Genomic DNA, 72,089 nt, shown 5'->3' with positions numbered 1-72,089 from the left:
CATTTGACTGTCTACCTAGTTAGAGATATTAGTATCCGTTCGAAAGACTGATGAAATTTTATAAGGATTACACATCTAATAAATATTGACTATAGGGGTTTATTGCTAAACGAGTTATTATCGACGAAGATGTTTCATATTGTTACCTGTACCTCTCCTTCAATGAGTTAATTGGAGCTCTTAAGAACCGTCATAGTGACTGGATAAAAGGAAAAGGTGTCAGGAGTCGTGTTCGTAAAGATACGTCACTTGACATACGGCAAAGAACTCATACATACGTTCTTTATAACAATGATGATGCCTAAACTTATATTATTAAACACCATCGTTACCTTAGCGAAAGACACCCTAAGAGCAAAATGTGGAATAGAAATGAAAATAAGAAGAGTTTTATAGCGTGGTTTTAGGATAATTTTTACAATGATGCGAACCCGTGATCAAGATGAGTTGAGCACACTACAAAGCAGTGATGTTTGCTTATAATCTGAGGTACTTTACTTTGCTAGTTCAAATGATAAAAATCCTATTTTGGATAGAATGCCATATTATGTAGTAATTCATGAAATAATGGTTTTAGATTAAATGGATTTTGAGATACCTATATTTCGATGCAAGTGGGTTGACAAGAATAATGATGTTAGAAAGGATGATTTAGGATTCACATTAGTAAATTTTGATAAGGTTGACAACAAGGAGGATCCTTTCATATTAGCGTCACAAGCAAACAAGTGTTTTATGTCACCGATTCTATGGATAAGAAGTGGTCAGTTATTTTATATTGTCGTCGCCGACTTCTAAATGATGACGATGTCATATTTGAAGGATTTGATCATCGTGTTATATCGCAACTTGATAATGATGTTGAAAATGTTAACATTCCAAACGTGTATAAAAGAGATGATCACGATGAAGGTATTTGGACTAATGAAGAGACAGACATATCCAAAAAACATTCTCGTGTAGATACCCGATATCTGCTGAATCGCGCAAAGCGGCCGATATTATTGGACTATAACATGTCTTTTAATTTGTTGTGTAGAATCGATAACTAATGAAACGACTCTTAGCGAAAATCTAAAAATGATTTAAATACCTAGAATGTTTTCTACACGATCCCAACGTCTAAATGACACTAATTAGAGTCAAATCCAAGTCCAAAATATGAAACGCGAGCCGAGAATGAAAAACACCAAAAAATATCATCCAATGTTGATATCCAACCTAAAAATATCACGAAAAAAAACAAACAAAATTAAAACCAAACACCTTAATCCCGGCGCAAAAAAACTCATCCAAGCAAACACCTCATCTTTATGCAAAAACACCTGCGCTTCAATCAAGCCTTGCAAAAACACTCTCAACTCTTTCTAGCATGGCTACAGGCCTCGTTCCTTTTTTAGCTCTCTATACAGTGCAACAAATCGCAAATACTTGCACCCCACTCATCTCTTTCCCTATAAATAGGCGCCTTTGCACCTCATTTTATGGTATGCAAGAGTTTATCCTATATTTTCTTTCTTTGCATTCTAGACCGACTTGTTAGTCAAAACTTGACGCGTGAATTAGACCTACTGATCTAATTTCACAAGCCTTAATCTTGTTTGGTACAGTCACCGTGCATTAAATCATTCGTCATCATTTATTCCACTAAAGGCAACTTTTGTCGATATTATTACATAATAATAAAAGGTATTATCACTAAAATCACTAATAAATCCGAACAAATCAATGTAAAATCAATAATAATATTATCAATTATTTTTGTGAATACCCTTTGATGTTTTCCCATGGTTTCAACATTGGTATTTTTTGGGATGTTTTGTGAGTTTTATTTTTGTCAACCCTGAGCAAAAACAGGATTTGGTCGTTGTCAATGAGAATTTTTTGGGATGTTGCTTGGTATTTTGAAGAGGATTTTGGTGAGGCAATTTCATGTTCTTTGTTGGTGCGTTCATGGGTATGCGAACCATTAGACAATTCCTCATTTTCAGCACTCATTGGTTGGTGAATCAAGGGCTGGTCTTCTCCTCGGCGGTTAGGTTCATTTTTGGTACTAACAAACCTTTTCTCCAAGTTAGTTACCCAGGTATTCAAATCATTGATAGCCACTTGCAGCTTTTAGAATATGTTGTTGATAGAAACGGAGAGCACCATTATAGCGCTTTGTATGCCATCTTCGTCAATTGCATGAATTTTCTCATCATCCGGAGAGATGAGGTGAGAGCAGTCTAGGAAAGATTCCTGGCTGTGTCCAATAGGGTTTTCAAGAGGGTTGTTCTTGTGGTTTGTTGAGGGAGGTAGTGGTAATTCACACTTTTTAATCATGCCAAGGATTACGCCTTTTAGGAGGAGACACATTTCAGTGTCATGTCCGCGACCTTGGTGATATTGACAAAATAGTTTTCTGCCTCATCTACGTCCTCGCTTGTTTGATAGAGGGTCTGGAGTTGGACCAATCGGCTTAAGCTTTCTTTTGGAGATTACCCTTTCCAAGGATGTGGCATAAGGCATACCCAAATCAGGGAAGGACCTATGAGGTCGTCTGGTCTTGGTTGGTAGAGCACCTAAGAAATTGGCTTAAGTGGTTTTGGTAGCCTTCCAACTAGGGTTGGTTTTGTCGTTGGCAAGTAGTCGGCTTTCAAGGAGCTTAACCATTTGCTCAATATCAGAAGAGGGAAAATTCCCGGTTATCATCTTGTACTCAACTTGGGAAAGACGAGTGCTCAAGTTTTCCACGGTAGCTAGGAGTCGAAGGACCACGTTGCTGATTTCGGCAGAAGTCATGCCGGGTGCATATTGATCAGCTTCTTGAGTTTCTGGTTGGCGATTGATGGCACCCAAGGGATTCCTGATTGACATAACGATAGACGTTATAACTTGTTTTGATAAGGGATCGCATAAACAAAGGCAAGTACGACACATATGTACAAAAGGCAGTTTTGTTGTGGAGACGCGACGGTGCGACTAGATCTTGAGTTGATTAAAGATCGTGAATGATCTCTTATATTTGAACTCTTGGTGCATGACTTTGAACTTAGAGTCGACTGTCGACTTTGGCATAGTGATGCCTAGACAGAGGACTTCTAACAAGATTTGGAGGTTTGTCGATGGGGTGACGCCGTTGGACGAGACGCGTATATAGGCTTGATCTTTGACCAGTAATGTAGAGGAAGCGTGTTTACAACCCGGAAGGTTTTGACTCTACTAACTTGGTTGGATATCTCTTTGATAATTGGGCGACACGACCTAGGCCAGAAGGTAGGACTAACTTTGGCGGAGACTCGACCTTATCCAGACGACTTGACTTGAAATTGACCGGACTCTATTTGACTCGAGGCTGAATCGGAATGTTGGACTGATATGTACGTGTTACTATTATTTATGAAGGATTTTCGAAAATAGAAATTTTCAAAAAGGCGGAGTTTGTTTAGGGCTTTTTTCAAAAACAGTTGATGTCATTTTCGGAAGACGGGTTTGAAATAATCAGGGGTGGTAACGGCTTAGAAAACAGTACGTGGTTTTCAAAGACGGGTTTCGAAATTCAGAACCACGGATTTGAAAATCGAGAATTGAAGAATTTTAAATTGTCATCACAATGGCCATGAAAACGGTTAAATTTGTTTTCAAAGAATTTTAAATTGGGTTGAAAATTTGAAAACGGTTAAATTTGTTTTCAGATGATTTGAAATTGAAGAATTTGAAAACGGTTAAATTTGTTTTCAAAAGATTTGAAAATGGATTAAAAATTTGAAAACGGTTAAATTTGTTTTGAAAGACTTGAAAATGGATTGAAAACGGTTAAATTTGTTTTCAAAAGATTTTGAAACTTGGAATATTGCAATGGTTTAAATCGTCATTACGACGGCTTGAGAAACGGTCAAATTTGTTTTCAAAAGATTGAGTTTTGATTGAAAATTTGAAAACAGTTTAATTTGTTTTCAAAGATTTGATTTTTGATTTAAGATTTGAAAATGGCTAAATTCATTTTCAAGATTTGAAATTGGAAATTATGAGGATTGGATTCGTCATTACGACGGGTTAGAAAACCGTTTTAACCTTTGAAAGACGGTATGCAAATCAAAAATTGTGAGAATTGAAATCGTCATTACGGCGGCTTAGAAAAGCCAAATTTGATTTTGGAAATATGGTTGGAAATTTTAGAATAGAAATCGTCATTATTGTTGGAGTTAGTGTCCTCCACAATAGTGCGTTAACATAATAAATCTCATTAATAGAATATCATCAGATATTTAATTATTTGATCCTCGTCAGTTGATTAACGTAAATCGATAACGGTTGGCTGACTAGAGTTTGACGTTATTGTCGTGAGACGGCGGTGATCAACTGACCCCTTTCGGTCACACCTAAAGGAAAGAACCCCAATTGATAACTAATTAATTGTATGAGATACAATTTGTTTAGTCCCTTGATTTATAGACTAAGAGGTTAGTCGATTATTATTAGAGAGATTTCGAGTTGCGAACTCGAGGAGCGACAGTTATTATTTAATTATGTGATAATTGAATAGTAAGTTTTGGGAGACGGGTTTTAGTTAATTAACTGTTAATTTACTAAAATTGTACTAATTGATTAATGTGATTAATATTAGTACGTAAATAATATGTGTAGTGGTACACGTATATTTACGGAGTGAATTGGACGATTTAATTATGGAAGTATTTAAACATGATACGATGTTTAAAATAAAAATTACACGGATTTGTGCGACAAATATAAGAACCAACATGGACCCGTATATGGTCAAGTTGACCGTGTAAAATAAGTGTAGTGGATGATTACTCACATAATCATTTTACCTTATTTTGTATACTACCATAATATGTATCTTATACTAGATTTTGCATGTGATGTAAGATAAAATTATAAGACAAAAATTGTCCACTTGAGCACTCCACCCACCCGCCATCTATTCCCCCATATACTCCATCATTTGTTCACAGTTTTAGACAACCTAACTACTTTACTCTACCATTTTTGCATGTGAACAAAAACTCATCTACCTTCTCTCTAAAATAATAATCCTCTCTACTAAGTTGTTAGTATACATAAATAATATTACTAAGATTAGTTAGTAATATTTCTAATAATAATCAAGGGTACAATATTAATAAGTTCTAGTTCATACTTGTTAATATTTTTGGGTTAGTTCTTGGGTGCAACTTGAAGGAGACTTTCTAGTTGAAGGTTTTTCAAGGAGGATCATCCACATCTTTTTAGCTCAAGAACAAACTAGTAAGAAGAACTAGTTTGTGCCCATTTTACCATATATTCAATGTAAGGAAATTGTTTTTCCTTATACTTTCTTTTTATGCTTTCATATTAGCATGCATGTTACATAGATCACATAAACAACAATTTATGAGATAAATTAATTTTATTAGAGAGTCTAATATGGATCTATGATCTTTCAATTATGACGGTTTAAAAAAAGCCCAAAGTTGGTTTCGAAAACGAGATTTGAAATTTGGACAATTGCACGGGTTGAAATCGTCATTACAACGGTTTGAAAAACGGTATTTTTTTGTTTGAAAATTGATTACGAATTTTGAAAATTCGAGGGTAGAACTCGTCATTACGACGACATAAAAGGGCGCTTTGGGAATGCAACGGTCGGTGAGAGACCGGGGTTTAAACGGCCATTATGACGGCGTAAAAGGGTATTTTGAAATGGTTTGTGAAGACCAAGGTTTGAAATCGTCATTACAACAATATGGAAAGGTGCATTTGAAATGGTTATAGAAACCGGGTTTTGAAATGGCCATTTCAACGTCATAAAAAGGTGCTTTGAAACGGTTGTAAAAACCGGGTTTGAAAATCGCCATTACGACGGCATAAAAAGGTTTGCATTGGTCGGCGAAAGATCGAGGTTTGAATTGGCCATTATAACGGCGCAAAAAGGTGTTTTGAATGTTTGGAAATGACACGGAAGGACTTATGATCACATAGCACATAAGCACTCACAGTTCGTTATATTATGCATAATGCTGACACGGGTTTTGGCTTAATAAGGGTGGTTACACACCAACCAATCAATCCCCGATTTTCGAGAGGGATACCAATCCAAACAAAATGTGTAAGGAGGGTGCCCTAACCTCGTGCACGAAGGAAATGAATGCTCTTTGACGAAACCGAAATGTGTAACGTCAATGGTATGCTTGACGCAATCGGGATTTGAAACACGGCGATGAGAAATTTCACGCCGACGAGACGAGCCAATTGGTCGATAAAGGTTAGGTTGTGGGCCCGGACAAGGAACCCGACTTATGACCATAATATCAATTAATGCACTTAAATCACGACCTCGTTCGAGTTTCACCTCTCAGGATCACAACGACACAGGTGTCCTAGTTCTCCCCAGCGGAGTCGCCAATCTGTGGACATGGGCCACTTGCACGCCAGACCAATCTGTGGACATGCAGCGGTCAGAAAGCCACGTTTGGAGGCGTAGAAATGCTTTTGACCGGATCGCTTTAGATCGGTCGGTTTCATCTCGGTAATGGTCTCGAAACGATGCAGAGATGTTTGGAGTCGCCACCAAGTAATTATGGGATGCCTGGAAATGGTTCAAAATCCACTTTATACCTCGGTCAATCAAGGAAAAAGGGTGCTTGACATAGGTACTAAAGATAAGGACTCGTCCCCCTTTAGCATCCTATCACTAGAATGACTCTCGTACGCCTGGATAAGGCCATCCACTATCCAAAGGTTCTGAGTAAGGGGTGAGGGTACGTATTGGAAAGCCCTTTAATCGGACACCTAATCCAGCCCGCGGTAGCGGCCTCTACTGATCGATCGTGGTTGTTTAAGTGCAAAAGTTGATAAAACGGTAAATGCATGAATGCGCATCCAAAAGTTTAACCTAACATGTGAAAGTTTGCTAAGTCGTTTTGTTTATCTAAATATCAAGTTATTGATGTCGAGTTGGATTTAGATTGATTTTCATGCCAAAACGGAAATTAAACATTCATTTACCAAGTTCGGATTATGATGCTTAACACGATCCAATTGTTTGAAAAAGGGTGTCAAATGACAAAGTGTAAAAAACGTAAACTTGTCAATCTGATCCGTTATGTATTCGGTTAACTGTAGTCGGGATCGTCCTAGACAAGTGCCAAAACGAGACAAAACAGTCCCAGGCAGCCCCATTGGGGCGCGAGCCATTAAGCGAGAGAACAGAGTCTGTTCAGGTTTTGAAATTTGAAAACATACGGCCTCTTGGGGTGCGAGTAAGACGACGACCCATGGGGCGTCTCCTGGTTGTTAAAAAGGTTGTTTAAAACCGTATTTGTGATTAAATGATTTGTATGACTCGGAATAATTACTATTATCTTAGTAATATTCGTTGTCGGATTTGCAGGTTTGAAAAGCATAGTTTACAAATAAAAAATGTAAAATGTGTGTGCTTAACCGTTTTATCACTGTACTCAAATTAAATCGACATGGCATATATATTAGCCAAGGATGACATACGATATGGTCAAGACAAAGATGAAAATAAAATGAAATAAAAGTGAAAGGAAAATGTTTGATTTGAACTAAATCTTTTAAGTTCATTTATTATAATTAGTCAAGTTTGTCATCGTATTCGGATTAAACTGACATGGTATAAGGAACCAAGGATGATTATGAATTATAACTAATATGTTGGCAAGTGTAGATAAATGAGAAAAAAGGTAAATAAGAGAAAAGAGTGTTAGAATAACCTTTAAAATGTAATTAACCAAATAATATCACCGAGCCACGGATTAAATTATCATGGTATAAGGAACCAAGGGTGATTACGATTTATGGTTAAAATGTTTGTCATAAAAATGAATTAAAATATTTGAAATGGTAAAAACCGATTGTAAATAAGAAATGAAACAAAGAGGAAAGACGAGAATAAACACGTTTGGATTCTGGCCAGAGCCCCATAAGAGGCGCGAGGTTGGTAGTTTTGACTACCAGCCTCTGTCTCCAGTCAAAATCCGGTTTTGGGCTCATCTAACCTATATTTGAACCGTGTTATGCATTGTTCATGCTTATAAACTCATAAAAATAGTCAAGACATGAAATAAGTGAGTTGTTTACACTGTCAAACTTACATGTTATGATGTTTGCGAGGTAGATGACTTTAAAGACGGTTTTCTCATTTTCCGACTACTCGTGATCAAAGAAGTTTAAAAGAGTGCCTTAAAAAAGGATTTTGTTTTGAAAAGATGTTGAAAACATATGGTTGAAAAACATGTTGATTAATGTTGAGTTGGTCGAATGGGTCGGTCGAATGCACGACGACGGTATCAAACAAAATGTGTAAGGCTTGTGTTTTCGATCGGTAGGTCGAAAACACGTGTCGATTTATGACTTAGGAAGTCGAGTCTCGAAGTTTAAGGGAGATATGAGGGGGCGGACGCTCGCGTAAAGATTATGGTGTGTGAAGGTGGGTATTTATAGTGAATTGTGGGATGGTAGGTCGGTTGAGTTTGCTTGCAGGCTAAGGAGGACGCCTGAAGAGGCGCGAGCTACCTAGTGATACAAAGGGGTGTCATGTCCTTTCAATTTGGACGTGACCTTTGTGCTAACCAATATTTTGTTGGTAGTGATTTGTGGTTTTATCTGATTGCTTAGCCGTGTGAGCTTGCTCTCTTGGGTATTATTTGGGGTAGGTATTTTGTGTGCTTGACTCGGGTTTAACCCGTGTTGAGTCGGTATTTGAATCTTGAGTCGGTTTTCGGCCCGGTGTCGGTTTTGACTCTAATTAGTGACATTTTTAATACGTCATGATAAAACCATTTATGGCATTATTTTTGACATTCGAGACTTGGGTTGACTCAGATTGACTCGAGTTGCGGGCTTCTGTGTTGCTTTTGGGTCCGAAGACGGTTTGAACTCTAAATAGGGTTGTTTTAATGCAAATGAAGTTAGAAAATAATTTTTGAAATAATTTTTCATATCCGAGTAATGCATTAAACCGTCTCATGCATAGCCAATCTACACACGCATATCAAAAACAAGTTGTAGTCGGATCATCATCGGTTGGTTTTTTGAAGGTGCAGATACTGGTGTTAGAAATCTAGATCTCTTTACTAACATATTCATATATGTTTTTTGTTAATTTAGTCATAAAATTAAATGGTGATCTTATGCATGCAAACAATAAACAATTTAAAGAAGAAATCTTCATCTTACATTGGTATTTCGGTTTATATGGGCACAAGAGAGTTCTCCTTCTCTCTTGTTCTTGTGCTCTCCTTAATGGATGAACTAGGATCCAAGTGTAGAATCCCTCCCAAAGTAAAATACCCAAGGCAAACTCTTAATCAAATTAATATTATGTATACTATAATAATATTAATTTAGTGTAAAAATTGACCCAAAAATATTTGATTTTGGTCTCCTAAAACCGGTTAAGAGAGAAGGAAAAGGAAGGTTTTTATCTTTCTAAAAGTTCTTATTTTTAGATGGATGAATGAATTAATTTGTCACTAGTTAACATTATAGTGAATATAAGGTAAAAATAGAGCAAAACTCTTGGCTTTGCTCCATCAAAAACCGGGTAAATGGGGGAAGAGAAGGGACCAATGCATGCACTAGTTGTTCTTCACAATAATCACTAGGTTTTGCATGGCTAGTATATTGGGAAATGATTATGTTTACCACTAACATAATCAACACAATATTTGCCTAATCCTCCTCTTAATTTCGGCACACATATAAAATGGAATCCATTTTATTTTTGTCAATTTGTCAATATGTCACATGTCACATGTCATATGTCACATGAAATTGTTATGTATTTTTAACATATTAAAAATCAACGTATTAATAAAAATACGTCATATACAAAAATTGACTCAGTAATTCACAATTACTTGTACCAAAATATTTTACCAATTATAAATCACAATAACTTGTATTCATAATAATTTATTCATTCAAATGCAATTGTTTCCTTAAACAATAATTTCATCTAAGTAATGAAACAATTCGATTACTTAGACCGTATCTTATTTAATCAAAATTCAATAAGACACGTAAATATTACTTCCAAAATCGTCCGTCAATTTTAAAGAAATTTAATTAACCCGTATCTGCATACGATTAATTAAATGATCAATTAAGAGTGTTACCCTTTAGGTATGACCTAAGGGGATCAACTGGTCACCACCGTCTCACGACAGTAATGTCAAACTCTAGTCAGCCAATCATTACCGATATGTGTGGACCAGTTGACAGTAAAATATTACTTCCCAATTGTATTCTTTATAAAGAGACTTAAACATGTGATCATCATGATCAATAGTTGTGATCGCATTATTGTCGGAGGACACATATTCCAACAATCTCCCACTTGTCCTCGACAAGTGTGCGTCACCAATTCTCTTGTCCTATTACTATCTCCCACTCAATGCAAGTTGTCTTTCAGGTCGTACTTGCAAGTGATCATATCGAGAGTGGTTTCCTCAATCTGGAGAATAACCGATTGACCGGATTTATCCACCATGGATACATCCGAGCGTGGCCACGGATTCCAGTTCATTACTCCTCGAGTGGCCCTAAGATATTGTTATAACCCTGACTAGGGGTGGACAATTCCTATCGCACTCATTCCCTTCGACTAACCACAGCCATCATAACCCAAAATGTGCCCATTTGACCCCATTTACGAAGGTCGTTGTAACACAAATCAAAGTTAATCTGAAACTGTGCCATCTTAGGCGAATAGTCTTTAGTCAAAAGAATCGACTCATTTGAATAATATAGTAGCTCTCGCCACGACCAGGCTATATAAATTTGCCAGAACTCTATAAGCGGTCGTAAGGCCCGACAAAATGTTCCTAACAGTCTGCCTATTTGATTGACTAGTCATTCTCATATGACTCCATGGCACTTGAACTTGCCATCAATCGCATCGCATTCTAGTCACTTCGAGACGTCACCTCATGTAAGTGACTATAGGCAAATACAATGTTAATCCATGTTCACTTTAACGGGGTTCAATTGTCTCTACAACCCGTTTGGATATAGCAAAGTATAAGGTGAGTTAATAACAACTCAAACGACAAATGTCGACATCACACTCGGGTAGTCAATACCATATTACAACCTTGTGATGCATATCGTAAGTGTGTAAACACTTGTTGATTGCAATAGAAGTTTAACATATCATGTGTCCAAGTGTTCAAACTTCTTATAATCACATTTTCCTTTACGTTCATTTTATCTTCTCATAGCATGAACCTTACCAAGTACACATCTAGGTTCCCAATCTTGGTTTCGGTTCTTTATCCTGAAAGAACTTCCTTGTCAATTATCACATAACAAACGAATTTGTGGTGAATGATATAACTTGTACTGTTCAAGTACTTCACCCGCACACAATGCACTAGGTATATGTTTTGTAGAATCTTGCAACAATTTGTCAAGATGATTAGCCTAGCACTTCTCATAAGTCCTAGCATTATAGGAAAAACTAGTTTTGAGTAACTTCTTATTCAACTAAGTATCTTTCCAAACTTCCTATTTCTCCTTTTAGCTTAAGAGCTTAGGATTTTCATAAATCCTTACATGTGTTCGAACTGCAATATGTGCAACCTCTTGACACACAACAGAGTCTTCTTGTCAAACACTGAAATCGCTCATCAAATTCTCCTCGAGAATTCATGACGTTTCTTGTATGGCTTGCCAACGATTTATCATGCTTTTATGCATATGAATCATTATTGGACATGTGCATGATTATTCTAATGGCGGAAACATGAGTAACTAATAATCATGAGATCAACCATTCTTAGGTTCAAGGAACGACCATGACTGCTAATGGCAATTCCATTTTCATTTACATGAATAACCTACGTTTCTAGTTGATTCGATGTGTATATCTCAATACTTATCCAACATCTCAAGATGTGGTTGGATTCATCATAGTCCATTTTCATCCAGAATTGAAAACTCAAATACTCCTTTGTGAAGGAAGGTATTAGCTCGTCATTCTTCAATGAGTGATGAGTTATAAACTTTTACAAGATGATTGCTCCCACTAAATTCCATGTCTTCACATGATAATTTCCAACTCCCACTTAATTCCACATGATTCGCAATTGACTACTCAATTGCGACAATTCAAGAAGTGAAATATATATATATATATTGCTTTGTATTAAGTTATAGAGATAAAACCATATATGTTCCCATCATATCCTTTCAAAATACCTATTTTGAAGTGGTCTCATCTTAACCTTATGGAAAGAGATTTTAATCTCTAACTCATTCATATCATAATGATGCGTAGCAATGTCATTATTTAAATATAAATAATATCTAATACACGTCCTTCAAAATACCCTTTTCGGAAGGAGGTTTTACCATTTCATTTCCATAATGAGGTTAAGTAATGACATTTTGCTTGGTTAATACTTAACTTAGCTATTGAGGATATCGGTATATCAATCCTTGTAACCTCTAGTCATAAATCTCGTTTATTTTCTAGGATGTTACTTTGATTCATTTTAGACTCTTAAGTAAATATCAAGGTTGAAACTATTGGTCAAAATTTATCATAAACTAGTCAAAACACTTGTTAAGACTTTACATTAGTCATTTTTCTTCCAAAACTTTCTTTTGGTCTCCTCGTGTAGTTATCTTGAGAAAATATTCCTTTGATTACTTCACTTGGTCTCTTTTGTCATGTAGCTTTATTCGAGACCATAGATCTCATCTATTGGGTATACTATATAAATAGATATACCTCTATTCAAATCATTCTTCCTTGCGTAGATCTCGTATATACAAGTACACACACAAGTACACATTCTTCCTTGGTGTTGTGTCCTCATTTTCTCCCACTCTATCTTTAGAATAAATACACTAGAGATTCAAAGATAGCTTATGGGACACAAATAATGATTTGAAGTATAGGGAGGACTATCTCATAGGTTTGACTAATAGTTTTAGATTTTGAAGTGTACTTGGTTGATTGACATTCCTTTAAGAGAGTTCATAAACTCAATGACACTTTGTAAATGATCATACACAAGCTTTAAGCATGTGGACATATAATGAATCCCATCATTATAATTGTCTATTGGATCATTTTAAGTGAATAATCATATGTTTCTAAGAGCAAGCATTTAAATACGAATTTTAGAACAAGGATAAAATGATAAAACGGGTGACTTGGGTTGCAAACCAAGCCACCATTATCCAAAATACAACCAATTATCCAAAATACATTTCCATGTCGAACACGGAAATTAAAAGGTTCTAAAATTCAAAACATAATTAAAATAAGACAATAAAAAGCGAAGCTCCATTAAAGCTATTCCTAGCTTCTTGATGGTATCTCAAGCTTGCTTTTCTTTTCCCTTGTCTTTGCTTGGTGGAGGCCCTATTTAAAATAAAAGGGAGATACATTATCACAACTTTGTATCACAATACCATAGTTGAATTAGAAACATAAAAGAAAGGATAGTCATTTACCTACTGGAGTGATCTTTCCAGCCTTAATATCACCAAGGTATTTGGAACAATTTCTTTTCCAATGTCCAACACCATTACAATAATGACATTTATCAAGAGGACCCTTCTTGATTTTGGAAGTGCTAGCTTCATAAGTCTTAGCTTTGGTGAAAGTGGGAGCTTGCTTCTTACCCTTCCTCCCATTCTCCTTGAACTTCCCCTTGCTTTTGGTGCTAATGTTAAGCACATCCTTGGATGGGTTCACATTTAACCCCATGTCCCTTTCGGCTTGCACAAGTAACTTGTGCAATTCTTCAAGAGACACATCCTTGTCTTGCATGTTAAAATTCACCCGGAATTGAACATATGCCTTGACTTTGGATAAGGAGTGTAGAATCCTATCTACAATGAGTTCTTTGGGGATTTCAACCTTTTGAATTTTCAAGGTCTCGACTAGCTCCATTAATTTGAGCACATGAGGGCTAACCTTTTGGCCCTCTTTGAAGTCGAGATCAAAGAATGCCGCGGCCGCCTCATATTGGACGATCCGTGGTGTTTGTGAAAACATTGTCACAAGCTTGGAGTAAATCTCATTAGCGGTGCCCATCTTAAAGGCTCTCCTTTGGAGATCCGCCTCCATCGCAAAGATCAACACGTTTTTCATTGCGGCGGACTCCTTATGGTAAGCCTCATATGCTTCCCTAGTAGCGGCGGTCGACCTAGTATTAGGTTCGGGTGGAGAGGCCTCGGTTAGGTAACGAAGCTTGTCGTCACCTTGGGCGGCTAATTTGAGTTGGGCATCCCAATCGGAGAAATTTGACCCATTCTTTTCAAGTTTACATCGATCCATGAAGGATCGGAGCCATGATGAATTAGCGATAGGCGTGGCGTTTGGGTTTGGTGTAGCCATTTGTTATGAGAAAAAGAAGTGGTCTACAAAACAAAATAGAAGGAGTAAAACAAATGTCGTTTTAATAATAATAATACTCGTAAAAAAAATTTTAATTTAAACAAGTTTTATGCATTTTTCTAGTGACCTCTACCCAACTAGATAAATGATTCCAAGACCCAAATTCATATTAACTTGGGCACGGTGTGGCCGATGAAACCCTTATCAATATAACTCGGTGGATTAACGCTTTAATCGATTCTACGTTTAGAACTCTTGGTCGATAATATTACATTAACATTTATCTTTAGCCCAAAACACATTCAACAAGGGCACGGTGTGGCCGATAAAACCCTTATCGAAAAACTTTTGTTGAGTTCAATCCAAATTTCGAATAAATGTGTCCATGATCCAAACCCATATTAATTTGGGCACGGTGTGGCCGATGAAACCTTCATCAACATGAATTCGGTGGATAGACATTTATCACCCACTTCGCCTACGTAACAAGGTTTGTACCCCGGTGTGGCCGAGTGCACTCCCTCACGAAATAGGTTTTCATGGTTTCTACTCTTTGGTAAAGCTATGTCTCAATTGTTTATTTTAGCGAGAGGTCATGTCAATTTATTATCTATCACGTTTTAAGTGAACTAAAGCGGTGAACTACGATAATTCTAATTGACACGGTCGATGCACTTGATTAAGTGATGATGCATGTTTTAGTTATGGCGATTTAGCGATGCATGCGACATATAAATAAAATGCAAAGCATAAAAAATAAATCCTAGTATGGCCTTCCTAAAATAGAAAAACTATTTAACTATTACATATTCGGAAACCAACTCCATTGGTCCCTTGAACATCGGTTATTGGTACGCATCTCGAGGTAACACCGTCTTTATGTATCGCCTTCTTGAAGAAATCCGTCTTTGGGAACTCCGGAATCAATAAATTACATAATAAATTATATAATTTCCAATTATATATTTGTAATTAAAATAAAATAAATCTATTAAATTACAAAACGGTGATACGAGATCACAATAAATTACAACCGAATCGATATTCCCATACATTTCGGGTAATACCAATTAAAAAACTAAGGCCATACTAAGTAAAAATTACATAATTCAAAAATTACATAAAATAAAATTATGACAATCATAAATAAAATGCAGCATTATAATATGTATAAACATGCCCAATTTTATGCTAAATCGCCTTTAAGTAGCCAATATCGTATATTACATGGTTTTTACGGATTTGCGTGATTCAACGTTTTAAAATCACAATAAAATACATAAATTCATATTTATGCATAAGTTAATTACCCTAACCTCTTAGGACTCAAAATTAGTCTTCACTAACTATTTGACCATAATTAACTCATATTTCTAAAAATTGTTCATTAATGGACCTAATATTACAATAAAAACTATAAACTTCAAATAAATCACAAAATTTCAAATAAATTCCAAAATTTGAAATTTAAACTGATGAACATTCTGGAAAAATACCATGACACTCATAATGTTCAAGAACTTAGGTTAAATAAATTCGAAATTAATCCGGAAAAACAATGTTGCGGTTTATCGGTTTTAAAAAATATAATCATAAAAACATGAGAAAAATTATATTTATCAACTTTTCAATTTTAGATCTGAAATGGATAATAAAATGCAATATATGACGTTTTTCCTTAGTCATGGAGTATGTTTTATTAATATTTCACTAATTAAGTCACTATTTATGCTATTTTTCTTCAAAAAATCATAAATCATGCATAAAGACTTCAATATAGCCTATTATTTTACACACATCTTGTAAAATTGCATGTGACAACATACTAAATTTCTATGACCAGATTCGAAATTTATCTCATATTAACCTATTTTTCATCTAAATCCGATTTTAAACATGAAAAATCCATTTTTCGAGCATAAGAAGTCCAAAAATTATGAAAATTTACAGGTCATCTCAAAATAATATATGTGATAACATATCCAACAATCACTGGAAAATTCGAAGTTTAGCTAATTTTAGTCCGAAAATGACATTTTATTCATAAAATCATATTTTTAATGCCATTATTATAAAAGATAAACAATAAAAATCCATAAAATAACCAAAATATCCTAAAAACATTTTAGGACCAGAAACTTTAACATGCATAATGATTTTTGTGATATATCATAATAACACAAATTAAACAAGTTTTATATGTTAATCGTATAACTCGGAAAAACTTTTAACCGATTTGCATGCAAACAACCAAGGCTCTTGATACCGCTTGTTAGAAATCTAGATCTCTTTACTAACATATTCATATATGTTTTTTGTTAATTTAGTCATAAAATTAAATGGTAATCTTATGCATGCAAACAATAAACAATTTAAAGAAGAAATCTTCATCTTACATTGGTATTTCGGTTTATATGGGCACAAGAGAGTTCTCCTTCTCTCTTGTTCTTGTGCTCTCCTTAATGGATGAACTAGGATCCAAGTGTAGAATCCCTCCCAAAGTAAAATACCCAAGGCAAACTCTTAATCAAATTAATATTATGTATACTAGAATAATATTAATTTAGTGTAAAAATTGACCCAAAAATATTTGATTTTGGTCTCCTAAAACCGGTTAAGAGAGAAGGAAAAGGAAGGTTTTTATCTTTCTAAAAGTTCTTATTTTTAGATGGATGAATGAATTAATTTGTCACTAGTTAACATTATAGTGAATATAAGGTAAAAATAGAGCAAAACTCTTGGCTTTGCTCCATCAAAAACCGGGTAAAGGGGGGAAGAGAAGGGACCAATGCATGCACTAGTTGTTCTTCACAATAATCACTAGGTTTTGCATGGCTAGTATATTAGGGAATGATTATGTTTACCACTAACATAATCAACACAATATTTGCCTAATCCTCCTCTTAATTTCGGCACACATATAAAATGGAATCCATTTTATTTTTGTCAATTTGTCAATATGTCACATGTCACATGTCACATGAAATTGTCATGTATTTTTAACATATTAAAAATCAACGTATTATTAAAAATACGTCATATACAAAAATCGACTCAGTAATTCACAATTACTTGTACCAAAATATTTTACCAATTATAAATCACAATAACTTGTATTCATAATAATTTATTCATTCAAATGCAATTGTTTCCTTAAACAATAATTTCATCTAAGTAATGAAACAATTCGATTACTTAGACCGTATCTTATTTAATCAAAATTCAATAAGACACGTAAATATTACTTCCAAAATCGTCCGTCAATTTTAAAGAAATTTAATTAACCTGTATCTGCATACGATTAATTAAATGATCAATTAAGAGTGTTACCCTTTAGGTATGACCTAAGGGGATTAACTGGTCACCACCGTCTCACGACAGTAATGGTCAAACTCTAGTCACCAATCATTACCGATATGTGTGGACCAGTTGACAGTAAAATATTACTTCCCAATTGTATTCTTTATAATAAGACTTAAACATGTGATCATCATGATCAACAGTTGTGATCGCATTATTGTCGGAGGACACATATTCCAACAACTGGGTATCTACACTTTATGGGAGTTTGCTAAAAGGTAAGATTTTCCTTGCTCGATTTGAATAATATGAATGATTACATATGTTAAAATTTTAAGAATTGCATTATAACAAGATAATGCGTGATTGTTGTTAGTCTTGCATTATTGTTGGAATTGCATTTTTACATGACAATGGGTAATTGTTGTTAGTCTTACATTGTTGTTGAAACTGCATTATAACATGGTAATGGGAGATTGTTTTTTGTCTTGCATTATTATTGGAATTGCATTATAACATGACAATGGGTAATTATTGTTAATCTTACATTATTGTTGGAATTGCATTATAACATGAATATGGGTAATTGTTTTTTTTTGGTAAACGGTAAATATATTAATATAAAAAAGGCCAAGTACAACTCAACATTTACAATGAATAGTCAGCCTTTTACAACAAAGAATGGTAAAGCCTATACAAAAAAAAAATATAATCATAGGGCAATATAAGCTAACCATTCTAAGTCACCTCTACTCAATCTGCCTGAATTACGAGCCCAGAATCTACCAAGCCCATCTTTGACAACTCGCTTTACCAGCACGCCTGGAAGCAGAACATGATGATCCAACCTAGCTTTGTTCCTTGTTCTCCAAATAGCATACACTAACCCAACATGAAGAGCACAAATGAGCTTCCTTTGCATCTTATTTCTGACATGCCTCATCTTAAGCCAATCACTCAATTCTCTAGCAGAAAAGGAAACTCTCAATTTGTGCTGCAGAAGATAGACACATTGCCTACTGAAACAACAGTAAAAAAATAGATGATCATGAGATTCATCCACCATGCCACATAAAAAACAGCTAGCATCCAAGACCATTCCCATCCTAGTCAATATATCCTTTGTCAGCAATCTTTTATGCATAACAACCCAGTATATAAACGAAGTCTCTGGGACGTTAAGGTAATTCCAGCAAGCATATCTCCAAGGCACAGGAGAAAGGCCAGGTCTGAGCCATGAATAACCATCCTTCACCTTATACCCTTTGTCCTCACCTAACCATTTATTAGAAGTATATCCAGGAGCAAAAATTTTCATAGTGGGTGCAATTTTCTTCCAGGACCAGCTACAATCAGAAGGAGGATCATAAAAAGTCCAATCTTTACCTTTCATATGAACATGGTTCACCCATTTCACCCATAAATGATCTTTTTTTGAGGTTAACCACCAAACATATTTCCCCAGGAGAGTCTTGTTCCAAATCTTAGAAGCTTTAATACTCAGGCCCCCTTCCTGTTTAGGTGAACAACAGGTATCCTATTTCACATTTGGAGCTTTCATATAAGTATCCTTTCCTCCCCAAACATAGTTGCGACAAAGAGCGTCAACTTTGTTAAGAATACCATTAGGGATAAGAAATATAGAGGCCCAATAAGAATGCATACTCACTAGTAGAAAAAGTCATATTGACATCGCAACAAAGACATCGGTTTTAGTTGAAAGGATGTAAATGTTCATAAATAACATCGGTTCATACAAAAACTGATGTAAAATGTGTACAGTTTTTTCTCCTTACATCAGTTATTTTAAAAAATGATGTACAAAAATATCTGTGACATCGGTTTTAACATAAACGATGTAAATACCGTATCATTAACATCAGTCTTAAATAACCGATGTAAAAGCTTTCTCCTTAACTGAATAAGATTAATAGAAAAATTGCCCTAGCCTCTCCTCTTCACATGACCCTTCACTTTCTCATATCAATTGTTGCTCTTATCGTCGCCTCTTCATTCGACCTCTCACCATCATTCTTACCCTCTACCTGTTAGGTTCATATATCTCTTATTAGACTCTTCTAATAATGAACTAATTAACTTCTTAATATGTGTTCTTTAGATCTAGTGCATGCATAACAAAATAAGAGATTAATAAAGAAAGACATTGTCCCTTACATTGTAATATGGCTCGAAATAGAGCACAAATAAGGTCACCTTCCGTATTTGTTCTTGAGCTAAAATATGATGGATGATCCTCCAAAATCCCAATGTAGAGATCCTCCTCTTGATTGCACCCAAGACAAGTCCCTTAAACTAATATATTAATTAAATAGATTAATACACTAGTATCCTTAAAATGATTCTAATAATATTCTTATTACTACACTAGTAATCTAATATTGTATTTAGAATTTGTGATGAACAATTTATTAGGATTCTAAACCTTTTTAGAGAGTTGTGAGAGAAAGGAGAGGAATTGCATGTAGATGAATGTGGTTATGTATAAATGGAATAAGAGAACAAATTCGCTTAAAGAGGAGGAGGGAAAACCGGTTGGGGTCAAGGGTGAAATGCCAAAATGTGGCATCTCACTTTTTCTTTTCCTCTTCTCAACATAATAGGTATGTAAGCTAGTATGCACTAGCTATGATGATACTTACTTTATCTAATAAAATAATATCATCCTCACACCCTACACCATCCATAATTTCGGTCCATTTTACATAAAATGGACTACCATTTTATTTTTTCAATTTGTCATTTGTCACACAATATGTCACATGTAGTATGTTACATGTAATTAATTAATTTAATGCATATTTATCAAATAAATATCATTTTACAAATTAATTAAATTACATACAACAAATTGACCAGTGATACTTGATCACATAAATAAAATGGATCATATAATTATAATTCACAACATATTGTAATTATAATTAACCATTCATTCTTATTTCAATTGTTTCACAAACAATAATCAATTTTAGTAATAAAGTATTTCAATTACTAAAATAAATCTTATTTAATCCCATTACAATAAGATATAAATAATCTCTCTCACAATTGAATTGTTCAATTTTAAGGAATTGATTAACTTTTATCATCATACAATTAATCAATTTGTCTATTAAGGGAATTGTCCTTTAGGTGTGACCTTAAGGGATCAACTGATCACCACCGTCAAACGACAGTAATGTCTAACTCTAGTTAGCTGATCATTCTTGATTAATGTTGACTTGATTGACTATATAAATGAATCATCCCTTACGTATTCTTAATATGAGATTTAAACATGTGATCGCACTATTGTTGAGGACACATACTCCAACAATCTCCCACTTGTCCGAGACAAGTGTGGGTCACCAATTCTCTTATCCTATTATAATCTCCCACTCAATTCAAGGTGTCTCGCAGGTCGTACTTGCATTTGATCATATCTTGAGTGGTTTCTTCGATCTGGAGTGTAACTGTCTGACCGGAATTATCTATCATTGATGCTTTCCGAGCGTGGCCACGCATTTTCAGTTCACTACTCCTCGAGTGGCCTTGAGGTTTTAAACAACCCTGATAAGGGGGTGGACAATTCCTATCGCACTATTCCCTTTGTTTAGCCACAGTTCATCATAACCTAAAATATACCCATTTGACCTCAGTTACGACGATTGTAGAGCATAAATCAAAGCTAATCAGAAATTGGTGCCAACTTGGGCGAATAGTCTCTAGTCAAAAGAATTGACTCATAAGAATACTATAGCAGCTCTTGCCACGACCAGGCTTTATGAATTACCAGAACTCTATAAGCGATCACAGCCCGACAGTGTGTCCCATACAGTCTGCCTATGTGATCGACTAGTCATCCCATATGACTCTATGGCACTTGAACTTGCCATCAATCGCATCACACTCTAGTTACTTCGAGACGTCACCTCCTTCAAGTATCTAAGGGCGAATACTATGTCAATCCAGTTCACTTTAATGGGGTTCAATATTGTCTCAACAACCCATTTGGATACAACAAAGTAATTAATAAATGAGTTTGTACAAATAAACTCAAACGACAAATGCGATTATCACATATGAACCAAAAACAAAGGTTTTTTTTTTTATTTCATATCTTATAATCTAATACAAACTTGGCATGCGCCTCAGACCCATGGAAACAACATGTTGGTCATGCTTAGCCTGCGATAAAGGTTTGGTTAAAGGATCAGCTATGTTGTCATCCGTCCCAACCTTACAAATCGCTATTTCCTTTCTTTCAATGAAATCCCTAATTACATGAAATTTTCTAAGTACGTGTCTAGACTTGTTGCTAGACTTGGGCTCTTTAGCTTGAAAGATTGCCCTACTATTATCACAAAAGATCGTGATAGGATCTTTGGCGGTGGGAACTACCCTTAGCCCCTCCAAAAATTGCCTAATCCACACGGCTTCCTTGGCAGCTTCTGACGCTGCAACGTACTAAGCCTCCGTAGTAGAATCCGCAATTACAGCTTCCTTTAAGCTTCTCCAGCTTATGGCACCACCATTGAGGATGTATATAAATCCAGCCTGGGATTTCATATCATCTCTATCTGTTTGAAAACTCGAGTCTGTGTAACCCTTAACACATAGCTCGGAGTCACCTCCAAACACTAAGATAGAATCCTTAGTCCTTCGCAAGTACTTGAGGATATTCTTAACTGCTATCCAGTGACTCTCACCTGGATTATCTTGATATCTACTAGTCATGCTTAAAGCATATGAGACATCTGGTCGAGTACATATCATGGCATACATGATTGATCCAATAGCGGAAGCGTAGGGAATCAACTTCATGCGTTCAATATCTTCGGGTTCGGAGGGAGATTGAGACTTGCTCAAAATTATCCCGCTACCCATAGGAATCAAGCCACTCTTAGACTGATCCATTTTGAAGCGTCGAAGAACCTTGTCAATATAAGATTCTTGACTCAATGCCAATATCCTTCTGGGTCTATCTCTATAGATCCGGATACCTAATATGCGTTGTGCTTCTCCTAAATCCTTCATTTGGAAATGATTTCCCAAACACTCCTTGATGGAGGATAACATTGGAATGTCATTTCCAATAAGTAGTATGTCATCCACATACAATATTAGGAACACAACATTCCTCCCACTGAACTTCATGTATAAACATGGTTCCTCAACACTTCGAGTAAAACCATTTCCTTTTATAACATGATTAAATCGATGGTTCCAACTTTTTGATTCTTGCTTAAGACCATAAATGGATCTCTTAAGCTTGCACACTTTGTTAGGATTTTTAGGATCTATAAAACCTTCAGGTTGTATCATGTACACCTCCTCTTCTAAATGCCCATTTAGAAAAGCGGTCTTTACATCCATTTGCCATATTTTATAGTCATGAAATACAGCAATCGGTAACAGTATCCGAATGGATCTTAGCATGGCTACGGGGGCAAAGGTTTCGTCATATTGAAGACCATGAACTTGGGTAAAACCTTTTGCCACTAGCCTAGCCTTGTAGACATCATCATGTCCTTCTATGCCATTCTTTACCTTGAAGATTCATTTGCATTGAAGAGGTCTCACTCCTTCAGGCAAATCCACCAAGTTCCAAACTTTATTTTCATGCATAGAACTCATTTCGGATTCCATGGCTTCAAGCCATAAAGCTGAATTAGGACTAGAGATTGCAGATTTGTAGGTGGCGGGTTCGTCACTTTCTAGAAGCAACACATCAAGATTTCCATCCTCTTGGATAAGTCCAACGTATCTATCAGGATGGTGAGTTACTCGACCCGACCTCCTCGGTTGAGGAATAATAACCGAATTAGATGACGAAGGAACATCTTCATGTGCCTCCACTTCGGTTTGTGGCTCTTGAACTTCATCAAGTTCAAAATTTCTCCCACTCTGTCTCTTAGAAATAAACTCATTTTCTAAGAAGACAGCCTCACTAGACACAAACACTTTGTTTTCATGAGGTTTGTAGAAGTAATAACCTCGGGAAGTATTGGGGTAACCTACAAAGATGCATTTTTCGGATCGCGGGGCTAGCTTGTTGTCGGTCTTTGCTCTGGCGTAAGCATCACATCCCGAAATCTTCATATAGGATATATTAGGAACCCTTCCTTTCCAAATCTCATATGGAGTCTTTTCGGTTGCTTTTAATGGACAATTGTTCAATGATTTGATTGCGGTTTGGATTGCAAATCCCCAAAACGAGTCGGATAACTCGGTTTGACTCATCATAGATCGAACCATATCTAGTAGGGTTCGATTTCTCCTCTCGACAACACCATTAAGTTATGGTGTACCGGGTGGAGTGAGTTGTGACACAATGCCACAATCTTTCAAGTGTGAATCAAATTCATTACTAAGATACTCTCCACCACGATCCGATCGTAGTGCTTTTATATTCTTGTTCAATTGGTTTTCTACTTCATTTTGAAATTCTTTAAATTTCTCAAAAGCTTCACTCTTGTACTTCATTAAGTAGATATACCCATATCTACTTAAATCATCGGTGAAGGTAATGAAGTAGTCATAATTTCCCCTAGCGGTGACAGTCATTGGTCCACATACATCGGTATGTATAAGGCCCAATAGTTCACTAGCTCGAGTCCCTTTACCACTAAAAGGATTACGAGTCATTTTGCCTAGGAGGCAAGATTCGCATATACCATAGGATTGAAAATCAAATGGTTTAATAACATTAGTTGAAACTAATCTTTTAATGCGATTCTCGTTAATATGACCTAATCGACAATGCCAAATGAACGATTCATTTGGATCACTTGATTTGAGTATCTTGGTTTATATGTTATAGATGTCATTCTTTGGATTTGAAGTCTCTAGAACATAAATGCCATTTATAGAAGAGCCTCGGCCTATGACCAAGTCATTTCTAGAAATAATACAACAATTGTTTTTAATGGCAAAATTAAAGCCCTTTATGTCTAACATAGCAACTGAAATAATGTTCTTAGAAAGAGAAGGTACATAAAAACAATTATGCAAATACAAATCAAATCCATTTGCTAAAACAAGTACATAAGTACCCTTGGATGTGGCCGCTACCCTAGCTCCATTCTCAAGTCGGAGATCAACATCGCCCTTGTTCAGCTTTTCCACGTTTCTTAGCCCCTGTAAATGATTACAAAGGTGAGTACCGCAACCGGTATCTAATACCCATGTTGTGGTGGAAGTGAAATTTACATCAATAACATAAATTTCAGAAGGAATTTTACCAAGTGGAATAACAAGTCCATCCCTAATATTTCCCAAATATATGGGGCAATTCCTCATCCAATGTCCCATGCCATGATAATAATGGAATTCATCATCTACTTTGGCTCCTTTGGTAGTCCCACTAGCCATCTTGTTTCCATTATTGAATTTTCTACCTTTGTTTCCCTTCCTTTTAACCATTTCCCTTTAGTTGCAAGAACTTGCTTGCTAGGACTCCCACTAGTTTCGGCATCCCTTTCTTCCAAAGATAAGGATCCCATAGATTTACTGATATGGTTGATGCGACCATAATTGGCGCATATTTAGCCCCCGAATTACCATTGTTTCCATGCTTTTTAGTGCCTACTTGGGTCATTTCTTATCTTTAGTTCTTTGTTTTGCATATTCTTTGAGATTTTGATCCCTTGGTAGGAAAGGAGTAAGAATCTTGCATTTTCATGGCAAAACAAGGCTAAATTGATCATATTCAATGACCAAGCATCAAGGAGAGACAAGACTAGAAGGCCTTTGTACATAGCATAGTAGAAGAGCATTGTTGAGAAAAGGATCCTTGAGTCCCCAAGGAAATCCCCAAGGAATTCATGAAGAAAAGGGAAGAAAAAGAAGAAGGAAAGCTGCTGAACTACAATCCGAACGGATTGTAGAGAATCCGTCCGTCCTCGCCAGTCCAAGCGTCCTCACCAGGAATCCGCTCGGATTCCCCATGCCCAGTCCGAGCGTCTTGTCCCTTGATCCGCTCGGATCGTCCATCCCAGATCCGGCCGTCCCGACTCCCAGCCGCACGGATCACAGCACAACACAGTTTCGTTCTTCAAGCTACGAAATGAAGAAGCCCTTCTCTCGGATAATCCCGGAGGCTCCTTGCTCAACTTAAAAAGTGTAATTACTAGTTTAGCCCTTAGTTAACCCTAATGCATCCTCCCTAATTTTCACTATAAATACCCCATTAGTCTAATTAGAGGAGCATGTTCTTCTTATCAATAATTAGTGTAGTTAATATCAATCAAATCTCTCTTCAATATTGTAATCAAATATTAATTAAGTTTTAATCCAAGTTTTAGTTCTTTAATCTCTCTCTTGTTCTTACTTTATTTTGGGTAATTGAAGATTATTTGGGTTATTATTGGGAGATTGACAACCTCTCAATCTAGGATTCAAGTACTTCTATTATTCTTGCTTTATTATTGGAATCATTAGTAGGTATAATCTCTTAATCCCTTTTTAATTATTGCTAATTACTTTCATTTATTCATCATGTTTCATTATGTTAGTATGATTGACAACCTTTCTAGCATGATCAATATGATAATGAGTGAGTAGTCTCTTAGCTAGGGTTTAATGGGTGATTAGGGGAAACCAACATGGGGAATGATTCATGCTTAAATTAATATGCTTTCATATCTTATTTGCTTGCTTGTTTTGATCTTAATACATGCACATGTTATATTTGATGAAATGCTAAGCCTATGAATCCTTGCATTTACTATCATCTTCTATCCTTTCAACTTGACTTGTAAGACATAACCCAACTCGAGTCTTGTTAGACCATGCATGTGTTAAGTAGGGAAGATTAAGTCGACTTGTAGGTGTTGTACAATCCAAGAGATTCGGCTCCGGGACCCAAACTTTCCTAGGATTATAAGATATAACCCAACTCAATCCATCACAACAATAATTGCTTGCTTATAATTTGAGAACATGTTTGTATGATCATATCCCATGATTCCCCTATGAACCCATGACACCCTAGTGCTTTTAATCAATTGTTTACACCCTTATTTCATTTATCTTGCTAGTTTATTTTCATTGCTATTTTAGTTTAGTAACCTTCTACATCAACCCAATTTGTGACACCCCTAGACACCACTAGTTACAATAGAATCTTCATTTCAATACCCGTCCCTTGGGATCCGACCTTTACTTGCCTCTTTACTAATTGTAGAGTTGTTTGTGAAGTATAAATTGTGTTTTGTATCGACCATTGACCAACGACCACATATGCTTAATTGTGAACACCAAATGGCTCCGATCAAAAATGGCGCCGTTGCCGGGGACGGTGTTTAATTGACTTAAGATTTCTTTTATTGTTTTTAGTTGTGTCTTTTTCACCTTGAGGAAGTAAAACTCCTCAAGGATTGTTCTAATTGTTTTTGAGTTGTTTGATATTTTGCATGTCTAGAAGGTTACAAAGAGATTTGTTACCTTTTGACCGTGAAATCGAAAGAACCTTGACGAATAATAGGAGACTTGTTAGGAGGAATTTGGGAGGTGTTGGTGAAGTTGTTCAACCCACTAGTGAGTTTGTCAATCCTTTCGCAATAGAAGGAGAAGAAAACCCATTAAACAATACCACACAAAATCCACCTACAATGCCTAAATTCTCGTCACACTCTATACCCACCGAGGAGGATCTACCAAATGGTACTCCTACCCCACAACATCTTACCGGAAACTTTATTGCCAAGTCTGCCTTCATTCAACTAGTTGAGAGGAGCCAATTCGGGGGAATGCCTAGTGAGGACCCTCATTCTCATATGGAAACCTTTTGTGATTATTGTGAAGCTATCTCTCAAACGGGCGTGACTCAAGACCAAATAAGATGGGTCTTATTTCCTTTTTCGTTAATCGGCACCGCAAAGCAATGGTTGAAGGGCCTTGATAAGGCCACCCTTGTAATAGATTCTTGGAAGAAGCTAGCTCTAGCTTTCTACAAAAAATTCTACCCACCGGAGAAGACCAATATGCTAAGAGCTCAAATTACGGGTTTTAAGCAAAGGGATGAAGAATCTTTGTATGAAGCTTGGGAGCGGTTCAAAGGTATTTGTCGCTCATGTCCTCACCATGGACTTAGCGAATGGTTTTTAGTGCAACAATTTTGGAATGGTTTATATGAAGATTCAAGGAACATTCTCAATATGGGATCAAATGGAACGTTCACCGAAGTTGATGACAATCAAACATGGAACAAGATTGAGGAAATGGCGGTCCATAATTCGCAATATAGTAGGCCTCGCAAGGCTACTAGAGGAGGAAAGTATGAAGTGGACACCGTTACTCAATTGGGTGCTCAACTTAGTGCTCACATTGACACAATCAACTTGAAGTTTGAACAAGCTATGGCTAGACTTGAGGAAAACTCAAAATCAACAAAGCATCATGTCAATGCCATGACGGCATCCTCATCAATCCCAAGCGGGATATGTGAGAATTGTGGAACCTTGGGTCATGACTCAAGTGAATGTAGGGGAACAACCGAGCAAGTCAATGCTTTCCAAGCTTACAAAAGTGGTACCCCTTATTCAAATTTTTACAATGAAAACACCAAGTTCCACCCAAATCTCTCATACAAAAGCCAAAATGTCCAAAACCCTCAAACAACATACACTCCACCACCCATGAGAAATCAAAATCAAAGACCCTTTTTCAATCAAAACCAAGGTTACCAAAATCAAAATCCATACAATCACCACAATGACCAAAGTTTTGATGTCCAAAAAGCGGTCCTTCAAATGCAAAAAAATCAACAAGAATTTTTCACCCAAATGCAAAAAGATAGCCAAGCCAAAGACACCACCATCAACAACATTCTAGCTCACACCAAGATGTTGGAAACACAATTGACCCAACTAGCATCTTCGAGCTCACAAAGACAAAAGGGGCAATTACCACCTCAAGGTAATCCCCCTAGACATGAAACGGTTAGTGCCATTCACTTGAGAAGTGGTACAAGATATGAAGCACCGAAGGAGCAAGTTGAGGATGAAGTTGTGAGAGCTAGTGAGAATGAAGTTGTGGTGCAAGGTCCCAAAGAAGGGGAATCATCAAAAGAAGAAAGCTCAAAGAAAAATGAAGACAAAGCCAAAGAAAAGGAACCCATTGTGATTAGACTTCCTTTTCCAAGTCGACAAGCCAAGCCTAAATTTGATGATCAACTTGGAAAGTTCATGGAAATTGTGAAGAACTTAGAAGTCTCAATTCCTTTCACGGAATTAATCAATCACGTTCCGGCCTATGCAAAGTACATGAAAGATATCCTCACAAAGAAGAAGTCAATCCGGAAACTTGAGACTATCGCCTTCACTAAGGTGAGTAGTGCAATACTTCAAGGGAGTTCGCCTCCAAAGTTAAAGGATCCGGGAAGCTTCTCAATACCGTGTACCATTGGCGACACAACGATCAACAAAGCCTTATGTGATCTAGGGGCTAGTGTGAGTGTCATGCCGTACTCGGTAAGTAAAAGGTTGGGAATGGGAGAGCTTAAATGTACCAATATCACTCTTCAAATGGCCGATAGATCGACGAAGACACCGCTAGGGATATGGGAAGATGTCCCCGTGCGAATTGGGAAGTTTTTCATCCCGGTGGACTTTGTCATTGTTGATATGGAGGAAGATTCCAACATTCCAATCATCTTAGGAAGACCTTTCTACACACCGCGGGTGCGGTGATTGATGTGAAACATGGAGAGCTCACTCTAGAAGTGGGAGATGAAAGCATAACTTTTAATCTTGACAAGACCATGAGAGCTCCTCGTTTGCATGAGCCATGTTTCATGATTGATCATTATAGCCGAAAAGATGAGAAGAAGAAATCGGAACTCCAATGGAGGAAGAAAGTTGAAGATGCTCCATTCAAAGAGCAAGTGAATTGCGACAAAGAGAGCTTGCAAAGCTCATCAAAATCAACCAAGGAAGAAGATGATGGCCTCATTGGCCAAGAGAAGAAATTGGGAGAGTTGTCTCCATCCAAGCAAGAGATTTTCAATGATCAACTCAATGAAGTTTGTGGTCTTTGGGACGACGAATTTGAAGGGATCTTTAATCCCTACATTGGGCATGCCATCGATCATGATCAACAACAAGGGCCACGGTCTATTGAGGACCTCTACCATAACAATGAACAAGCTTTTGATTACTTCTTCAAGGTGTTGAGCAACATCAACAACACCTTGAACATGCCTCCTTGACATCTCATCAAGAATGAGAGTTTGGTGGAGTCCTCCCTAAACCACCACTTGTAAATATTTCTAACTCCCTAACTTACATTTAATTTTTGTATTGCATTTTTTGTCATTTTTGGATTTATTTTTACTTTGATCAAAATAATTGTCATGAAAAGAGAGAAGTGAGGGAGGGACTAATGATTTTAATTGATGTGTAGTGCTTTACCTTAGTGTGGGGATGGTAATTGCCTAGGCTATTCATGCCTTAGTAGTGCCCCCGCAATGAAGAACACAAGATTTGAAAGAAAGAAAGAAAGAATGATAAGGGAATGCGTTGGTGCACGGATGGAACTGAATCCGTATGCACAAGGACCAATCCGAGCGGATTCGAAAATCCGCCCGTCGCAGAGGATCCGAGCGTCCTTCGAGAAGACGCCCGTCTTGGGCTGAGCTGAAAACGCAAAATTCTTGATGTTGAAGAATCCGAGCGGATTTCGGAAAGACGCCGTCTCTCACGTAATCCGTCCGTCTTGTGATCAATCCGTCCGTCTTGCGGTGAAGAAAAACAAAGAAAAATCTCGGACAAGAATCCGTCCGTCTGCGCGAAATCCGCCCGTCTCATCCAAAAGAATCCGAGCGGATTCCCAGTAATCCGCCCGTCTCTAGGCGGGATTTTTGAAAATTTGAAGTCAAGAATCCGAGCGGATTGCGCCTAATCCGCACGGATTGTCCCTGCGTCCTAATATTGTCGAGTTCTTTAAATACCCACCCCACCTTCATTCATTCATTCATTCACTCATAAACACTACCCATAACATCAAAACCCTCATCCTCTCCATCTCAAAAACAAAAACCCTCAACAAAACTCACCAAAATCAAATCAAACCATCTTTCAAATAACAAATCAATCACTCCATCTTCATTAACAATCAAAACCAAGCACAAAATCTTCACCTTTGAATTGATTTTTGTTCTCATAAAGGCAAAGCCTTTCACTTTCAAAATCGATTTGGGCATTCTACAAATTGAAGATTTTTGATCTTTTTCTTGGTTAGCTCATCAAATGGCAAGAACAAAGGGAGCAACAAAAGCAAAGGCAAAGGCAACAAAGGCACCAAAGACTACAACTCTCTCTCAAAGGCAAAAAGCTCTACAAATGAAGAAAGCTTTGGCAATGGTGGTATCAACACCAAGCTTGGAAGTGCAACCACCTCAACAAATTTCTATGGAAGCATCACCCTCTACTCCGGTAATTAATCAACTCTTGCATTATCCGGAGGTAACATTCATTTCCGATTCCCATAGAAATACATTTGTCAAATTTGCTATGAGACAAATTCAATCCACCAAATTCATATGCCAAGATACTTTAGAGAAGTTGGGTGTTCTTGAACAAACAAGAGTCTTTTTAAATGCCATGGGTTTAAAGAAATTGTTTGATATGAAGGAAGTAACATACCCCTCCCTTGTCTTGGAATTCTTAAGTTCTTTAAAAGTGACAAAAGTTGAGAATAGGGAAAATATTGAGTTTCGTCTAGCTAACACTAGTAGACGCATTACCTTTCCGGAATTGGGTGAAATTTTGGGTCTTAGCGATGAACATAAATTTTATAAGCAATATGGGAAGTATGATCCCGAGCCTCTTTGGGAGGCAATCTCCGGGAAGAAATTTGAAGATTTTAAAGCTTGTCGTGCTCTTTTGGTCCATCATCCGGGCATAAGAATATGGCACAAAGTTGTGGGAAATACCATAATTGCTAGGAAAGACACCAATCATTTCACGGGACTCGATTTTATTCTCCTTGAATCAACTTTGAATATTGGAAGAATTCACACCAAGCCTTACAATTCTTTGAGGCTATTGGTTGATAGATGGCTCCATGTAGATAGTGGGAAGAAGGGTCAAACCGTAATTGTTAATGGCGGCCTTGTCACGGTCCTAGCCAAGCACTTTGATCCTAATTTCAATAAGGATAGCAAGTACAAGGCTAAGGATGGTGGCCATCATATTGATATGTCCACCTTGATTAACAAGTTTAAGTGGGTTGTTCACAATTCCCTTGATACCAAGTATGGGTGGCTTACAAGTGAGGCTCGATCATTCACTTTACCCGCAAAGATTTGCCGTCTTAGTGTCCACCGGACCAACTATTTACTCCCCCTATCCAAGGAAGCCGAGTACATCATTCAACAACAAAAGGGTGATCATGAAACTCCCTCCTCTTCCATTGTTATACCACCTTACCCCTATGATTATGAAGAGTTCAAACCACAAGGAGTTGAAATTGGAAAAGATTATGTCACTCTTCTAATGCAAGCCATGCACAAGCAAGCTTATGAAGATCGGAAGAATGCTTATTTGGCTCAATATCCTCCCCTCCTACATCTAGCTAGGCAAGGACTCCTTGATTCATCTTGTCCTTTGCCTAGTTGGGCGGATAGAGAAGCCTTGTTTCCGGGTGCATCTAGGGACGTGGTGGAAGACAATGAGGTTGTTGGAAATGATGAGGAGATTGATGATAATATTGAGGAAGAAGCAAGTGGAGATGAAGAAAGAGATGGTGAAGATGGTGAAGATAATAATGAGGAAGATGATGGTGAGGAAAGCAAAGAAGAAAGTGCCAAGGAAAGTGGCAATGTGACCACTTCTCATGAGGGAAGTGGTGATGATAGTAGCATGATGGAAGACTAGCCTTGGAGATTCCTACACTCCCATGGTTTGTCTATATCTCTTTGTATTCTATTTCATTTTGATCATTGTTGGTTTAGTCCTAGCAACATCAAAGGACTCGCACCTCGGTTCCTTTGAGGTGTTCTTTATTGTTCCCACTTTTGTAAAATCCAAAATGACAATCTAGTTTCATGCATAGCATAGCATGTGCATGAACTCCCCCATGCTTTGACATTAGCAATAGTGTCTTACTTGGTTTGGGGAAGTTAATGCATACGCAACGAGAGGTAATTTAAATTATCCTCTCCGTCATAACAAAAACCATGCATCATGTAGTATAGCTTAGTGTAGAATTGCATTTAGTATAGAAATCATGCATCATTCTTGCATAATTTCCATCATTTTGGCCATTGAGGACAATGCCCATATTAGTGTGGGGATGGGAATTCTAACACTTAACTTTTATTCAAAAACCATAAAAATTGAAAAATTTCAAAAATCATAAAAATTTGAAAAATTGAAAAACCAAAAACAAGTTCATTTCCTTTGTATATATTGTCTTGTATATATTGTGTTTGTTTATCCTTGTTCACTTTGATTGACTACGCCACATCCGAGACATGAGGATATTGAAGACCGCATGGTATGATCTTTCCAATCTCCTTTTTCCTCTTTATGTTAATGACTATGTGGCTTTATTTTGATTGATGCGGTTAAACAATGTGAACTTAGGGTTGCATCTAGAATTATTTGGCATATTAGTTGGTAGAATCATTTGCATTAGGATGTTCATATGTTAGTTGCATCATGGCATGTAGTTGCATGTTAGAAAAATTTTGCGAAACCGTCTACTTGGGAAGCTTGACAAGTATATATAGGCCCTAGTAGATGCTTTTTATTCTTAAGACTTTGCTTGTTAGAATGCTTGTAAAACACCCTAGGATGTGTCATGCTAGTATCCTTTGACCCATGGTTTAAGGCCGAGTCAAGAGTACCTTGTGGTGTGATAACTCCTTGGCTACCGTTTATTCCAAGGTGACCCTTGAAACCATGCATATTTCCATCATTCATCCATATTCTACCATACATTTTTGTCATCAAAGGGAATGGGCACAAAACAAAAAGAAATCAATTTGAGTTCAATGAAATGAAAAGTGAAAGAAAGTTTGCAAAAATGCATCAAATGAAAAGAGGAGTAACAAAAATAGACTCCTAAGCTTCAAATACAAGGCACCCTCGTTACTAATTGGGGTGACTTTGAAAATGTTCAAAAAGAAATGCAAAAAGTTGTCAAGTATTGAAATGCCAAAAATCAAAAAGAAATGGCAAAGAAAGTGTTCTCAAAAAGTCAAATGCCACAAGAAATTGGGGGGAAAAACAAAAACAAAAGCAAACTCCCAAATGAAACTCAAATTCTATCGATCCCTTTATCCATCATATCCATTTTTTTGTGCATGGTAGAGAGGGGACGACCCTTCTTCTTGTCTAGGCAAGAGGGGGAATTCCGCGATCCTCCAGTGTTTCTAACACCATAGGGAGTCTACTCTTGACAAAAGCATTTAACGATTGAGGACAAAGGTACCCTAGCTTGACACCTTTTGGAGGTGATTTATTGGTATCCTTCTAGGCTTAGTAGTTTGAACAAATTGCATCTATGAAGGATTGTGTACCCTTGAATTGCTTCCCTTGTAGATAATTTCCGCCACTTAGATGAGGAAAGTGGCTATTCTTTTTGTAGATGCATCCATTATGTGTTTTTGTGTGCTTAATGTTTGGATGTGTCGCCATTTTGGCAAGACCCACCTTGCCTTGCAAGAAGGCATCCTACCTCATGGTTGTCTTGTTGTGAGTTGAAGGGGCGGAGTGAGACCCGCTAATTGTCTCATATCGGCTATTATTATTAGGTTAGGTTAGTATTGGTCCTAGTCTTTGTCACCTCTTTACTCGGGACGAGCAAAGGTTCGGTTTGGGGATATTTGATGCGACCATAATTGGCGCATATTTAGCCCCCGAATTACCATTGTTTCCATGCTTTTTAGTGCCTACTTGGGTCATTTCTTATCTTTAGTTCTTTGTTTTGCATATTCTTTGAGATTTTGATCCCTTGGTAGGAAAGGAGTAAGAATCTTGCATTTTCATGGCAAAACAAGGCTAAATTGATCATATTCAATGACCAAGCATCAAGGAGAGACAAGACTAGAAGGCCTTTGTACATAGCATAGTAGAAGAGCATTGTTGAGAAAAGGATCCTTGAGTCCCCAAGGAAATCCCCAAGGAATTCATGAAGAAAAGGGAAGAAAAAGAAGAAGGAAAGTTGCTGAACTACAATCCGAACGGATTGTAGAGAATCCGTCCGTCCTCCTCGCCATCCGAGCGTCCTCACCAGAATCCGCTCGGATTCCCCATGCCCAGTCCGAGCGTCTTGTTCCTTGATCCGCTCGGATCGTCCATCCCAGATCCGGCTGTCCCGACTCCCGGCCCGCACGGATCACAAAGACAAAGACTGATTTCGTTCTTCAAGCTACGAAATGAAGAAGCCCTTCTCTCGGATAATCCCGGAGGCTCCTTGCTCAACTTAAAAAGTGTAATTACTAGTTTAGCCCTTAGTTAACCCTAATGCATCCTCCCTAATTTTCACTATAAATACCCCATTAGTCTAATTAGAGGAGCATGTTCTTCTTATCAATAATTAGTGTAGTTAATATCAATCAAATCTCTCTTCAATATTGTAATCAAATATTAATTAAGTTTTAATCCAAGTTTTAGTTCTTTAATCTCTCTCTTGTTCTTACTTTATTTTGGGTAATTGAAGATTATTTGGGTTATTATTGGGAGATTGACAACCTCTCAATCTAGGATTCAAGTACTTCTATTATTCTTGCTTTATTATTGGAATCATTAGTAGGTATAATCTCTTAATCCCTTTTTAATTATTGCTAATTACTTTCATTTATTCATCATGTTTCATTATGTTAGTATGATTGACAACCTTTCTAGCATGATCAATATGATAATGAGTGAGTAGTCTCTTAGCTAGGGTTTAATGGGTGATTAGGGGAAACCAACATGGGGAATGATTCATGCTTAAATTAATATGCTTTCATATCTTATTTGCTTGCTTGTTTTGATCTTAATACATGCACATGTTATATTTGATGAAATGCTAAGCCTATGAATCCTTGCATTTACTATCATCTTCTATCCTTTCAACTTGACTTGTAAGACATAACCCAACTCGAGTCTTGTTAGACCATGCATGTGTTAAGTAGGGAAGATTAAGTCGACTTGTAGGTGTTGTACAATCCAAGAGATTCGGCTCCGGGACCCAAACTTTCCTAGGATTGTAAGATATAACCCAACTCAATCCATCACAACAATAATTGCTTGCTTATAATTTGAGAACATGTTTGTATGATCATATCCCATGATTCCCCTATGAACCCATGACACCCTATTGCTTTTAATCAATTGTTTACACCCTTATTTCATTTATCTTGCTAGTTTATTTTCATTGCTATTTTAGTTTAGTAACCTTCTACATCAACCCAATTTGTGACACCCCTAGACACCACTAGTTACAATAGAATCTTCATTTCAATACCCGTCCCTTGGGATCCGACCTTTACTTGCCTCTTTACTAATTGTAGAGTTGTTTGTGAAGTATAAATTGTGTTTTGTATCGACCATTGACCAACGACCACATATGCTTAATTGTGAACACCAAATGGCTCCGATCAATGGTCTACCCGAGACACATTCACAAAAGACCTAGTCATAGTAGGAGGTATGGAGGAAGTAATGAAATTAAGGTTTCCATCGGAACTGGTCCCAAAATGAAGCTCTCTAGTAGTATCGAGATTGTTGTTGGAGCAAATTTCGTCAAATAAGTTATGACAAGACTCAATGGTAATTGGTGTTGTTGCATGTGTAGGATCCATTGCGATATATATAAACTACAAACATGGAGGTAAAGGAAATATTAACATTTGTCAATTTAATCAAACTTGTAAACACTTTAAACAAGTTTTAGCATTTATATAGTGACCTCTACCCAACTATCATAAATGATTCCGAGATCCAAATTCATATTAACTTGGGCACGGTGAGCCGAATCATCCCTTATGAATATAAGTCGGTGGATTAACTCTTTAATCGATTCTACTTCTAGAACTCTCTGTCGATAAAAATTACTTTAATATTTATCTTTAGCCCGGAACACATGCGACTACGATCACGAATACTTCCGTTGAGCTCAATCCAAATTTCGATGTAATAATATTTTATTACCCACTTACCCAACGTAACAAGTTTAGCACCCCGGTGAGCCGAGCCTACTTCCTTATGAAATTGGGACTCATGGTTTCTACTATTTGGTAAGGCTAATTCTCAATTATTATAAGTGAGAGGTCTTGTCAACTTATTATCTATCACGTTTTAAGTGAACTAAAGCGGTGAACTACGATAATTATAATTGACACGGTCGATGACTCGATATGATATGCATGTGTTATTATGGCGATTTGGCAATGCATGCAACATATTAAAATAAATGCTAAGCAAAAACAATAAATTCCTAGTATGGCCTTCCTAAAATAGAAAATAAAAAAATCTATTACATATTCGGAAACCAACTCCTTTGGTCCCTTGAACCTTCAAGTGGCACGCCTCCCAAGAACACCGTCTTCGTCGGAACACCTTTCCGAATGGCACCGTCTTGAAGAAATTCCATAATTACAAATAATAATAAAAATACAAAGCTATTCGTATTATACATTTTTAAAATGGAAAAACTAGTAAAAATAAAAGTGATACGAGATCACATTAAATTACAACCGAATCAATATTCCCTTTCATTACGGGTAATATCGATTAAAACTAAGGCCATACTAAGATAAAATTACATAATTCAAAATTATATAAATAAAAGACATTTAACAATTGAAATATGAAGCATTATAATATGTATCTATCATGCCAATTTATGTGCCAAATCGCCTTATTTAACTTATATCGATTATATAACCCGGTTTTATGGAAATGCGTGATAATAAATTCTTAATCACAAATTAATACTTAAATTAAATTTAAGCTCAAGTTAATTATCCTAAAACTCTTAGGACTCAAAAATTAGTCATCACTCAATTTTTGACAATAATTCAACTTGATTTAATTTTATGCTCATTTTGACCTTAAAATCATAACATTTATGAAATAAATCCAAATCAAATTACAATAATTTCAAAATTTGAATTTAAAATTTTTGAACATTCTGGAATATTTCCATGACACTCATAATATCAAAAATCATGGTTAAAATTTTCGAAATTAATTTCGAGAAAATATAGTTGCAATTTATCGGTTTTATCTCATAAAATATCTAAAGTATATAAAAATTAATCCAATCAATTTTACAACTTTATTTCTGATAAGTGAGATATTAATGCAACCTAAAATAATTTTCTCATGCCATGCAACTCGTTTGAGCTATTTATGCTAAAATAGTCACTATTTATGCCATTTTTACACTAAAAATTCATAAACCATGCTAAATGAGATCATTTCATCTAAAAATTTACATACAGTGTGTAAGTCATGCATGTGACAATATATTAAAATCTCATGGCCTGGTTAGAAGGTTAACTATTTGTAACCATTTCACCTCTTTTTAATCCATTTTTATCTCATAAAAACCATATATCATGAAATATTAATCACATTAATACAAAACTTTATATACAATAATTAAAATATGCATGTGAGGTCATATAAAATTTTCAAGGTCAGAAACTTAGTTTAAATATTTTTAGCATTTTATTTCCCATTTTAGTCATAAAAATGTAATAAAATAACCAAAAATCATTAAAATGAGCAATAAATTACCATAATTCATAAAAATGACTTAAAAAAATTTTAGGACCAGAATATATAACATGCATCATGATTTCGTGGCTTTATCAAATAAATCACAAATTTTTAGTTTTATATGTTAACATTTTAACTCGGAAAAACAATAACCGATTATGCATGCAACATCCTATGCTCTGATACCATTTGTTAGGTTCATATACCTCTTATTAGGCTCTTCTAATAATGAATTAATTAACTTCTTAATATGTGTTCTTTAGATCTAGTGCATGCATAACAAAATAAGAGATTAATAAAGAAAGACAATGTCCCTTACATTGTAATATGGCTCGAAATAGGGCACAAATAAGGTTACCTTCCTTATTTGTTCTTGTGCTAAAATATGATGGATGATCCTCCAAAATCCCAATGTAGAGATCCTCCTCTTGATTGCACCCAAGACAAGTCCCTTAAACTAATATATTAATTAACTAGATTAATACACTAGTATCCTTAAAATGATTCTAATAATATTCTTATTACTACACTAGTAATCTAATATTGTATTTAGAATTTGTGATGAAAGATTTATTAGGATTCTAAACCTTTCTAGAGAGTTGTGAGAGAAAGGAGAGGAATTGCATGTAGATGAATGTGGTTATGTACAAATGGAATAAGAGAACAAATTCTCTTAAAGAGGAGGACGGGAAACCGGTTGGGGTCAAGGGAGAAATGTCAAAATGTGGCATCTCACTTTTTCTTTTCCTCTTCTCAATATAATAGGTATGTAAGCTAGTATGCACTAGCTATGATGACACTTACTTTATCTAATAAAATAATATCATCCTCACCCCCTACACCATCCATAATTTGGTCCATTTTACATAAAATGGACTACCATTTTATTTTGTCAATTTTTCATTTGTCACACAATATGTCACATGTAGTATGTTACATGTTATTAATTAATTTAATGCATATTTATCAAATAAATATCATTTTACAAATTAATTAAATTACATACAACAAATTGACTAGTGATACTTGATCACATAAATAAAATGGATCATATAATTATAATTCACAACATATTGTAATTATAATTAACCATTCATTCTTATCTCAATTATTTCACAAACAATAATCAATTTTAGTAATAAAGTATTTCAATTACTAAAATAAATCTTATTTAGTCCCATTACAATAAGATATAAATAATCTCTCTCACAATTAAATTGTTCAATTTTAAGGAATTGATTATTTGTATCATCATACAATTAATCAATTTGTCTATTAAGGGAATTGTCCTTTAGGTGTGACCTTAAGGGATCAACTGATCACCACCGTCAAACGACAGTAATGTCTAACTCTAGTTAACTGATCATTACTGATTAATGTTGACCAGTTGACTATATAAATGAATCATCCCCTACGTATTCTTAATATGAGATTTAAACATGTGATCGCACTATTGTTGAGGACACATACTCCAACACTACCATCATAGCGTCACAGTCGACCACCACCGCCATCACCACCCTGCACAACCACAGACGCACAATACCATTGATACCACCCTATATCCCGCGCCTTACATACGGTGCTACGTTCCTTGAACTACGTTTTTACGATCTACCCTCACCCTCGCACTGCACTACTTTGATTACTCCACTTCACCACCATTGTTGCACACTTCGACAATGACTATGTATTGATGCAGGTATTTTTTTTTCCATTTTAATAATTTCATTTAAGTTAGTTAGGGTTTATTGATTAATGAATTGGGGGTTTTTTATTTTTATTTTTGTTAGTTAGGGTTTATTGATTAATGAACTCAGGTTCCGATACACTTAAACGTTGTGTGATTTCCTTTTTTTTTTGAATTGTAGGTAAATGAAGTTACAATGGTCCAAATTAAGGGTTGAATCTTGTGTTACACAGTAATGATACCACAACTATCATTTCTTAACTTCCTCAGATTTGTTGCCTCATTCTGGCCAAAGTATTTTTCTTTATTTTTTAATTTATTTCAAATTTTTCTCAAGCTACTATTATAATGAGTGTTTGTATAGGTTATGCTGTTATTATTTAACTTATTACCCTGACATGGTCTGTTTGTATCAGTTATTAGTAAATGAGATTATTAATTTGATTTAGTCATGTAGGAGTTTTGATATAGTAATAGACTTGGGTCTGATGAAGATTGGTAAATAGAATTAAATTCAACCAATTCTGGAAAAACACTAAAAAAAAAGACATTAAGTTTTATAGTAGCATCATCTGTTTGCTTTGGAGTGCTTGTAGGTTGTATTGCTAGAATTTGAATGTGTCTTTATAAACGTTTTGACTATAGGTGTGAAGTTCTATGAAATATCAAGTATGTGGCATCCTTAGTTTTAAACTTTTACTCCAGTACAATATTTGGGTTTCCGATTGCACCAACTTGAATGTACTCGCTTTGTCCCCGTCATTTGTTTACCTTTTTGTGAAGGGTACTTTTATAAAAGGTGAGGCTAAGAAATAAGGACATTCTCTATTATATTCCTTCCTTTTATGAACCCCCCTTGATTAGGGCATACCAAATCAGGGAGAACAGCCACAAGTCTAGTGCATAAGATCTTTGCTATGCATTTGTAAATGATGTTACAACATGCAATAGGTCTGAACTTCATGACACTAGTAGGATTGGAAAATTTGGGTATGAGGGTTATATTGGTAACATTGATTTGTTTGAGCAGTTTACCAGTTTGAAAAAAGTTGCACACAGCTTCACAAATGTCCATCCCAATAATCGCCCATGAATCATTGAAGAACTGACTACAATAGCCATCAGGACCAGAAGATTTGTTGGGAGGAATAGAAAAGATGCAAGTTTTCACCTCATCAGGACTAACAGGTCTAAGTAAGATAGAGACATGTTGATCAGTGATGAGGTTACCTGCCCTAATAGTGGGAAAATGAATCTTCTTGACAGGCTTATTTGTCCCCAACAAGTTGATGTAGTAATCCAGAAAAGCCTTCTCAATGGAATCAGGATCAGTATGGTTAACTCCTTTTATGTCTTTGATTTGTAAAACCTTATTCTGAGTATTTCTAGCTTTGATTTTCCTATTGTAGAAGGCAGTATTAGCATCCCCTTCTCTGAGCCAATCAATTTTTGCTTTCTGTTCAAGGAAACTAAACCTTGCACTATGGAGATTAGAATAAATCTTAGCAGCATCTTTTTCAGCTTGGAGGAGGGATATGTCATCTGGCTGATTATGCATAAGAGTTTGAATATGATCCAGTTACTGCCTAGCCACCTAAGTGGGTTTCTCAATATCAACATATCTGTTCTTTTTCAACATCTTCAAAGGTTTTTTCAATAACTTCAATTTCTGAACAACCTGAAACAAAGTTATCCCATAAATTTGTTTAGCCCATTCAGCTCTAATAATAAACTTGAACTCAGGATCTTTGCCCTATATATTAAAATATCTGAATGGAGCTTTTCTGATCTGATATTCCTTTCTTCTGTAGCAGATCATAGGAGCATGATCAAACAGGCCCTCATTAATAAATTATGCATAGCTATCTGGGTATAAGTTCATCCAATCATTGTTAACTAGGCATCTATCAATGCAACAAAACACCCTAGTAACAAGGTCTTGTTTGTTGTTCCATATGAAAAAGGACCCTTGAGCTTGTATATCCACAACATCACAATAATCTACACACTGTCTGAAGTCACAAATTTTCCTCCATAAAACACTCCTTCCTATTCTTTCATTGTAATTTAACACTGAGTTGAAATCCTCACAAATACACCAAGGTAAAGTATTATTATCCTTAATCTGTCTCAGATCTTCCCAAAGATTTTTCCTGTCTTCATCATCATTGAACTCATAGACAGCTATATTCAAAAAGGTATCACCTGTAATAATTTCTGACACTTTCACAGTAATATGTTGAGCAGAGGAAGCTAGAAAAGTGAGCTGAAAAATCTGAGGGGCCCAGATGATCCAAACACTCCCTCCAGGATGATGGACATTATTATTCATACCAGACTAGGATTAACCCAAGTTATTGAGGACAGAATTAAAATATTGAGTCTTAATCTTAGTTTCAACTAAACAAAATAATCCTACTTTATTCTTATGTAAGAACCATTTAACATCAGCTTGCTTATTAGGGTTATTTATACCTTTAACATCAACACTTTATATTATCCATTATTAATAATAGTTGACACTACTGGACCACCATTCTTATCTGGACTACCCTTATCTGAAAGGATTTTAGCATAAGATTTTCCAGAGCCACTAGGAGAATTATGCTCCTGCCTTACCAGTTGAACAATAGGACTTCCAGAAACAAGAGCACTTGAATTGTGAAAAATAGCCCCCCCGCCCCCCCAAAAAAAGGAGGTGAAGATGGTGCAGGAAGACTTATAGGAGTGCGCTTATCATGTTAAATAGGCTGTGGCCTGATGACAGGTCTCCACACCTGAATAGTTTTAGGGACTACTTGCACAACTGGCACAGATGCTGCCTTCTTACACTACTCTTTAGAATGACCAATACTCTTACACAACTCACAAATATCCGTTCTTCATTCATACTCAACCAGAACACTGATTTCATTCCCTTTCTCATCCTTAAAATAAAGCTTATCTGGTAGCTCTTGCCCTATTTGAACTTTAACCATGAGACGTGCATAACCCAACCTTGTTTTGTCCATAGTAGCACCATCAATACGCTTGAATTTCCCAAACACAATATTGAATTTCCTGACGGAATTTCCGTCAGGACTTTTCTTTAATCTAAAAAACACACGCAAAATCACCCGTCATTCTATCTCACATAATTTCCCCCAAATCAATTTTTCTCCCAAACCTAACCCTAAAAATCCGACACCACCATTGATACGTGCATTTTGTATAGTCTTTTTAGCCTATTTTAGCACGTATTTCCATGTACTTTTGTACTGTTTATATCGCATTATGCCCCGAATTGGCTACTTTGGTTCGTTTTGTCCGTTTTGTATAAATGAACGTGAAAGTAGTGGAATCGTACCATTTTCGTCCTTCTTTGCATGCATTTTGAGGAGACGGGATTTTTCTGAGTGAGATCTTGTATTGGGATGCATGAAGAAAATGTCTATGAAGCAGTCGGTTAAGTGTTTGAGCTGTTTCAGAGGAAGAATACTCGATCGAGCCCTTTTATTGGTCGATCGAGTGGTTTCTATGGCTGAGGATGGTCGATCGAGCAGTATTTTACTCGATCAAATAGTGCTGGAAATAGAGGTTACTCGATCGAGCACTATTTCTACTCGATCGAGTAGATTTCCTGGAGAAGTACTCGATCGAGCTGTTTCAGACTGCTCGATCGAGTGGTTTTGTCTTCCATGGGCTTTAATTAGTCCGTGAACTTGTTTTTAGTTATTGGACTTAGCATTTTTCTATTTAAACGAACATTAACTAGGTCATTAGGGAGCTATCTAATAATCTATTATCTTTTATTCATCTTTCACTGCAAAAAGACTACGTTGCTTTTTCCTCTCTACTGTAACTTTTGCTTTCGGATTTTCTCGCTCGGATTTAGTTGTTCTTTACGCCGGATTCTTGCGATTGTAATCTCTTACTCTCTTTTAATCTTAATCTTTCAATCATTTGCTTTAATTACTTGTTTCGTTCCTTTTTAAATTCCTGCCCTAATATTTATTTATGCAATTTCATTATTATTTCATCATGTTTAATGTTAGTTATTTCGTTGTTATTAGTTTTGACAATATTAATAGCATGAGTAGCTAAATCATTTCATGTTGGGATTTGGGGATCTACGGTAGAAATATGATGATGTAGTGAATAGGTTAGATGAATTATTTGTGAGATTCTACCATGGCAATATAACTGTATTTACCGACTTAGTTGAGTGCACGCTTCTGAGTCACCTTTTAATCTGGTTAAATTTAATCCTGGATCGGAAGATTGGACTAAATAGACCTGCTATGAACAGTAGACTACCCAGACGAGGACGGAAGTTAAGTTAGTGGAAATTTAGGATAGAAAGTGGACCGGAAGGACCTTTCCATATCCGTCTCACAGTAATTTATCTAGACTGTTTGCAGTTGAGTGACTGGACTACCGTAGTGAACCGAAATCCTGACATGTCCTTTCTTTATTGATAGTTTATCTCTACTTTCTGCCTTTAATGCTCTTTCCTTGCTTCTCTTTCTTTTACACTTTTAGTTTAGAAAATCAATTTACAAACCCCCCATTTTGTGACCAAATAGACGGACTCTTTACAGATATCTTGCCTCCCTGAGGAGATCGACCTGACTTCCCTAGCTATATAGTTAGTTTAGTTAGTTATTTTTGATAGGTATACGACTGCCCTGTCAAATTTTGGCGCCGTTGCCGGGGAGGCAATTGCCCTATCTGTTTTTGTTTCGTTTATTTTATCCGTCTCAGGGAATTCTTATTCCTTGAGACAGTTCTTATTTATTTTCTTTCAGTGTTGTGTATGCCCAGGTCAAACAGGTTGGAGTTAGTTTCAGCTGATTCTGAGCCAGAGAGATTGTTCAGGCATAGACTCCGTCTGCAAAGAGAATCACGAAAGGAAGACTTGAGTACTTTCGAACCCAAACTTCAGCATTTCCTATTTACAGAAGATCAATCTTTAGTAGAAGATAATCTCAGTTCTGTAAACCAACCAGTAAAGATGCCGAATATTGCAAGTCATTCGGAGCCTAAAGCATCATCTATTCCCAAAGGTTTCAATCTCCAGACTGAGGATGGGAATACTTTTGACATCCGTCCGTCCTATATCAATCTGGTGGAGAGAAATCTCTTTAGAGGTGTGGCAGGTGAAGACCCGAGGAAGCATATGGAGGTCTTTACGGACTACTGTTCTACTATCCTCGCCACAAAGGGGGTAACTCAAGACAAGATTAAGGAGGTGCTGTTTCCTTTTTCTTTGACTACTCAGCCAAGGAGTGGCTGACTGACTTGGACCGTACGGCCGCGGGGATCACATACTGTGAGACCCTTGCTCTTGCTTTTTATAAGAGATATTTCCCTCCGCAGCGCACATATCAGCTGAGGACAAAGATCACTAGTTTCAAGCAGGCACCTGATGAAACTTTCTATGAAGCTTGGTGCCGGTTCAAGAGGTTGGTGATGTCTCTTCCTCACCATGGTTTTGATCCATGGTTTCTGTCCAATCAGTTCTACAATGGGTTGTACGATGATCACAGAGCCATACTTGATGCCTCATCCAACAGAAGATTTCAAAAGAATACTGATGATGATAAGGGATGGGCGATTATTGAGGAGATGGCGACCCATTGTGCCGAGTATGGGAACCCGAGGGATGGTATTCGAACAGTTCATGCGGTTGATAAGGCAGTCGTGGCTCAGCTGGAAGTCATGAATGCTCGTTTTGATAAATTGGAGCTGCATTCTGCTGGAGAGCCTCAGACGGTCCATTTGCTTACTAGAGGGGAGACCGTTACATGTGAGAGGTGTGGGAGCAACGACGGTCATACTGCTGTTGGCTGTCTTACAGAGAAGGAACAGGTCCTTGCTTTTCAACAATACAGGCAAGGAGGGGGTTCCTATTATAATAACCAAGGGGCGGTCCATCCCAATTTGAGGTGGACAAGTCAAAATGTGCTCAATTCTACCCCTCCTCCGCAGCAGCAACAACCATATATCCCTCCTCATAAGGCTCAATAAGTCTTTCAGAAGCCTCCTTCCTTTCCTACACCTAATCACGGTGCATCATCCTAAGTTGGGGTGAGTGAGCTATCTGAGTTGAAGACGATGTTGCAGTCTTTGACAAAGTAATGGCAACTGAGTGACCAACACAAAGATGCATCCATCAAGTCACTTGAAACTCAAGTTGCCCAGTTAGCCGCGAACCAATCCACGAGGAAGCAGGGTCAATTACCGTCACAAGCTGATAAGAATCCACACGAGACGGTGAATTTAATAAATCTGAGAAGCGGTCGTTCATATGAGGGATCGGAGTTGTTGAAATCAGACCCGAGGAAGGTAATTAATGCTGAAGAACAATGTACTGTGGATGAAAAAGAGCTGACGACAAAGAAGATACTCGATCGACTGATTTCAGGTGGTCGATCGAGTGAAAATGCTGAAGAAAGGACTCGATCGAGTGGAATTTTTGTTCGATTGAGTGACCAAGAAAAAGAACAGCTCGATCGAGTAAAGCAAACAGCTCGATCGAGTGATTTTATTGAGGATTCTACTCGATCGAGTGATATTGTTGCTCGATCGAGTGATGCTGATAAAGAAGACCTCGATCGAGAGCCTGCTAGTGGTCGATCGAGTGAAATATCGTCTGAAAGACCCCGTTCGAGAGGAAAGAAGTCTCGATCAAAGGATGTAGAGCTTGATCCAGCTGACACGTTGGAAGAGAGGAACAAGGGGCTCGAGATACCCATCACGGTACCCTTCCCGCGGCGTCTGCAGAACACAAAGGCTAATCAACAGTTCGGTAAGTTTGCCGAACTCCTGAAAAGCTTGTAAGTCACCGTTCCGTTCGCCGAATTGCTGACACAGGTACCCTCTTACCTTAAATTTATGAAAGAAATTTTATCACGTAAGAGGCACATTAACGATCATGAGACGGTAGCTTTGACGGAGGTAGGGACGACCCTAGTTCAGAATAAGTTACCTCCCAAACAGTCAGACCCTGGTAGTTTCTCGATTCCGTGTCATATTGGTGCCCACTTAATTGATAACGCGTTATGCGATCTTGGCGCTAGCGTGAGTGTCTTACCGCTGTCTCTTGCTAAGAGACTTGGTTTGACCAAGTTTAATTGCACAAATATGACTGTTCAGATGGCTGACCGTAGTATATCACGGCCGTTAGGTGTCATAGAAGACATACCGGTTAATATCGGGAGATTCTTTATTCCCGTTGACTTCGCTGTACTTGACATCCCCGAGGACACACATACCCCTATCATTTTAGGGAGACCATTTTTATTTACTGCCCGTGCAGTGATAAACGTCGGGGGCAAGACATTGACTTTTCAGGTTGGGGACGAGGAATTGATATTCCATCAGTCAAAGTCCCGAAGGGCTCCCATGCAAGCTCAGCCTTGCAATGCCCTATCTTCTACGGACCCTTCTATTGACACTCCAAATGAAGATTTGGAACATTGTGCTGCTATCGTGACCCCTCCGCCTCAGATTGAGAGCAAACAGGAGGAAACTTCGTCTGTTTTCCTTGCTGCAGGTACAGATGAAAGTATTGCAGGAGCTGTCAATGGTCATGGTGCAATTACAGTCAGTCAAAGTGGGAGTGATGATGTCAAAGCTGGTGAGAAAGGAATAAGGACGAGGAAAGTTTGCGCGTATGTGGACGTCAACTATTCTCCTCATAATGATTCAAGTTCAAGCTCGTGGAAATTGAAGAGGACGGTTAATGTTGCTGAGGTGACGTCCTACAGTCAGGAGCCCTCCGAGGGGCTGCTGAAATGCTTTGAGAAGTGACCGGGGAAATGCCCCGTGTAACAAATTGTATAAACAACTTTTAATTTTCCGTCGGATTTTATTTATTGCATTTAATTAGGACAATTAGAGTTTAGACGTTTTTAGCGTAGATTAGAAGACTATAGACTGTTACTATTCATATTTGGTACTTTAGGATATTTTTGCGAGTGTTTTTATGCAGGTTTGGGGAATTATACGCAAATTCAAAGGCTTACACGAGGAAAAGAGTTCGATCGAGTACTTTTTGTACTCGATCGAGTGAAAGTTGATCGATCGAATGGTTTCTTATTGCTCGATCGACAAAAGCTAAAAAGGGGAGAACTCGATCGAGTAAATTTTTACTCGATCGAGTGAAATGCATACCAGAGCTCTCGATCGAGTGGTTTAAAATCACTCGATCGAATGGATTTGCAAAGGCTACGCAGGAAGTGTCTTCTAAACCTCTCAAAACCAGGGTTATGGGTCAACCACAAACAATCTCCTGAAAAGTCAAATTCTTCAACCAAGGTTAACATTCCCTAAAAGAAAGAGAAATATCTACAAGGCGTCAAGGGAGGATAAACAAGGAACCAAGGACAAGTTAGGAGGGTACAAAAGTAACTTCCAAGGAAAAAGAAAATAGAGTTTAGAAGAAGGATAGGCACCAAGAGGTAAAGAATAAGGCAAGATACACAAAGAATAAGGAACATCCTCGAGGAAGAAAAAGCATTCTTGAAAAGGTTGAACAAACCTTCCATCTTCGACAATAAGCACCAAGTCTTGATCGCAACGCGGGTAAGCTCACGGTCATTGATCAAAGGGTACAAAAATAATTGACAATCAACAAACATGTTAGAACCTACCACGAAGCATACACAAAGAGACTACCAAATTAGGTACTTATTTCTACCCATCTCTCATTTATTATTCAAGGTCAAGTCCAAATTTAAATTTGCGGTACACGTGTGTGCGTCGGGAGCAACATAGGCTCTGATACCAACTGTGACACCCCGCGATAAAGCGGAAAATATAAGTAATAAATTAAAGCGGGAATTTAGGAAATTTTTGAAACTTTTAAAAATTTAAAGCGCGGGTTCATTAAAATCCAAAACACAAATAAAGATTGCGGAAATAAAGATTAAATTATACAAACGTGATAGTCAAAGTGAGGGAAAATATATCCCTCGAATGACAATACAATAAAAGGTAAATCTAAGCAATCCTAATAAACCGACTACAAGGACAAAGTGCTCGCTAGCTCACACAAGTCTTCACCCCATGAATGCACCACTAATACCTGTCATTCATGTAAACATGAACGCCACAGTCAGTGGGGAGTAACTCAAGGTTCTCCCAGCCACAAAAAGTCAAAACGAACATAACAAAGAACCAAAAACAGGTAAGTCAGATAAGATACTTACGAAAGGCATGAATATCAAGTTTATATTTAAACATGGCAATTAAATGAGATAGAACAAGATAGACCAACCTTAGCATAATAACGATTCAACTATTCATGTGAGACAATCAAATAACATGAAAGATAAGAATACGGTCATTCATGCAAAAGCACGCATTTCAAAGAATTACAACTTAGATATGAGATTGGAATCTGAATCATGTGAAGCAGTTAAGTAAGGGATCAACCAATGCAAATTACAAGAATAGAAACTGTGGCCATTATTTGGAAAACCACTTAACAAACATTGTACGAGACGTGGCTATTAATGTCACATTCATACTTATGGCTTGCATCTCACCATAAGAACGGATGGGAACATCAATCCCGACGATCATATCGCAACTAGAGGGCTTATAGCTCACCCCTAGTATCCGATAGGACCAAGTCAAACAACACATGAAAGACAAATACCAATATCTATAACCAAGCAAGACCTTTACTACTCATATATAAATATATAATTCCCCTGGTAGGACGACAATGGTACTCCCAAGACTCAGTCCTAGTCTAAATCTGGCCAGACTCTCGGGACAGCACAGTTCCCGATTCGACATGCGGCAGGACAGTCCGCATCCAAGACCCGAACCCTAAATCGGAAATCGAGAACCCACAATCGGCAGGACAGTCCGAAAGAGGCGGAAGATATGAGCTAAACCCACAATCAGCAGCACAGTCCGAAAGAGGCGTAAAGATAAGTCAAGCAATACGGTATAGCATAAAGGCATTATCAAACGAACACGACTCAACCAAGCGATACGAATCAACTTGGAAAGAGACTACTAATGAAATGAGCCGATGATAATCTAAATAAGACATTTCACGCCAAATTATGTTCATGAATGTAAATAAGTAATCCATTTCTTCACTACTTGTCACTTGAATAAAAATACAAACAGACGGAAATGAACCATTCATAATAAGCAAAACAAGCACTCAATTATAAATGACTCAATTTAATTAAACAAGTAGAATAATTCACTCATATTTGAGATACGATAAATAAATAAGAATGAACGGATTAAAAATTCATATTATGGGTAAATGAGACATTTCATCAAATTTTGACTTGAATAAATAATAAATTCAACATTTATGATTAATGTGAGAAAAATACGTGAATGAACGATATTTAACGAATTAAGTTATATAAAGCATGAGACGGGTTTTAAATAAACCAACCACGAATTTAAATCGACTCAAGAAGGTACACAACCCGAGGCTAGGCCACGACTCAACCTCATGACTAGGGCCATAACTGGCCAGCCTTAGCCACTGACCAGGCCACATGCCGCTCCTGCTCAGGCCACAACCGTCACCAACACACCACCTAAACCACTACCCAATTCAGCCAAGTAACTACTCAGCCACCAAAACCCATGCTTGACTGTCTCAAAACAGCCCATTTCTACCACTCTTTCACCGTCCCAAAATAGCTCGCATAACACTCATAAAACCGTCCCACAATAACCCATATTCATCATGGAAATTGTCCCAATCCGGACCCAAAGCAGCCGTGTATGGGCTGTCCAAAACAGTCCCAAAATGCACCGTAAAAACTGTCCTAACAAAACTCATTCCTACGCATAAAGCAGGCCAAAGTTGAGCCAAACTAAGACCACATTTGAGACGGGAACACACCTCGACACTTATATTGAAACCACCACTTACACACACCTAAACTAGCTTCCAATATCCGTCCAACACAGCCCAAACAACCTCCCAACAAACCACCAAAGCCGGCCTAAAACAGACCCACAGAGTACGCCACCCAACACCTTTTCACGACTGAAAAACAGGACACAAGACAACTCAAATGACTTTAATTTAAGACGGAAATTAAGCACAGTTAATTCATGAATAACAACAACTATGACTGGCATGAAAATTGCAGAACCTTAGTGAAATATCCGAGTTGCTCAGTTTGATGTACTACAACGGCTCACAAAGTACTCATATTTTTTTCCTGATATGGAGCAGTCAGGCTATGTGATTATAGGTATGTTAAATGTAGCAGCAGCTAGGGTAAAGTGTGACAGAATATTTCCTGCCATGAACAACTCAGGAAGCTCAAAAGCCTTATGAAGAAGAACAAGCACCTCCAAGCAACCCGATTATACAAATTGCTCGTTCTCTAAGGTGTTAGCTGCCATAAAAACACACATGGAGACACACATTCTGACAAGGCTCGATATTACATGAAAACAGGCCACATAAAAACACCCCATATCAACATTGTTTTGAGACGGAAGTTAACATACAAATGAGAAAAAAACGCAAGGAATCAAATTTAATCAAACAAGAGTATATAAAACGACATATAAGACGGAGTTTCGACATTTTTGTCGAGTAACCTATCACCGTTACCTTATAACTTCTTCAACAAACTCGATTCTAACACAAAGCTACTCCGAGTTGTCCGAGTTAATATCTACACAAAAAATACACAAAATTAAAAAGGAATTTCGAACTGAAAAAGGGGTGGCTGACCTGAAACGTGAAGAAAGTCAGTCCCTTTCTTATATGGAAGGAAGGAGGACGGAAAGAGGAAGAGTTTGGTGTAAAGTTTATCGAATTTGGTTGAGAATAGAGGCGGGATCTGAGGTTAGAGGTGACGAAAATGGTTCACTGGTTGTTGGTTGTTGTTGTTGCTGATAGATCGAAAGAGGGAAGGAGGAAATGAAAGGGGAAAGTGACGGAGGGTGGGGACGGGTACAATAACAACAACAATAATAATAATAATAATAATAATAATAATAATAATATGTTAGAGATAAAGTGAGTGTGATTATGTGTAGTAGGAATCGGATTGGTCCGAATAAATTAGCCTCAAAATGAAAATGTGACGGTCTTGTGCTAGATGGGAATACGTGTCAAACCTATTATAACTTAAGACGAAACTTAACTTTTATTAATATTATCATTATTATCCTACTCGAGAAACAAAATATACTTTTATATAAACAGGCTTATAAAAATACAGTTTTTATAAAAATCGTGTTTAAAATAAAATTAATTAAGTTAAATAATTTAAAATATAAAATAAAGTAATTGAACGGTTAAATAAAGTATAAACGTCAAAATGAGAAATTCGCGGGTGTTACAATCACCCCACCTTTTTAAAAAGTTTCGTCCTCGAAACTTGAAAGTAGAAATGAAAAGTTATAAAAAAAAAAACTGGACTTTTTCAAATCGGTAATTAAAACATTAAAAGGTTACTCATCGTAAGAATTAAAATTTCCTTCAAAAGTTTCAAGTAAAATTTTCCAACAGCACCAGATTCTCGTCAAAGGAACGGAAGTGTTCTCGTTGCGCATTCAAGAAAATCACACTCAAAATCGAAGATAAGGTCACATATCAAATCATTGGTAGAAATCCAAAATCAAAATACTTCCAAAAAAAATGTTTATGGACGAAAATGTTTATGGGGAGTTTTGAAAAGTATAAGTCTCATTCATGGAACGAAATTGCTCTTGTCGTGCACACAAGAGCGCTAACTTTCAAAGTCAAAAACAAATTTAAAATAAAATCATTCGCCGATAAGCGCGGGGCAAGTTATTAGACGCCTTTAATAACGAGCCCTAACTTCCCATCAACGTTAAAACCAAAAGAAAAAGGCAATCCACTCAAATTTTCTTTTGCAAAAGCCAAAATAAAAATAAAAGTTTCACTTTTAAACTCAAAAAGGAGTCAAGTTCGTGGAAAGGTAACATCAAACTTTGACAAATAAATCATAAATAGATCAAAGTTAGTTAGAATTTGAGCAAAATTAAAAAGCAACTCGGGTATAGCAACCAAAATCATGATAAAGAAATCTATACTCAAGGAACAAATAAGGAACTAAATCAATTTTTATTTTCAAACCCTTAAAAGAGGCAAAGTTTTGTAGAAGTAACATAAATTTTTAACAACGAACCAAAAATGGTAGCTTGAAAAGTTTAGAAATTGGTCAAAAGGAAAGTAACTTAGACCTCATAAATACAAAGTACGCTAAGAGAGTCCAAACTTAACCAACAAAGGAAACATGATGAACTTTCTAGGAGTAAGAATCGAAGTAAAGTCAACAAGGATGTCAAAGATGAAGTTTTATAGGTTACCAGCATCCAATTTAAAGGAGGAGCATGATGAAGTGAGAAAGAGCGGTAAGAACGGTAACGCTTATGGTCAAGGAAAAGGGGAAATTAGACAGCAAGGAAACGCCAGGTACTCAAATCTCAACCACTACCTCATCCCAAACAGTTTCGAAAACTTCCTAATAAAATCAATCTCTCAACCACATTACTTCCAAGGATTCCTCAAGATAACTTACGCTACTCTACATCTAATCTATTCCATGAAACAAGGTACTTCACCACACTTGTGATTCAACAATTCACAATCACTAAACATTCACAACGACTTCCACAAAACAAGATCAAAATTACTAACAAGGATATACTCATACCCAACAAACGTCAAAAGGAAACACCTATCTATGTATGGCTATCAACATCCTAAAGGTATATCCTTCCAAAATCACATCAAAAACCCTTCTCCATGTTTACTCCTAAGGTAACAACGCCAACCTACTAAGCTTTCAAATCCCAAACATAAACAACAAAGCCAAGTCCTATAACTTTAGTAGCATAGGCAACTCACACTTGACACACAGAATCCACCGGTCAATTATACTCACTTTATCAAGGAACTAGGTATAGGAATCACCAAGTATGTCTCATCACACTACCCAGGTCTTTCTAGCATCACAACCTCTCAAAACCAGGGTTATGGGTCAACGACAAACAATCTCCTCAAAAGTCAAATTCTTCAACCAAGGTTAACATTCCACAAAAGAAAGAGAAATATCTACAAGGCGTCAAGGGAGGATAAACAAGGAACCAAGGACAAGTTAGGAGGGTACAAAAGTAACTTCCAAGGAAAAAGAAAATAGAGTTTAGAAGAAGGATAGGCACCAAGAGGTAAAGAATAAGGCAAGATACACAAAGAATAAGGAACATCCTCGAGGAAGAAAAAGCATTCTTGAAAAGGTTGAACAAACCTTCCATCTTCGACAATAAGCACCAAGTCTTGATCGCAACGCGGGTAAGCTCACGGTCATTGATCAAAGGGTACAAAAATAATTGACAATCAACAAACATGTTAGAACCTACCACGAAGCATACACAAAGAGACTACCAACTTAGGTCCTTATTTCTACCCATCTCTCATTTATTATTCAAGGTCAAGTCCAAATTTAAATTTGGGGTACACGTGTGTGCGTCGGGAGCATCATAGGCTCTGATACCAACTGTGACACCCCGCGAAAAAGCGGAAAATATAAGTAATAAATTAAAGCGGGAATTTAGGAAATTTTTGAAACTTTTAAAAATTTAAAGCGCGGGTTCATTAGAATCCAAAACACAAATAAAGATTGCGGAAATAAAGATTAAATTATACAAACGTGATAGTCAAAGTGAGGGAAAATATATCCCTCGAATGACAATACAATAAAAGGTAAATCTAAGCAATCCTAATAAACCGACTACAAGGCCAAAGTGCTCGCTAGCTCACACAAGTCTTCACCCCATGAATGCACCACTAATACCTGTCCATGAATGCACCACTAATACCTGTCATTCATGTAAACATGAACGCCACAGTCAGTGGGGAGTAACTCAAGGTTCTCCCAGCCACAAAAAGTCAAAACGAACATAACAAAGAACCAAAAACAGGTAAGTCAGATAAGATACTTACGAAAGGCATGAATATCAAGTTTATATTTAAACATGGCAATTAAATGAGATAGAACAAGATAGACCAACCTTAGCATAATAAAGATTCAACTATTCATGTGAGACAATCAAATAACATGAAAGATAAGAATACGGTTATTCATGCAAAAGCACGCATTTCAAAGAATTGCAACTTAGATATGAGATTGGAATCTGAATCATGTGAAGCAGTTAAGTAAGGGATCAACCAATGCAAATTACAAGAATAGAAACTGTAGCAATTATTTGGAAAACCACTTAACAAACATTGTACGAGACGTGGCTACTAATGTCACATTCATACTTATGGCTTGCATCTCACCATAAGAACGGATGGGAACATCAATCCCAATGATCATATCGCAACTAGAGGGCTTATAGCTCACCCCTAGTATCCGATAGGACCAAGTCAAACAACACATGAAAGACAAATACCAATATCTATAACCAAGCAAGACCTTTACTACTCATATATAAATATATAATTCCCCTGGTAGGACGACAATGGTACTCCCAAGACTCAGTCCTAGTCTAAATCTGGCCAGACTCTCGGGACAGCACAGTTCCCGATTCGACATGCGGCAGGACAGTCCGCATCCAAGACCCGAACCCTAAATCGGAAATCGAGAACCCACAATCGGCAGGACAGTCCGAAAGAGGTGGAAGATATGAGCCAAGCCCACAATCGGCAGGACAGTCCGAAAGAGGCGTAAAGATAAGTCAAGCAATACGGTATAACATAAAGGCATTATCAAACGAACACGACTCAACCAAGCGATACGAATCAACTTGGGAAGAGACTACTAATGAAATGAGCCGATGATAATCTAAATAAGACATTTCCCGCCAAATTATGTTCATGAATGTAAATAAGTAATCCATTTCTTCACTACTTGTCACTTGAATAAAAATACAAACAGACGGAAATGAACCATTCATAATAAGCAAAATAAGCACTCAATTATAAATGACTCAATTTAATTAAACAAGTAGAATAATTCACTCATATTTGAGATACGATAAATAAATAAGAATGAACGGATTAAAAATTCATATTATGGGTAAATGAGACATTTCATCAAATTTTGACTTGAATAAATAATAAATTCAACATTTATGATTAATGTGAGAAAAATACATGAATGAACGATATTTAACGAATTAAGTTATATAAAGCATGAGACGGGTTTTAAATAAACCAACCACGAATTTAAATCGACTCAAGAAGGTACACAACCCGAGGCTAGGCCACGGCTCAACCTCATGATTAGGGCCATAACTGGCCAGCCTTAGCCACTGACCAGGCCACAGACCGCTCCTGCTCAGGTCACAACCGTCACCAACACACCACCTAAACCACTACCCAATTCAGCCAAGTAACTACCCAATTCAGCCACCAAAACCCATGCTTGACTGTCCCAAAACAGCCCATTTCTACCACTCTTTCACCGTCCCAAAATAGCTCGCATAACACTCATAAAACCGTCCCACAATAACCCATATTCATCATGGAAATTGTCCCAATCCGGACCCAAAGCAGCCGTGTATAGGCTGTCCAAAACAGTCCCAAAATGCACCGTAAAAACTGTCCTAACAACACTCATTCCTACGCATAAAGCAGACCAAAGTTAAGCCAAACTAAGACCACATTTGAGACGGGAACACACCTCGACACTTCCATTGAAACCACCACTTACACACACCTAAAATAGCTTCCAATATCCGTCCAACACAGCCCAAACAACCTCCCAACAAACCACCAAAGCCGGCCTAAAACAGACCCACAGAGTACGCCACCCAACACCGTTTCACGACTGAAAAACAGGACACAAAACAACCCAAATGACTTTAATTTAAGACGGAAATTAAGCACAGTTAATTCATGAATAACAACAACTATGACTGGCATGAAAATTGCAGAACCTTAGTGAAATATCCGAGTTGCTCAGTTTGATGTACTACAACGGCTCACAAAGTACTCATATTTATTTCCTGATATGGAGCAGTCAGTCTATGTGATTATAAGTATGTTAAATGTAGCAGCAGCTAGGGTAAAGTGTGACAGAATATTTCCTCCAAGCAACCCGATTATACTGTGCTCGTTCTACAGGTTAGCTGCCATGAAAACACACATGGAGACACACATTCTGACAAGGCTCGATATTACATGAAAACAGGCCACATAAAAACACCCCATATCAACATTGTTTTGAGATGGAAGTTAACATACAAATGACAAAAAAACGGAAGGAATCAAATTTAATCAAACAAGAGTATATAAAACGACATATAAGACGGAGTTTCGACATTTTTGTCGAGTAACCTATCACCGTTACCTTATAACTTCTTCAACAAACTCGATTCTAACACAAAGCTACTCCGAGTTGTCCGAGTTAATATCTACACACAAAATACACAAAATTAAAAAGGAATTTCGAACTAAAAAAGGGGCGGCTGACCTGAAACGTGAAGAAAGTCAGTCCCTTTCTTACATGGAAGGAAGAAGGACGGAAAGAGGAAGAGTTTGGTGTAAAGTTTATCGAATTTGGTTGAGAATAGAGGCGGGATCTGAGGTTGGAGGTGACGAAAATGGTTCACTGGTTGATGGTTGTTGTTGTTGCTGATAGATCGAAAGAGGGAAGGAGGAAATGAAAGGGGAAAGTGACGGTGGGTGGGGACGGGTACAACAACAACAACAATAATAATAATAATAATAATAATAATAATTATAATAATAATAATAATAATAATAATAATAATAATAATAATAATAATAATAATATGTTAGAGATAAAGTGAGTGTGATTATGTGTAGTAGGAATCGGATTGGTCCGAATAAATTAGCCTCAAAATGAAAATGTGACGGTCTTGTGCTAGATGGGAATACGTGTCAAACCTAATATAATTTAAGACAAAACTTAACTGTTATTAATATTATCATTATTATCTTACCCGACAAACAAAATATACTTTTATATAAACAGGCTTATAAAAATACAGTTTTTATAAAAATCGTGTTTAAAATAAAATTAATTAAGTTAAATAATTTAAAATATAAAATAAAGTAATTGAACGGTTAAATAAAGTATAAACGTCAAAATGAGAAATTCGCGGGTGTTACAGTCGTGGTCGAGCTACACCTGCTGCTGGCCGTGTTACCAGCCGAGTGGACGACACCCTCGACTCCCACCTTGAGTACCCGCAGGTAATTTTTCTTAATGGTGTACATCGTACTAGATTTTATAACTTAGTTGACTGCGAGTTTCTCCCTACGCGTTTTCTTTGCCGTGCGTCACTTGAGAGGCTCGGCTTCTATGAGCCGGTCTGTGAGCTTTTACGGGGCACGGGGATGGCCGGACTCATCACTATGAGTGGTCATACTTTTAGGGAGCTTAGTCTTGAGTTCTTCAGCTCCTTCACCTTCTCCTCCGGGGCACACGATGCTGCCCCCACTAGTCTTTCTGTGTCCTTCCGGTTGTTCAACCGGACCTTTTCGATGACATTGGAGGAGTGTGGTACTAGACTTGGACTTTCCTCTACGGGCGCCACTGTTGCCCCTAGGAAGGTCATCCGTTAGCTTTGGCGGACCTTGGCCCAGACCACCTTTCCCGAGCGAAAGCTCGCTCAGGTCCACCTTCCCCCTGCCCGTTACTTCCTTAGACTGATGGGGAGTACTATTTTTGGCCGAAGGGAGCCAAACAACATCAACAACAACGAGCTCTCCATTTTAGGCGGTTACCTGAACATCGACTGTGAGGGTCCCTTTACCCTCAACATCGCATACTTGACCACCCAGTAATTCCAGGCTCAGGGAGAGAAGATCACGGGCACTATCGTCTGCGGTGGCATAGCCACCATTCTTGCCCGCTCTCTCCTCCATGACTTGCCTCGTGACCTACCGTACATCGAGGGAGATAGGTACCTGAGCCTAGCGTCTATGCACTCTCAGACCTGGCTGACTTCTGACTACCGGACCTGGAAGATAGACGGTTCCTTGTCCGTAGACCTACCTTGCACCACTCTCCCTCGTCTAGCCCCTTTGCCCACTGCTGCACGGGGCGCCCGACTACCACCTTTACCGGAGTACCACCTACCGGTCCGACCAACTACTACCTTACCTGCTGCTAAGAAACGGCGTAGACTTGAGACCGGAGAGGGATCCGCACCTTCCACGGGTGGCCAGACTTCCACGGCCACACCTACCCCGATCCCTACTCCTACTCCTACTCCCGCGCCTGCCGACCAGACACAGACACAGCCGGCTCTACCGGCTAATTTTTTACCTCCTCTACCCTTTGAGGCGTCCACGGTCATAGACCAAGGGCGTCGTGACGGTTTGTTGATCGAGATTGCAGAGAGACAGGCTCGTATGGAGCAGGACTTAGCTTTGACTTTGTTCCCTCTATACGAGTATCACATGAGGCAACACCGTCCGATCCCAGAGGGTTGGCCACACCCTTCCTTTTACCGGTACCCAGCTGAGGGGTACCCGGAGCCTGCTAGTGAGGAGGAGGAGGAGGACGAGGACCCGGCAGCGGCGGCGGAGAGAGCTCGAGCTGAGCAGAGGAGGAGGAGAGAGCAGGAGGTGGATCTGGACTACACCGTGACGGTGGGGGACGTGAAGGAGGAGGCTGACGAGTAGCTGCTGGTCTACTCACTTCCCCAGTTTTCAGGCTGGTTTGGGGAAGTTCGTGTTTTGTATGTTTATTCTCGCTCTTTTATTTCTTTTGTCCCCTTTTTATTTTATCGTTTTTCATTCTTTATTGGTTGTATATTCCCGTTCCCCTGTATATATCTGCTGGTGTATGCTGGAGGACAACGAGGGAGTTGTCCATTTTGGTTTGGGGAGGGCATTGCATCCTTTTGAGTCTGCATTTGCATTTGTTTTGCATTCACGTTTATATTTTCAGCTTGCATTTGTATTTATTCATTTCTTTAAAATTCAAAAAAACCAAAAAAATTAGAAAACTTCAAAAAATTCAAAAAATATTCACGTTTTTTTTTGCATATAGGTTGAGTCGGAACGGTTGATTTCCGTGATGATATTGCACTATAACTTGTCATTTTACTTGAGCCTTGCACTTTTATTGACGGTTATTAGTTTTGTCATACGCATAGTCTACGAGTTTTTGTTCAAATATAGCTGACTGTGTAGACTTGACCTGATAAATCGGCAACCTACTTTACAATTTCTGAGATTTAGAGCCCATAACTAGTGACATTCATGACCAGTTCATTAGGAATTGAGAGTAGTACTCCTTGCATAGCATGTTTATCATTTTTGCACTTTTATGACATTCGATTTCTTGTCAAATGCACACATTCGGGTTTGTGGTCGGTGTCACATGCAGAGAGGTGCTTGCAAATTTTCCCCTTTTCTTATATTTTTCACCCATTTAGCTCCACTTAAGCCAAAACTTGGCTTTTTGACCCATTAGCTACATCCCAAACTGAGCCTGCCTAGTCAAGCTAGTTTAGTATGTCTTTTGTGGTATGATTTTCCATCTGCAGTTTGGCCGTATCATTTTGATTGGAGTTAGTGTGAATAAAGGAAGGAGAAAAGAAAAAAAAAAAAAAAAAGAGAATTGAAAAAAAAGAGAAAAACGTGAATAAGAAAAAAAAAGGAAAAATGAGTGAATGATTCACGTATGTCAGAAAAAGAAAAAAAGGTTGAAAATAATATTTGATTTGTATCAGTTGATTCATTTAGACGGTATTAAAAAAGGGAAGTTTGTGACCGTCTAACTCCTCCGTTCTTATTCCATATTTTTGAGGAGATAGTGTATGTGATTAGTGAGCTGTGTGCCAAATGAAGGGCACTTGTACTTTATTTTTCAGTCAGTTGAGATTCGGACGATCTTATATGGTCCTGTTTAGGAACTAGCTTGGCGCTTTTACCTCCACATTTCCATAACTTGTTTTGCCTTTTCTCACCTGAACCTCAATATTCCCATATCATTTGTAAGCCCTCGGCCGTGACGGACATTATTGGTTGGAGTGTGTGCATTAGTACTTGAATTGTCTTTCATTTTTGTTGCACGCATGCTATGTAGGTCGCAGTTAGGTGAGTGGCTGTTTCTCTTTCTTTCTTTCACATATATTATTCACCCTTTGCTTCATGAGAGAAGAGTGGCCACGTGAGAGTCCGATTTTGTTGGTCTTGCAAGGTCGATAGGTCGGCTATATTTCTGAACAACTTATAACTCGTTTGCGTATTGATTTCGCATAGTCAGAATCGTTAATTTTGTTGCATTAAACTGGTTCAAGTAGACAAGTTAAGCTAGCTCTGAGTTTTCATTTCCGTTCCATTAGTTGCATTTTAGTTTACTCGAGGACGAGTAAAGGTTCGGTTTGGGGAGATTTGATACGTGCATTTTGTATAGTCTTTTTAGCCTATTTTAGCACGTATTTCCATGTACTTTTGTACTGTTTATATCGCATTATGCCCCGAATTGGCTACTTTGGTTCGTTGTGTCCGTTTTGTAGAAATGAACGTGAAAGTAGTGGAATCGTACCATTTTCGTCCTACTTTGCATGCATTTTGAGGACACGGGATTTTTCTGAGTGAGATCTTGCATTGGGATACGTGAAGGAACGGTCTACGAAGCAGTCGGTTACGAGTTTGAGCTGTTTCAGAGGAAGAATACTCGATCGAGCCCTTTTATTGGTCGATCGAGTGGTTTCTATGGCTGAGGATGGTCGATCGAGCAGTATTTTACTTGATCAAATAGTGCTGGAAATAGAGGTTACTCGATCGAGCACTATTTTTACTCGATCGAGTAGATTTCCTGGAGAAGTACTCGATCGAGTTGTTTCAGACTGCTCGATCGAGTGGTTTTGTCTTCCATAGGCTTTAATTAATCCGTGAACTTGTTTTTAGTTATTGGACTTCGCATTTTTCTATTTAAACGTACATTAACTAGGTCATTAGGGAGCTATCTAATAATATATTATCTTTTATTCATCTTTCATTGCAAAAAGACTACGTTGCTTTTTCCTCTCTACTGTAACTTTTGCTTTCGGATTTTCTCGCTCGGATTTAGTTGTTCTTTACGCCGGATTCTTGCGATCGTAATCTCTTACTCTCTTTTAATCTCAATCTTTCAATCATTTGCTTTAATTACTTGTTTTGTTCCTTTTTAAGTTCCTGCCCTAATCTTTATTTATGCAATTTCATTATTATTTCATCATGTTTAATGTTAGTTATTTCGTTGTTATTAGTTTTGACAATATTAATAGCATGAGTAGCTAAATCATTTCATGTTGGGATTAGGGGATCTACGGTAGAAATGTGACGATGTAGTGAATAGGTTAGATGAATTATTTGTGAGATTCTGTCCCCATGGCAATATAACTGTATTTACCGACTTAGTTGATTGCACGCTTCTGAGTCACCTTTTAATCTGGCTAAATTTAATCCTGGATCGGAAGATTGGACTAAATAGACCTGCTATGAACAGTAGACTACCCTGACGAGGACGTAAGTTAAGTTAGTGGAAATTTAGGATAGAAAGTGGACCGGAAGGACCTTTCCATATCCGTCTCACAGTAATTTATCTAGACTATTTGCAGTTGAGTCACTGGACTACCGTAGTGAACCGAAATCCTGACATGTCCCTTCTTTATTGATAGTTTATCTCTACTTTCTGACTTTACTGCTCTTTCCTTGCTTCTCTTTCTTTTACACCTTTAGTTTAGAAAATCAATTTACAAACCCCCCATTTTGTGACCAAATAGACGGACTCTTTACAGATATCTTGCCTCCCTGAGGAGATCGACCTGACTTCCCTAGCTATATAGTTAGTTTAGTTAGTTATTTTTGATAGGTATACGACTGCCCTGTCAACCATCATCACCACCACCACCACTACCACCACCCTCCTCTCCTTCCGACCCCCACCGTCATCTACACCACCATCTCCGCCCCAGATATGTCCTTTCTCTCTTCTTTTTCCTATTCCTTTTCCTTTTCCTCTTCTTCTCTTTATTGTTTTTCTTTTTTATAGGTGTCACTGCTGCCGCCACCGCCGCCGCCCGTCTCCGCCGTCACCTACCGCCCTCCACCACCGTCACCTGCCGCCCGCCACCACTACTATCCTCCGCCACTTTCTTCATCACTCTTCCTTTTATTTATTTATTTATTAATTAGGTAATTTTTTAATCTCTTTTAAATTAATTTTTGTTTAATTAAGTTTATTAGGTTAATTGACTTAGGTTAGAAACCATTTTTGTGATTGATATTGAAATTAATGTTGGTGTTGATGCATGTTGACATAGGATAGAAGCCATTTTTGTTTAAATGTTGATGTTGTGAAAATTTTGTTAAATTTTGTGAAATGTTAATGTTAATTAAAATGTAGATTGTTAGTTAGTTTTTTTTAATTGACATTGTTGTATGTTTTGTTTTTAGTATTATTGAAATTATTGTTCATATTGACCTAGTACCCGTTCAAAAATTACTCATTAGGAGTAATTTTTAAGTAGTCCCCGTTTTGGGGCTGTCTTTGTATGTTTCAAGTCACTCAGATAGTAAACATGTACTTGTGATTTGTTAATGAGGAAAGAGCTCGGTGACAATTCCTTTAATGTTCTCTGATTGCATATGTGGAGTAATTACTTATTTTACGTTGTGTATTTAGAGAACAGAGGGGAATTGCTGCCGTATTTTTTCCTCATTAATAAATCACAAGTGCGTGTTTGCTAGTGACTTGAAATGTACATTGATGGGTTTAGGTTGGAGTGATAAGGACCCAATTCAAAAAAAGAAAGATTACTTGTTGACAATAGTTATATGGTTATGATAATGTTTATTGAGTATTATTCTTGGTTGTTATTGTTTATTTATAACATATATACAAACAAATTGAATTGTATATACATAAAAACATGAAAAGATTAGAACGGCAGTGGATGTATAAAAGATTAGACGAAAAAAGAAACCCAAGCGTGAATTTGCAAAGGGGGTGATAGAGTTTATTGAATTCGCGGAACAAAGTAGTGTGTATAAGAATTTTGGTGAAATGAGGTGTCCATGTAAGAAATGCAATAACAGAGCTTTTAAAGGGAAGAAAGTAGTTCAAGATCATCTTTGGTCGAATAGTTTTGCCGATAATTACTATGTATGGACGTATCACGAGGAGGAACTGCCTACCAAAGGAAGTTCAAGTAGTATCGTAGTTAGTGAGAATCCTTACCAGGAGCTCGTGGAAAATGCATTACGTGATAATGTTGATCAAATATTAGAGGAGCATGACTCAATCCCGATGACCTTAGCGATGAAGAAGTGCGTTATGAAACCCCAAACCCCCTAGTTTCTTCCTTCTATAAAATGCTAGAAAAGCTGAACAACCAGTGTATGAGGGAAGTAATACGAGTTTGTTGCCAGCGGCAACTAGGTTGGTAGCACTCAAATGTGAGAACAACATATCTCTTAGATGCGCGAATGGGTTTGTGTCGTTCGTAGGTGACATTATTTCAATAAATAATGAAATGGCGTGCAATTTTAATGAGATTAAAGAATGTGCTTAAGGGACACCAACTACCCCATGAGAAGATCGATGCTTGTCCTACTGGATGCATGCTTTTCTGGGAGGAAAATGCTAATCTTGAGGAATGTACAAAGTGTCATGCATCTGGGTATAAAAGTACAAAAAACTCAAGTGGGAGGCAAATCCTTGTAAACCTTTAACTTATTTCCCGCTTGCGCCAAGGTTACAACGATTATATGCAACCAAGCACATAGCAGGTGAGATGAGTTGGCATCATAGAAACTCTCGATTAAGAGAAAGGGAGACAATGGCACACCTAAGTGATGGAGAAGCGTGGAAACATTTCGATAGAGAGCATCCAGAATTTGCAAGTGAGCCTCGTAATGTTCGGCTGGGTTTGTGTATAGATGGATTTAACAGTTATGGGAAATTTGGGAAGAATTACTCATGTTGGCCCGTTATCGTCACTCCGTACAACTTACCTCCTTGGTTATGCATGAAGCGACAATTTATATTCTTATCTCTGCTCGTTCCAGGTCCTAAGAACCCTAAGACAAATTTGGATGTGTACCTGCAACCGTTGATCAAAGAGTTGAAAGAACTTTGGAAAACCGGCGTGTACACCTATGATGTTTCTAAGAAACAAAATTTTCAATTAAAGGCTGCATTAATGTGGACAGTCAATGATTTTCCGGCATATGGCATGCTTTTCGGTTGGTCTACAAGTGGGAACCGTGCTTGTCCTTATTGTCAAGAAAAAGAACATAGATCTTTTTGGCTTAAAAATAGCAAAAAGGCTTGTTGGTTTAATTGTCACCGTGAGTTCTTATGACCTGATCATCCTTTCCGCAATAATTGTAAGCATTTTCTAAAGATTAGAAAAACTTAGAATCCCATAGCCGCATCGAAATTAACGGGTGATGAAGTGTAGGATTCCGTAAAAGACTTGCCAAAAATAGTTGATGCTTCTGGTCAAGAATTGAAAAGATTGAAAGACAAGAATGAAAGTTGGTGGAAGCAAAGCATATTCTAGGAACTTTCTTACTCGAAAACATTGTTGATTCGACACAACTTAGACGTTATGCACACTGAGAAAAATATTTTTGAACAGCTTATCAACACGATAATGGATGTACCAGGTAAAACTAAATTTGGCCCTAAGGATAAACTCGACTTTAATGAACTTTGCTATAAACGGCCTATATCATCTAGGTTTGTTTTAGAAACTGCGGGGAAAAGGGCTCTATGTGAATGGGTTGCTAATTTGAAACTCCCGGATGGTTATGCTTCAGATTTGAGTCGGTGTGTTGACCATAAAAAATGATGTAGCTCTTAATTGCGCAGATTTAGACCCCAAATTTGACCTAATTTTGCATACTAATATAGCATTTTATGGCCATTCCATCCGTCAAATCCTTTCTATATTGCTTTCCTAGTGCATTTTATATGTTTTATAGGAAAGGAGATAATGAGATGGAATTCCCGACTCTCGCGCATATTCGGAAGCTTGTTGACGATCTTGGATGGACTAGTATGGAGAGGAGGCAAGAATGATGACCAAGGATGTAGGAATAAAGGTTATATGAAGGATCATAGGATTAAAAGCAAGAAAAAGGGAAACTACAGCTCAACCCGCTCGGGTCGTTTTCAACCCGCTCGAGTTGAAGCTCAGGACGCGCGTTTTTCACTCGGGACGAGCGGATTGTTATGCAGCAAGCTTTTCTTTGCAAGCTAGGACGTGGGTGTCCTTAAGGGACTTACAAGCTAGGACGTGCATGGCCTTGCGGCACTTGCAAGGCACCAATCTTTTCTTAAGGACTTAATCATCATTTAAGACCCTTTGTAACCCTAATTCTTGTACTTAATCTTTAGTATAAATACCCCATTGTACTACCTAGATAATTACCAATTCTCTCCTAGATAAAAACCTCTCTTAGATTAGATTAGGAGTAGATTAGAATAGATTATCCTTTAATAAGTCCACAAAATTACACATTAATCTTTCCTTAATTATTGTTCAAGTCTATTATTGGGTAATTGAATATTATTGGGTTATTATTGGAGAATTGACAACTCTTCATCAATCAATAAAGTTTTCTTCTATTATTCTTTCCTTTCCAATTTTTCATCTTAAGTTTGGTATAATCTCTTTACTCTTTACTCTTTATTGTTTATTTCCTCACTCTTTAATCATGTTTATACTTGTTGTGATGATTGACACCATTGATAACATTATGATAATGAGTGAGTAGTTACTTAACTAGGACTAGTGGGGGATTATGGGAGTTAATCATGGGATAGATTTATGCTTAATGAGTTCATATGAATACTTGCTTATTGTTCTTCAACTTGTGCATATATCATGTTTGATGAAATGCTTGATTGACAAGCTAGCATGTTTCTCTTATCCTTTCAATAAGGCTTGTAAGTTATAAACCAACTCGAGACTTGTTAGACCTTGGATATTGTTAAATAGGGAAAACCCAAATTGACTTGTAGGTGTTGTAAAGTCTTAACCGACTCGGCTCCGAGACGTAATTTTCCCTAGGAATTGGTTTATCATGCATGTAGTTTAATAGGAAGAATTAAGTCGACTTATAGGTGTTGTAAAGTCATAAATGACTCGGCTCCGGGACCAAAATCTTCTTATGAATTATATGACATGAACTAACGTAGTTCCAACAATAATAAATTGCTTGCATCTATATAACTCATTTATGCTTTCTTACCATGATTCCCTTATGATCCCATGACATCCTAGTATCCTTTATTATTTGTTTACATCTTTATTTGTTTCATTGCTTGTTTTACTTTATTGCTTTCATTAGTTTAGGATCAATCAATTCCAATCAATTGTGACAACCCTTAGCACAAGTACGATTAGATTGAATAATACAAATACCCCTGTCCTTTGGGTTCGACCCCGACTTTCTTGCTATGCTAGTAGTTGGGTATAAATGTGTTTGAGAGCAGACAACGACACGCTCATCAAAATGGCGCCATTGCCGGGGACGGTGTTGTGTATTTGAATCGTTCTTTTGTCTAGTTTTAGTTGTGCTTCTTCTTGAGGGATCTTGGTTCCTTGAGAATTTTATTTCTTGTACTTGCTTTATTTCTTTTGATCAACATGTCTACTTTCACTTTTTGGCAATATGAAAATGAGCCATTTGATAAGTATATTGCAAGATTTGAAGATTATATGACTCATACTTGGCATCATGGTTTTACTCTTTCAAATTATGAAGCATGTTGTGTTGTTTATAATGGCATGAACCTTGAAACCCGCAACTTGACATTTCACTTGAGTGGTGGTAGGATATGTGAGATGAGTTGTGAGGAATTTTGGGAATTTGTTGAGTTCATGACCATCCATTGTCTTAAGCAAATTGTACATGACATCTTTGAAAGTGCCAAGGAAGGTATGGAAGCGATAAAAACCACATTTCAAAAATTTATTGAGGAAAACTATGATGAAAATGTGATTTGTGAGAATGAGACACCTTCCTATAACCTTGAGCGAACCTACTATGCCCACAAATTTGCCCCTCCTTGGGAAGATGGAGTGCTAGAGGAAGAGAGTGATGATGAGGAGGAGTACATTCTTGATTGTGAAACCAATGCTTGGTTGCCGTCATCCTACTCTTCTTGTGTAACAATGAACCCAACTTCCATGGAATTTGATGTTAATGGGCAAAGTGAGAGTGAGATGGATGTGATCTTGAGTGAAAACTCACCCTTTGAGGGTGACATTTTAGAGGGAGACAATTGTGTTGAGCTTGGTGAGCCTTGTTATGACAACCCCTTTGATAATGGTCCTTGTTGGGATGAAGGATATGAGGACATTTGGGAACCCCAAATAGACACCCTTAAAATCACCTTAGATAATAATGAGAGTACTTGCATTGAATGTGGTGATTTTGACTATTTGGAGGACGAGTTGAGTGAATTGCCAACCAACTACCCATTTCATGTTCCTACCATCCATCACATCTCTTATGATTTTTGTCATAGTATTCTTGACATGCTTTTTCGGTCTATTACTTGGGCATTTTTTAATTTCATAATCTTGTGTTGCTATCCATGCCTATTCATGTCCCACTCCCAAGAATTTAACCGACTTCTACGTGCTTTGAGTGCTAGTGATAATTTTCTATGAAATTGTTTATTGAGAATCTTTGGTTTGATGGAGTTCCTCAATAACTATTAACTTGTATATATGCATTTAGTGTAGATTTGCATCCATTTAATAAATTGCATGAGAGATGAAAGGGAGGGATCTCATATTTTGATTGAGCTTTTTGAAGGAAATTAATGAAAATGAGAAGATGGAAAATGTAAAGAAATGAAGAAAATGGAGAATTTGGGCTTGTGAACATCTTTGTTATCATTAAAAAGGTGTTGGGTCAAAATTGCTTGAAATCCGTGGGTCCCGACATCAGCCCGTGCATATTGAAGGCCAAGAAAAGAAAAACATTTCCCTGCCCAAGAATCTGGGTGATTTTATGAGAAAACGGGCGTCCCAGACCTCAACTCGCGCGGGTCCAAAATAACCCGAGCGAATCAGCACCCAACTCGAGCGAGTCCAGAACAACCTCAGCGGGTTAAGCCTAAAGTTGCAGAAATTGCTCAGAAAATGGGCAGATCATTACCAACCCGCCCGTGTTGAGCTGTAAACGCGTGTATGCTTTGCTTTTCAGTCCGTGACTTTGCTCTACACTCCAATCTCACCTACCATCTTCATATTCTACCTTCAAGCTCAACCCCAACTCATAAAAATCACTCAAATGTCCATCAAATTCAACCAAATCACCATTTACTTACTCTAAAAATCATTCTAATCCATTTCTACACATAAAAACCAACTTTCCAACCTTCTACATACTCAAAATCACCCATTTGCATCACTTTAAAATTTGGAGGTTCCAAAATCCGTGAGCTCCATCTTGTGTTTTGGGTTTGATTTTTGCCTTCTAGCTTCGATACATTGCTTCTAGTGTTCTAAAAAGGCATTTTCAAGATTGATTGGCTCTTATTTGTGAAGATTTGAAGCATTCTTGAGTAGTGATACTTGATGGATTTTAAGACTACAACAAATGAGTTTTTGGGGCAAGAGTAAGACTACTACTACTAAGGGATCAAAGAGGAGAAAAGGAAGTAATTCTAATGCTCCACCGGAGTTCCAAAGGCAAGAAGAGGAGCTAGTACCGGAAATAGAGCAACTTGATGATTTCCCGGAGGCAGTATTCATCAAAAATAAGCATAGAAAACGATTTGTGAAACTACTAGGTAAGGAATTTGAACCTACTCGTTTTATTTGTCGTAACATTTTGGATAAGCTTGGTATTGAAGGACAAACCGAGTCTTTCTTTAGAGGAATGGGTCTTGAGACATTGTTTAATATGCATGAGGAGACATATCTTAGCCTCACCTTGGAATTCTTGTGTAGTCTCAATAGTTTTGAAGGAGAAAGATATGGGGTGTCTTTGGAATTTAGGTTGTGTAATGAGACCCACCAAATACATTTGGGTACCTTTGGTGAAATTTTTGGACTTGTGATACCCGAGACCGACCTTGAGAAACCCGTGGGGTTCACGGAGTCACACTTGTGGAGAGCGATCACCGGGTTGGAATTAAATGGTTTTAGGAGGTGTCATGCTTTCTACATTCATCATCCGGTTATTAGAGTGTGGCATCAATTTATTGCGGGGACTACCAATGATAGGAGTGATACGGGAAGTATGAGTCAACTTGACATGACTTTTATCGAGTCATATTTGAATGTCCAAGGTTTACCAAAGTACAACTTTAATCCCGCACTTGAATTACTTATCCGGTTTCGAAATCTAGCAAGGTGTAATACTACGGTTTTATGAGTCTCTAGGTACTCTATCGAGTGGGCCTTACTCTATCGAGTAAGGGTGTTTTGATTTACGAAACAGTGTTCTGTCTGTAGGGTACTCGATCGAGTAGGTTTGGCACTCGATCGAGTAAGTGGCACTCGATCGAGTACGTTAGTTACTCGATCGAGTAGCTCGGTTGACGGATTATGTTTTGACGGGTTTTGTTAATAATGCGGATTAGTATATATATTATGTCATCATCTTTATTAAACACTTTTACAAACCTAATACACTCATAAAGGAGATTGAAACTACGTTGTTCTCTTCATCCGCATTATTGGCAAATCCCGGAGCTTGAGAGGTTGGATTTCATTGTTCTTTGTGTCTTTGTGATCCTTGCGTCAAGGGTAAGTCCTACATACCAATTTTATAGCATTTGGTTAAGATTGTTTAAACCCTAATTTATGGGATTGGGGGTTTTATGATTAGTTGTGTATGTAGTAATTGTATGATTGTGTGATAGGAGGAGGATTCGTAGAGGAAAGGTTTTGAGACAGCTGCTAAGATCGTCTCCTGTGTGTGTTTGCATTCCAGGTAGGGTTTTCCCTACTCAGTATTAGTCACATGATGTGGATTGGTGATTTGATTATGATTGTTGACAAGTATAATGTTGGTATTGTGATGGTTGTTGGATTTTATAATTATTGATTTTGGTTAATTGTATCTGTCTGTGATCTTTGGGGTGCGTCCCTGGCTGAGTGGAGTCACTTGCGGGAGTGACTTCACGCCCATGATCCGCCTTCTGTGGAACCCGCAACCAAAAGGGATGTGCACATTAATGGACTTGGGTTTATCGCTCGATGGAGATGAGCGGGGCTTAGGTGGGAACGGCTGCGGTCCCCCACTGGCGGTGTGGAGTACCTGTTGCGATGGGTACTCTGGCAGGGCTACACACTTTAGTGTGTAGTCAGTGATGAGGAGTTGATTATGGAGTTTGGGTTGATGTGACGGTTGAGCTGTTTTTTTACTTGGCTTTTTGTGATTGTATTGTGTGATTAGTACTGACCCCGTCTTTGTTTTGTAAAACTGTGGTGATCCATTCGGGGATGGTGAGCAGTTGTTAAGCAGGTTTGATTAGAGGCATATGGGCTAGCTGGGATGTGTCACCACGAGCTGATTAGAGTCTTCCGCTGTCGTTCTTTATTAGTTTTGAGACATTGGTTTAAGAGAGCATGTATCGTATTTTTTATCAGTTTGGATTTGGAATTGTAATCACTTAAACTTTATCTCTATTTAAATTATGTTTCGTTATTGTCATTTGATTATCATTTCCTCGGGAAACCGAGATGGTGACGTTCTTATACATGAGTGGTCCTGGTATGGCACTCGGAGTATGGGGGTGCCACAAAGTGGTATCAGAGCGACGATCCTGAAACCTGTAACCACTGAATCTAATGAACATAGGGAGTCAATTAAAATGAACCCGGGGTATAAGTTGTAGGAGCTAATGCAAAGGCTTGGGAGACGTCCTTAAGCCGCGAACTCGCCCTGTAATTTTGAACCGGTCACATGGGGTATGTGTCAGGGTCGTATGTGTTGTCTTTTGGTTTATATGTGTACATAGTGGCATGTGTAATGAATCGTTGGATGTTGAATGTGGAAAATTTGAAATATAGAGTAGAAGATGAAATATGTGTGATT

The 72,089-nt window shown here is 37.5% G+C and overlaps 1 protein-coding gene and 2 non-coding genes across 3 annotated transcripts; all 3 read right to left on the bottom strand.

Annotated features, from left to right (window-relative positions):
* Window positions 1–18,380: 18,380 nt before the first annotated feature.
* On the bottom strand, window positions 18,381–58,940 carry LOC141586748 (uncharacterized). Its single transcript, XM_074408069.1, has 8 exons — window positions 58,829–58,940; window positions 56,558–56,666; window positions 42,976–43,171; window positions 42,605–42,688; window positions 42,003–42,416; window positions 41,757–41,831; window positions 40,950–41,624; window positions 18,381–19,181 (listed from the first exon to the last, which is right to left on the bottom strand). Exons 1-8 carry the CDS (start codon window positions 58,938–58,940, stop codon window positions 18,381–18,383), a joined length of 2,466 nt encoding a protein of 821 aa, XP_074264170.1.
* On the bottom strand, window positions 27,655–27,761 carry LOC141617706 (small nucleolar RNA R71). Its single transcript, XR_012531188.1, has one exon. It is a non-coding gene; the product is annotated as a small nucleolar RNA R71 (small nucleolar RNA).
* On the bottom strand, window positions 45,447–45,552 carry LOC141620177 (small nucleolar RNA R71). The gene has a single exon (XR_012531903.1). It is a non-coding gene; the product is annotated as a small nucleolar RNA R71 (small nucleolar RNA).
* Window positions 58,941–72,089: the final 13,149 nt, after the last annotated feature.

Source organism: Silene latifolia, chromosome 1, assembly GCF_048544455.1.
Source record: "Silene latifolia isolate original U9 population chromosome 1, ASM4854445v1, whole genome shotgun sequence".
In the NCBI taxonomy this organism is placed as follows: Eukaryota; Viridiplantae; Streptophyta; class Magnoliopsida; order Caryophyllales; family Caryophyllaceae; genus Silene; species Silene latifolia.
The sequence above is the reverse complement of the archived record's forward strand: the minus strand, read 5'-3'. Positions and strand labels throughout refer to the sequence as shown.

Bases quoted from the DNA above. Each gene is read 5' to 3' on its own strand.
- LOC141586748 (XM_074408069.1), bottom strand. From the start codon at position 58,940: ATGGAGGAGAGAGCGGGCAAGAATGGTGGCTATGCCACCGCAGACGAT. The intron at 56,667-58,828 runs GTAAAGGGACCC...CTTTATGCGTAG, and splicing joins TCAAGTATGCGATGTTGAGG to GAATGAGTGTTGTTAGGACA. The intron at 19,182-40,949 runs GTATGCCCTAAT...TCACCTAAACAG, and splicing joins TGGCTGTTCTCCCTGATTTG to GAAGGGGGCCTGAGTATTAA.